Source organism: Hippoglossus hippoglossus, chromosome 9 (genome assembly GCF_009819705.1).
Source record: "Hippoglossus hippoglossus isolate fHipHip1 chromosome 9, fHipHip1.pri, whole genome shotgun sequence".
Taxonomy (NCBI): Eukaryota; Metazoa; Chordata; class Actinopteri; order Pleuronectiformes; family Pleuronectidae; genus Hippoglossus; species Hippoglossus hippoglossus.
In genome coordinates this window covers 25,736,079-25,808,167 of record NC_047159.1, presented here as the reverse complement: position 1 = coordinate 25,808,167, position 72,089 = coordinate 25,736,079, and the positions used below count along the sequence as shown (strand labels likewise).

The 72,089-nt window shown below is 41.1% G+C and overlaps 2 protein-coding genes across 4 annotated transcripts; both read left to right on the top strand.

Annotated features, from left to right (window-relative positions):
* Window positions 1-18,630: 18,630 nt before the first annotated feature.
* tnc (tenascin C) lies at window positions 18,631-67,597 on the top strand. 3 transcript variants are annotated; one of them, XM_034595724.1, is made up of 23 exons: window positions 18,631-19,006; window positions 30,363-30,939; window positions 32,372-33,592; window positions 35,284-35,547; window positions 35,637-35,752; window positions 36,255-36,408; window positions 41,231-41,500; window positions 41,674-41,859; window positions 45,614-45,703; window positions 47,494-47,757; window positions 52,074-52,349; window positions 55,788-56,060; window positions 57,284-57,406; window positions 58,280-58,423; window positions 58,925-59,044; window positions 59,376-59,519; window positions 60,257-60,387; window positions 60,472-60,604; window positions 60,906-61,057; window positions 62,013-62,109; window positions 63,344-63,505; window positions 64,027-64,190; window positions 66,054-67,597. In XM_034595724.1, the coding sequence occupies exons 2-23, from the start codon at window positions 30,456-30,458 to the stop codon at window positions 66,162-66,164; spliced, it is 5,079 nt and encodes a 1,692-aa protein (XP_034451615.1). In that variant the 5' UTR covers window positions 18,631-19,006; window positions 30,363-30,455; the 3' UTR covers window positions 66,165-67,597. The 3 variants fall into 3 exon arrangements, with proteins under 3 accessions (XP_034451615.1, XP_034451613.1, XP_034451614.1); XM_034595722.1 differs by lacking the exon at window positions 55,788-56,060 and having other exon boundaries at window positions 18,633-19,006; XM_034595723.1 differs by lacking the exons at window positions 52,074-52,349; window positions 55,788-56,060 and having other exon boundaries at window positions 18,634-19,006.
* A 718-nt stretch (window positions 67,598-68,315) lies between these two features.
* Window positions 68,316-71,153, top strand: LOC117767872 (beta-1,3-galactosyltransferase 2-like). Its single transcript, XM_034595838.1, has one exon. It carries the CDS (start codon window positions 68,415-68,417, stop codon window positions 69,369-69,371), a length of 957 nt encoding a protein of 318 aa, XP_034451729.1. The 5' UTR covers window positions 68,316-68,414; the 3' UTR covers window positions 69,372-71,153.
* Window positions 71,154-72,089: the final 936 nt, after the last annotated feature.

The window sequence follows — 72,089 nt, the reverse complement described above, 5'->3', positions numbered from 1 at the left end:
TTAAAAAGAAATGAAAAATATATATTAGGAAAAGATGTAACTGTAAGGTGGGATTTGTCTGTGGTGCAGACTTTAAATCACTGCAAGCCAGAACAATCAATCAGTGCTTTGTTTGAACTGATGTCCTGAGATAATGAGAGGGTTTACATGGTTAGGGACGGACTGAGAAACCACTGAGAGATTTATGGACAAGTCGATTAACAAATAAAAAATGTTGCCCATAGAGTTGAACCCACAATAAACCTTCGGGCGACCATTATCCACTGAGCTCAACGGAAGAAGTCAGAGGGACAATGTCTGCAAACATTGGACCACTGCTCGTCTCCCATGTCCTCCTACAAGTCAACATGGGTTTCTTTTAATCACAACCACGATCATTGTGTAACCATAACCACATGTTTGTTATTATTATAACCATGATTATCCAATGAAGTTGATTTTATGTTCAAACCTAAATAAACCACAAAGGACAGTTACAAACATCCTTTGTTGTTTAATTTAGAGGACTTGGACTATTTACCAGCTAAAGAGCAAGATATTTCCCTCAGGAGCTAGAGAATAAAACCGAGCTAGAAGAAGGTGATAATAGGACTTCTGTTTATCAGGACGACGCACTACTTCAAATGAATTATAATGTTGCTCCTTATTCACTGGATGTGTTGGTAGGCCCACTGCTTCCTATAATACATATTTTTTTTATAAATTAACAAATAAAACTGACATGCTTGTGTAAGTTGTTTTAACTCACCACACAGTCCAAAAGAAATTAAATTACATACAAATGTCAGCATTTATCAACTGTCTACCAGGTACGGCTTTAGAATCCTGCTCAGGAACACATTGTGACCATTAGGTTGCACAATTGTGTCTGCATTCAGTCTGTTGTCGCATATGTCACAGTATTTGCATGGAAATTATTCTGACACTGAGCCATGGAACAAATGCCGGTAGGCTGAGAAAACTAGTTTCCAAAGCACTTATCTCCCACAAACAAGTAGTACAGCAGCATCTTGAGCCAGAACAGAATGAAGATGCAAACATCAGTATCATAAACTCTGTCATTGAAACAAGTTTGAATGAATAAGTCTAGCATTGAGAGTGTGGCTGTGCTGTTTTGGAGCTTTACAGCTGGTGGAATTGCACATCTCTGAATTCCTATAAAACTCTCAGGTGAGGAGAGGGTGGCTGTGTTGGAGGACACGAGTACATTGGAACACTGGTAATCAAATAGCTAGCACAGCCTGTGCCAGGTGGCTGGGAGATAGACCTGAGGCAAGCAGCAGGAGAGGATGGAGGCTTGCAGGCCAGTGGCTGGCTGGCTTTGATACAGGTTGGATGCTAGTAGGCCTTGTGCCAGCTGCAGGCAGACTGGTGGCTAGCATGTCCGATTTGAGTTGACCTGGAAGCGGGTGTGTGGGAAGCATCCGTACAGGTGGAGGTGATAGGAAAAACGGGATATGGACAGAAAAAGCACATCCAGCTGTAGAAGGCTACCTCGAGGGTGAATTCAGAGTCCCTCCAGGGAGCCTGGCTCTTCATTAAGGAAAATGTCCCTATAGACACTTACAGTCCTCTCTTGTCTGCCGGGTCTGTTGTGGCCAGTTTGTACTGGAACCAAGTGCAGACACGCAAGCAGGCAGGTGTGATGAAGTGATTTTATAGGTGTCACTTATAGGTGAACCACAGTCTGGATCCGGACCCAGATGGTGTCCTATCCGGACCCATACTTAGAACCAATACATCGTTAGTAATTTTCTGATTTTGGCAAAGTGTTTCTGTTTTAACCATCAGCCTTTACAGCACTGGTTTAGCAGCCCAGGGAACTCACAGAACAGTTGCATGCAATGCAAATTATCTAAAGTAATGCCACTCAGTCAATCAATTTAAATCAAATCAAAAGTAACTTAACGTGGAATGTTCTATAAAGAGACGAGTAGAGAGCAGAAAAAGAGTTTTATTCAAGACTGGACAGAGTCCTACATTTTCACTTTTTTGACAGGCAGTTCAAAAACAGTATGTCTCACATGTTCAGAGACTGTTGATTGTTAAAAGCAGCATTGTGAAACAATACTACACCATTCCAGCCCGGATTAAAAATCCTGGCATGACATGTTAGAGCTCTATTCTCACACTGAACAATGAAAGAGGGTGTTGGATATAAGTGGAAAATAAGAAAAGCAGCTGTTCAGTTGTTAAGATGTGTTGAAATGTACAATCCTTTCCTAAGACTTAGCACTATTTAAAAAAGGAGAGAGGAGCATTTATTTTTGATTAGAGTAATTATTTCTTACCCCTCCAATTCAATGTGCAAGCTATTAGTGCAAGACAAGTAATATTGTTACAATGTCACATGTTGACCACACACAAATGTCAATACATCCAACATTTCAATATATATTGCTTTGTATCATAGATCTAGACCTCTGAATTTTAAATGAATACATCTGGACTAAAGATGAAGGGCAGGCAGGCAGACACAGACAACAGGTAGCAGACAGCATGAACAGCACAAATGGAAACACTTTGGGACGTGAGCAGATAGTGTGGAAACTGACAGGGTAAAGGAGCTGGAATAAATACAAAGGAGACAATGACAGAGGTACAGGTGTGTAGCAGGGTGAAGAGGTTGTAGTGATTGAGAATGGCAGCAGGGGAAACTGGGAGCAGGAGGAAAGTCGAAGGTCTGGTGGGCGAATGGAGCATGAGAGAAATCATGAAAGGTTATTTTACCATATGATTTGAATGACAACATGGAGTCAAAGAATAACTAGGACCAGCCAACAACTAACAACCTCAGATGGCTACCAGCCTGTGCAGCTAATTTGTAAACTTTTGGGGGTTTTCAATTTTGACCAAAATAGGACACAACATACTAAGGATATGGGCATACACTGATTTGCAAATACAAATTTTACTGTCACTTTGATTACAAAGACATTTTAAGTTTGAACATAGAAATATGCAAATCAGAGGCTAGTGTGTGGCTAATTACCACCTTTCATGAAGCATCAGTCTGGTGTTTTTCCTGGAAATCACAATGACAACACACAGAATAGAGTCCTAATGGCTGGTCCTTGAAGCTGATTGAGAAAATATAATGGATGTGGAGAGCAGAGCATTGCACGGACCTCTTCACAGCTGCTAAATGTGATTTGTCCAGAGCTGCCTCTTAGGGCCACACTCTCCACGCTGTCCAGTGGACCTTCTGCTCCGTGCTGACCCGCCTGCCCTCACCTCTCACCTCTGTCCGTCGCAGCTGCCGCAATGTTATGATGGACGGGCATTTTCCTCCAGAGTTAAAGGCTCCCTTCTGGTGCTCGTAGGTGATTTATTCGAGACAGATAGTAGCAAGTAACACAATGCTTTGTGAAATCTTTGTAGGTGTTCCTCGTGCTGTTTTTTTTCACAGCTTGACAGAAGCAAAAAGAAAAAAGATGGGTAAAGGGCGGTTATGTAAAGGTAGCGAATGAAAAGACGAGCCTTTCTCATACTGTGTCTGCCTCCAGCTTGACTGCTGGGTAATATAAACAGTGGAGATTAGCTATAAAAGTTAACATCCCCATGCCACAGTTTCCATTAAAAGACCTCTTTCATTGTATTTCTAACAGAAATGAGCTCATTAAAATTCATTGCACCACAGTTTCTCTCACAGACCTTGGACAGATTGTCAAAACATGGCATTTTTTAATGCTTTCACTGCTGTGGCAAATGAAGATATTGTGGAGGGATGTGGCATTGTGACATGACTGAAACAAAAACCTAATTTCATTCACACTCAGGGACCACCAACAGCCTATCAGAGCCCGGTCCCGAGGTAGGCATCAATCATGGGAGCACAGGCTGCGCTTGTCTTGTGTGCTAGCTCCTTCCAAAGCTAAAGAAAAGGCTTTGACAAGGGCCCATTATTCAGCAGCTCATCTCTTGTTGCTTACACATCACCTGTCAGCTCGTTGGTCAGCCACGTACTCAGAGGTTGCAGTTGGTCATCAGTTACAACTCCAATGTGACATCATTACAGACGGCCCTAGGCTGTGTGTTCCTCTGTTTAACAAGGTGCTATTTGTTGTCAGTCAGGAGTGCAGGGCAGTAAGGGAGTGTGGGAAAGGTTTAAGAACAGATATATTTTGAGATGAGTTTTTTCATGTCTAGAAAACTTGAACCTCCCTGTGATTAAACCACCCTATTCGTCAATGCTTTTGGGTTGGTTAGATGGGTTGAAAAACAGTAGTGGGTTGATTTTCACATCAAAATAAGTAGACGTTTATAGAGCAACTGAACAAAAGGCCACTGCTGTAGTTTTTCAAGTCAAGGCAATCTCAACACTAATCAAAATTCTACTACTACTCCTTCTAATTGGAATTATAATAACTGTTATTTAATCAAACCATATATATGCCCTTGATCCAATTATCAGCACAAGAAATATTTATTAAGGAAAATTAAAGTAAATATTTAAATGCAACAGATGTAACGTTTGTTAAATTAAACTACCTTTCTTAGTCAGGTCAAATTGATTATAATTGAATGAACATTAGTCAGATTGTTTATTTTAACAAAATTCAGCCTTGCTTTATGAACTACAGGTTTAATCTGTTTCACTAATGTCAGTGCAGGTAATTGAACTAATATGGTTTTAAAATCTTTACTGATTTTGGTGTCTTGTTTCAATTAATGCTGCTTTCATTACTTGTAGTAATAAATATTTGTTTCCCCTTGAATGACGAGTATGTCCATTAATGTGCATAATAAAGGGAAAAAAAACATTCAAAAACAATTTTACATCGTCTTTTCACATCTGGCATTAACCACAGACACCTGTGTGGAAGATACTGGACATGGTTTTCCATGCATGGAATGGACTCACAGGTACACCTGGCTGAAAGTGCATTATAATCCAATGGGCTGTAATGAAGTCCATGTTCAAGAAGGTTGTAAAGGTTTTGTTTTAAAAAGCGACTGATTCAAGTGTGCAAATATCTTTTTCCTCTATTACAGTACAAATTAAAATATATGAGGGTTGGCCAAAGGAAATTGTTAAATAATGTCCACAAAAATAAACATAATGTGCATCTACTGCTTTGCAGCCTAACTTATTAGTTTCTTAGCACAAGTTAAATTAGAATATTCCACCACCACCATGTTTCTCCTGCTCATTTCCTTTCATACTGTACACCGCTCTGTGACTGCCATAAATATCAAATTCGGATTCATCAGTAAATAGGACATTTTTTTCCGGTCACCTACTGTGAAATGGAGATATTGCTGAGCCCACCCCAAACGTTTGGCCTTGTTTCCCCTCCTGAGATGTGGTTTAGAAACTGTTACTCGTCCTCTGAAACCACGACAAGACAGCCTTCTTTTGACAGCCCACTTGCTGAGTGGAGTCTTGCGTTCTTTATTTAGCTAATTCTATATCTGTGATGAAGTTGCTTTTCCATCTCTCAGGGAACTAAGCTTGATGTGTTCCTCCTCTGATGGTTTGGTCACTTTTGGTTTGTCGGATCTGTCTGATCACGCCCAGTGAGTGACAGCTGTTGTTTTAGGGAGAACTAGCCTGCTGAGAAATGACCAAAAGGCATCTAATAATTTGTATTGATCTCTCATCCTATTGAACTCAACACATGTATTTAGATATTTATAGTATACATTTAAAATAACTTACCCATGACATAGAGGTTTACAAATATTTAACTGAAAAGTTCTATCCAGTAAATATAATTTAATGCACAGAAATGATTTGATTTAATGCTCATCTGTATTAGTCAAACCCAGGCCCTATTGAGTTTAATGAAATATATCCAAGTGTACTTATGTGCATCTGCTTCTGTTTAGGTTAACGGTTGCCAATAGAAAAGCCTATGCCATCAATTTAGCATTAGATATGTCATCAATCAGACCTTGACATCCATCATATCAGAAATTGAACACATTGACTTGCCAATGTCTGACGTTCATACAGGGAGTGATAAAATGCATTTGAAAACAACACTGGATGTGCAAAATATAAAATAGGTGCTTCATATCGTAAAATAGTACATTTCTCCTTGTTCTAATATAAAAGCCCAAATTCTGCTCATATAGGTCTGCTGTAACCTAGCTCGCTGTGTCGCTGCAGGATTAGTGATAAAGGCGAAGGGTTTATAAGCAGGTAGCAGCGGTCAAGGAAAACCACAAGGGAGATGGGGGTGTGTGTGTGTGTGTAACAACTAAAAAATGAAAGTGTATAGCAGCAAAGGTGGGGGAAGGGCAGGATTCAAATGGCATTTGTGATAAGGTGACATTTAGAGAAATCTCATATCAATCTCCTTTGAACGAAAAGGTTCGATCCCTGAAAAAAAAAGGTCGGGCTGTTGCTCACAAGTTGCAGTAGCAAAGGATCACACCATACTACACACCTCATTTTTTAATTTGTAGCATTTGACTGAGCGAAACATCTGATTGTAACTTATTTAGGTCATGATAAAGGATTAAGCACCTACTGCTTGAATAACATTTTTTACTACTGTGATGTTGACTAAAGAATTTAATAAAATTAAAGTAGAAAATAAGTTTTGACTTTGTTGTGATCATCACAAGCCAGTGGTCATAGTTCACCCTCCTCATTAGGGCAACAGCACTGATCAGAGTTAACAGTTGTCATGGAGAAACATGCAATCAGCTGGTGTTTCTCTCCCTTTCACCACGCGTACCCTCCCCTCACTCCCTTCCTCCGCCTGTAGACAGTACAGGCCCTGTTGTTGTCAGATAGTGATGGAGCATGTGCAGTGTGGGAAGGAGGATCTCAGCTGTTCGTCCTGGAGAACTCATCTCCCCTCCCATTCCGGTCCTAGGTGAGCTTCAATACTTCCCCCAGACCTCCCTTTCCTTTTGGCTGCCCTTACCCAAACTAAGCTCATTTGTCCCCCCCAAGAGAACCATGATCTGCCTTTTGTTCGGGCCCCAACCTCCCATTCATGTCCCCCAGGAGAGCAGACAAAAGAGGAAGAGACACTGAACCCAGGCCTGAACCCTTTGCCCAGACAGACTGCGTAAAGCGACCATAAAGAGATGCATGGCTTGAATGGAGCTTTGCTGTGATGGGGAGCCCTTTAGCTTTAACTACATAGCCTCTGTGTCTGGGGTGTTCTCAATTATTTTGTGTATCTTTACATTTCTATGACTCACAGCGTAAAACATGGTGGTTCTGAAAGCTCAATTCACTGCAACTAAAGAAAACACCAAAACAACCAAATGTGATACAAATACATGTCACACAAACAAACATCTGCAGCTTTATCTTATCAGTACATTTATAGTATAACGAAATATAGAAATAGAAAACAAATAGAAATGCCAAAGCAAGGAATCACAAGCAAATACAGCGACAATAAAAATATAGTTGACACAACCAAATAAAGCAAACACATACCCGTAAAAACAAAAAATAATGAAATGTTCTGAAAGTTCAAACAATAAAACAGGAACCCTGCATGTTGAACTAAGTTATGTAAAATGTTCGCAGGTATGATCAATACTGCTGAACACCAAGCCACCATCATCAGCACTGCTCTGTGAAGTGATTCTTGTAAAATGGCCACAAATAGTTATGTTAGTGACCCCAAAAATTGCTTTCACACCCACAATCACAGGAAGAGGAGTGATGTAAAGTGGCAAATAGGATTTTCTGACCTTCACATTTATTTGTAAATGTATTACAACATAGAACTCACACACTTTATTTGAACTAATAATACACATATCTTTGTGTTGTTCTTTACCTTATTAAAACATTGTTCAAACAATTACAGTGTGAATTGGAATAAGGTGTTTCAACCCCTGAGCTAATGACATCAACTAAAGCTAACTGGATCAGGATTTAGTAAACCTGAAACCCAACTGGAGTTGTGTGTCAGAGCTATTTTGACTTATTGTTCACAAGAAGCATGTGCTGATGTGAACCAGGCCTCACAAGTTATTTCTGTTGCTCCTCTCACTTGAAGTAGGCGTCCAGCTAAGAAGACTCCAAAGACAAAGCAGAATAATCAGTGAGGTAAAAAAAGAAGCCCACTGGTTTCTTTTTTAGTGAAAGGCTTCATGCCTCTATCTGGTCTGCAGAGCGGTCTAGGAATTGCGAGCAGGTTAACATCTCTGTTCGTGAGTCACCAATACAAATATCATGGTGCATGGTGTATATGGTTTGTCCATAGCATCACACCAGGAAAGAAGTAGCTGCTCTCCACAAAAACATCACCGTCTGCCTGAAGTTTTCCAAAGAGTGGCACTCCACAGTGCTGCTGAGAAAACGTTTTGTGCACTGTTGACATAAAGGTTGTTGGGGAAAAGTAAACAGCATATCAAAATAAAAACGTTATCTCAGTGTTGAAGTACAGATAAGAAAGCATCATGATTTGGGACAGTTTATCAGAGTATCTCAGGGCTGATGCACATAGATAATAATAATAATCAAGGATAATCAGACCGATTTTTGACCCAATATGCTCCTTCCAACAATTGTGGGGGCAAACCCGAATAGACGCCAGTTGGAGCGGATATTCTGCCCAATAGTTTACAAAATAACCTTAATGCTACCAATTGAGTACTACAGAATGACAAAGAAAATCCACCTGTTGAAATCAGAGCTCAGATCTAAACCCAACAGAGAGAGACATTCACACCAGAACATGTCTGAGCTGAAGCAGCTCTGTAGGAACAATGGTCAGATCACATATTATGACAAACTGAAAATGCAGACGTTTGTCAGTCAGACATTTGAAAGACTTTAGGTGTATTGTAAATATGTGCAATAATATCTGAATTATAAAATCTAAATATTAAAACAGATATTTGTGTTTCCTTGTGTTTCTATATCTGGTTGTGTTGGTTTCTTTTTACTACCGCTGTCAAACATCAAAATGAACATGTGTCTGTCTTTTTTCAAAATCCTTCATTGTCAAACTGATGAAGCGGTTTTTCCATCTACATGTGTTATATCTATTTGCATGTGTTTTCTTAGGCTGCAGCGCGTTCAGCTCCCAGGTTCACCACAGGAAACAGTGATGAGTGTGCGAGCTCTGTGTTAGTATGCTGAGGAAGCAAGATACAGGAATTTAAATTCTTTTTGCAGCGATGCAACTTGCTCCTGATAGTAAAATATCAACTCTGGATCCTTGTTGTCAGGTTGAATCCTGCAGCTTACGCTTCTGTCATGCTTTGCGGCACAAATCACATCAAATTTAAACCGTAAGCTATATTACCGTAGGCTTTACAGCCTTGTAGGAATACTATGAACCCCCCGACATGTTAATCTACAAGGCAATACAGTCTGACATATACAGAGGCTGCTTATCTGTCTCCACCTGTTTGATGTTAAATATGAGCTTGGGTTCAGTTAGGAGGCAACGGGTGGGATCTGCCATACCGTTCTATAGGGGCTCCCTTGCACGGCTTAAAATATAAGCGATAAGGACCAAATATCAGCATATATCCGTGCTGTTACATATTATTACAAAAACCTGGTGTGGGCTGATATGTGTTCTGTGCAGTAATGGAGCATGCACGATCATAGGCAGGAAATGTAAGATGTTAAAATGAGATTACCATTAACCATTATTTCCTAAAGGTAGAGAATGCTCAAAATGGTGTTGGCATCAAAGTGTCCACCACCAACAACAAATAAATAATACCTCAGTGTGGCCTGTTCATGATACACACTGCCCTATTTTATATCACAGCAATGTAAGAGGAGACTCACCAGTTTGTACTGTATGATATTAATTCCCAGTGTAGTCAAACATATCACTGTCCGCCCGCAGGAAATTACAAACTCGATAAAAGGGAAATAATCAAAAACTGGTGAAGTAAACTCTCCTACCACACAAGCAATGGCTCATCCCACTCATCACTTAGACATTTCTTAATTAAACATTTTTAACTGGTCGCACTGATGGAAGCCTGCAGCTCTCTACTTGTGCTGATGTTCAACTTTGATGATGTCAAGTAAGAAATATGGAGCCAAAATAAATATATTTCAAATCCTCACGCCAGTCTCACAAATGCCAGTTAGAGATGGAGATTTTCCCCCTGAGTTGACAGCTTTTACAGTAAATATGACATGAAATGAAAATGGTATACAACGAATACAAGTCGTTTCTAACATTTGTGGACATTTCCATCTACTCAGTCAAGTGATTAAATCTGATACCAAGATTTAAACATGTATAGTTGTGAGAGCATAATTTCCACTGAGGTCCAAGTCAAGTCAAATCTATTTATATAACATCAAATCACAAATTCACCCAGATATAAAACCATCTATCCTTATTCACCTTGGACACAGGGTCAAAAAGATTTTGATCTTGTACATTGATATTAACAAATAGTCCAGAAGTTTCTAGTTGTAAATCATCCTTTTTAAACATGTGAAATGAATATGCATGAGGAATTCATGTGGACATTTTTGTGGGCATTACTTTACAATCATTGGGCCATTGGCAATGACTTGAGAACCTTATTTGCTTTTTGTTGAAATAGTAAATATTTTTTTATTGCTAGTGATGTATTAGTTTCAAGTGTCACAGTTTTTCTCTTGGTTAGTTAAATGTGCTTTGACTTACATGCTCCACTCACTGAGGTTAAGTAGTTGTGTCAGTATATTGCTTTAGTTAGTCTCTTAAATTTATAGTTAAAATGTAATAAAATAAATTGCATCTTTCAGTGAGCTTTTGGTTTTTGTTTCATTGTAACACCAGCAAAGCAGATGCATGAGATAAGATATCTAACTTGACTAGAAGTGAATTTATGCACCATCTGTAAAATAGACATTTTTTGTTAGTGTGACACTGTCTGGTGCAGTACACTTTACCATCTTCCACACTTTCCACCTTCATTTCAGATTTCTCCTGGCTTGCCCTTGTGTAACCCTGCAAGAGGACAGAGGAGTTGAAAGATGAGATTCGTGTTCCCTGGGCTCACTTGGGTGTCCCAGTGGGTTTGTGTGCCATTGCTTCTCCCTGCCGCTCCTCTGTGAGGTCAGATCAAGAGGTCAACTCACCCAGGGGGGTCCCCAGTTCCTGCTAGACACATTCCTCTGTTTGCTTTCTGAATTCAAGATGGACAGGATAACTACTTTACCTTGGTTTTGCTAACTGTCAATTCCACTTTCCAAACAGAACAAATATTTGTCAAATCAAGTCCATGGAGTGGTTTGGATCTGATTACTTTTGTTTTATTTAAAGTCTGGTTTTGCTGTCACCAGTAGAAGATTAGTTAAGTGGTTAGGTATAATTCTTAATCGACCTCAAACATCGAGTTTTCTGTGGACGAAATTGTTTAACATGTTTATTTATAGAAGGTTGGTGCTGTTCAGTGGTTAAAATGGGCCACGTATATACCAGTGTTGAATAATTGTGGGGTTTGTTTATATTGCAACGGTCTTGCAGATTACAGACAGTAAGTATGTGCACTGTCATCTTTGATGGCCGAAGCAGTTGTCGAATGTAGGTGGCAGTCAGTAACAGGGTGCCAACTGTAGCAACACAAAAGGTGGGACTGAGAATGGCTATAGGGTCAGAGGTCAGGGACCAAAGCACAGATACGAGCTCGTGACACTTTGTTGAGCACATTTACTGGCCATTTATACAGATGGGTGCAGCAGTTGTGACTGTGTGTGGTCTGTAACAGCAGCTCCTCTGCCCGAGCATTGCAGTGTGCTCTTCATCTAAATAACACATAAAGGATGACTAATGCTTCTCATGCACAAAAGTTGTCCCACCTCTTCTGTTGTTAACACCTAAAACTTGATTTTGTGATTTTGTGCATCATGTATCCTACATACTGGAGTTAGTACATAATTGACATACTGTCACCCAATGGAAATATTAGACCTAGCTCAGCTTAGTTAAACCAACTCCTGAGGGAGATATCTGTTCCCGCTAACTAGTCGCTAGCATTTTCTGCTGCTGGGCAGGTAGTGTTCTGTGGGTTCATCAAAGCTATACTGAAGACAGATGTTTTATGTCACTCATCTCACTCTTAGAAGGAAAGCAAATACTTGCATTTCACAAAATGTTGAACTATTTCTTTAAATCCAGGTCACTTGCAAGTTGCCTGATTCTCCAGTTTCTACCAGGCGATCTGATGTCTAGACTACAATCCCTCATGTATTAGAGATTTTTCTTTTTACAAATTTGATGCAAATAATAACAGTATAATCAGTGGAAGCATAACCACTTGGTCTCTCTTTGTCTCCATATCTCATGAAAGCTGTCTTGGGGCCCATCTATTCCCTGAGTTATGAATTATGAATCGCTGCTAATAGGCTGCTTCTCCCTTGTTTAACTTAGTGTGGCTCCAGGCTTATCGCTGATGGCTGCTTCTTCTTGGACTGCCTACCTCAGTGCTCATCACTGTATTATTCCTCCCTTCACTGTGTTATTGTCTCATTATTGCATTACTGAGGCAGGGGCTTCAAAAGCTCCGGGAGGACAAGGTAGACTGGGTCTCTGTCCAAGTGACCTTCCCTGAGGACTTAACCCACACCGTCCCACCTTGGTGCTGCATAATGGATGAAGGACAGACATTGGGTGGGAGGGGAGGAATGGGAGCGATGGGCCCTTATTACCTTGTGATTAATTTTTAATGAGGTAAACAGGTCTTTCCAGGTCACCTGCAACCTCACACACCCATGGCAGGTGGTGTGTCTTCTCCATCGGCTGCCTTATTGCTGCCCTCTTTGACATCTTCCATGGCTGCAGGGGCTCCATAGTATAATTAGGTCTCACTGTCATTGACAGAACGTGTGTCATTTCCCACAGAGTCCCTTCTCTTTCCTTCAAGTTAGATGCCATCAATTATACAGTGGCCAGAAGACCCTATTAGCTTCGAGCAACCTTTGCCTCACTCTTCCTCTTGCTCTTGCTGCCTAAGTTTTCCAGCAGTGGGTCACTACACAATCAAGTTAACGTGTATTGTTTCATAATTAATTACGTTGCACGTAACAGCTCATAAATTTGAGTTTAAAAAGGTTGTGTGGTGGAAACCTGTTTTTGAAAACATCCTGTCCTCTTGCAGCCTGTGATTCTCTTCAACATTGTGGCTGTAAAATTCAGTGCTGGTGTTCTCTCTTGTATGTTATAGTAGAATTTTTTTCATCCCAGTATATGTTAAATGACAGCAAATAAAACTGAACATTGTTATGCTCTAATGGAAATAAAAGAGACTCCTTCAAGCAGACGTCTGGTTCCAGAGCGGCAGAAATTGGATGACAGGCGAGGATGCACATACGGGGTGTCATCTGGGAAATCAAGCCCGCTCAGTTCACTTGCTCTGAAAGTCAGTGAACAGGTACGCCTTCGCATACGAGAAGGTGGAGAGCTCCCACAGCAATTCTCTGCAAAGCCTGGGGAGGCTGTGAAGGAAGGAGAGAGAAAGAGAGAGAGTGTGACAGGAAGGTGAGAAAAGGAACAGATGGAGAGATGCGGGGAATCTACATTTACAGTCATTTAAAACAGGTGCTATACATAGTACAGCTTTCAACCCATCATCTCATCTAAATGATATCATTACAGCCAGAAGTCATTAAAAAAAGATCGTTTCCCCTGGACTGTATAGATTCCCTCCCTCTCCCCAGGGAGCGGGGATGAAAATGAATTTAGGGCCCCTCAAGTCATTGAATTTGCTTTTTATCACCCAATAGCCGTGCTACATATGTGCCATTGTGCTGTATATAGGATTAGAGAGGATCTTTTCTGCCTGACTGGCTACCAGCTCTCAGCAACAAGATGAGGATCATTTCCCCTGCTGAGAAAAGCTCCACTCAGCCTAGACGAAACACTCAGCACACACACCCCACTGGTGTTCGGTATGGATATTCGCTCACATAACACCAATCTTTATCAACATGTGGGGGATTTGAGACTGGATGTATGTCCCTGAATGCTGTTTTATATTCCTATGGCATTAAAATGACTCGCTTTGCATCATTATTTCAAAGTTTGCTCAACAAATTCCAGGTTTGCTGAGAAGCTTGTTTATGATTCATTAAGCAAAGGAGAAAACCTTCACATTTTTCAAGACCTTTATTGTTCTCCAGCACCATCACTACCTGCAAAGCCCTGTTTGATCAGTCGAAGGGGTCATATTCTGAATTAATAAGTGTCACGCCATCCTCCACACAGGCTCTCATGGTGGATCTTTTGATGCACATTTCTCTGCCCTTTGAAGCTTGTGTTTTTTTCCTCAGACTGAAGGCTGGATGGGTGCTGTGTGGAGCAGATCCTCCTGTGCTCTTTGTTCCTGTGTTTATTTGAGGAGGTTCTGTCTGTTTACATCAAATTCTTGATGTAAACAGAACGGCTGGTAATTGCAACCAGTGTACATTTGGTACCCCGAGCAAACTGTAATCTAGAGATGGTTCCCTGACACAACTGTTTGATATAGTATGTCAGGTTTCCACTTGATGGTCCCCTTCTGAGCAGTTCAATGGTTGATTAAATGACGAAGAATTCAGTCAGTACATTGACATACATACAGTCCTGCTCACCATTATTGGCACCCAAGAAGTTTAAGTACATAATGTGGAATATCTCCTGAAAAAAACGAATCAAGTGAAACAACTTTTTTCTATATAGAATTCGTGTTTGATACAAAAGAGCAAATGATAAACAACAATTTAAAACAATAAACAATGGGGGGGGGGGGAAATAGAAAAACTTAAAGCTTGCTGTGTCACTGATACTGGCACCCTTTGCTGTAAATCAGTATGGAAACACATTATGACTCACCTGTGGTAAATCACAAATGAGAATCACCTGTGATAAATTGTCTGTGCCCATGTGACATTAATTAGCCAATGAATGATGACTTCCGTGTTTTAAAAATCCACCTGTTATTCCCTGTTCCTTTGTCACAATGGTGAAGACAAAGGAGCTGTCTGAGGACATCAGAAGGGCTATTATTAGCATACACAAGACCTCCAAAGGGTATAAGGCCATCTCCAAAGACCTTGGTATCCCTGTTTCAACAGTGCGTAATGTTATTAAGAAGTTTGCCAAGCATGGAACTGTCAAGAACCTCCCTGGACGTGGGGGGAAGAGAAAAATTGATGAGAGAAGTCTTCAAAGGTTGGTGCGAATGGTGGAAAAAACACCACGTCAAACATCCAAAGACCTGAAGGCCAACCTGGAACAGTCTGGGGTCATGGTTTCAACAAGTACCATACGCCGCACACTAAACCAAACAGGGCTTTATGGGCGAAGGCCAAGGAAGACACCATTGCTGAGGAAAAGACATAAAAAGGAACGACTGATCTTTGCCTGGACAAACCGCAGTCCTTCTGGGAAAATGTTCTGTGGACAGATGAAACAAAAATAGAGCTTTTTGGCAATGCACACCAACAGTTTGTTTACAGACGGCGCAATGAAGCCTACAAGGAAAAGAACACCCTACCAACAGTTAAGCATGGTGGAGGATCCATAATGCTGTGGGGCTGCTTTGCTGCATCTGGTACTGGAGGCCTTGACCGTATCACAGGAATCATGAAATCAGAGAATTATCAAGAGATTTTAGAGCGAAATGTCCAACCCAGTGTAAGAAAACTTGGTTTGAGTCAAAGATCATGGGTCCTCCAGCAAGACAAAGACCCAAAGCACACATCCAAAAGCACGTAGGAATGGTTGAAAAGGAAAAAATGGACTGTTTTAAAATGGCCAGCAATGAGTCCTGATCTCAATCCGATTGAAAATCTTTGGGGTGAGCTGAAATCTGCTTTTGGGGAAAAGAACCCTGCAAACGTTCAAGAGCTTGAACAAATTGCAAAGGAAGAGTGAGAGAAAATACCAGCTGAGAAGTGCAAGAAGCTTATAGATGGCTACAAGAAACGTTTGGAGGCTGTCACTGCCAAAGGGTGTGCAACCAAATATTAAAGAGGGGTGCCGTTATTGCTGCACATGATGTTTTTTCTGTTTCTTCTTTGAAATTACAATATGCAAGTTGAAAAAACAATTTTCTTTGTTAAATTACTTTGGACCTCCAATTAAAAGATCCTGATGATATAAATTTGGTACATTTCCATTTATTTCTGAAGATATTGTACAGGTTATGCAAAAAATGAAGGGGTGCCAATAATGGTGAGCAGGACTGTATCATCTCAGTCACATCTAATTTTATGACAGCAAGAAAAACTCAAAGATACTAATCTCCTAATTCTTAAGATTTTCCATATTTGACAGCATTGGTACAGATATTTTGTCAGCTGTCACCATTCTATGCTCTCGCATTCAGTAACTGCTTTTCTATAGAATAGTTTTCACTTTGACTAAATCCAGAATTCCCAGTTCCATATCCACACACAAACAATTCACTGCATGTATTCAATGTTCTGCAGTTCACAACAGCTAATTCTGGAATAGTTGTTGTTGTCCATTTTCTTTATGTTGGCATCCAATAATTGAAACGATTGTGGCACGACTAGCGGAGATGGGCATCAGGGATGACAGTGTTGGACGACAGTGTTGGGTCATATCTCTTGAAAACAACATCTTTTTTCGCTTTCTCTGAACAAGCAACTTCTGTGACAGTTCTGTGACATGGCGTCTTTTTGGCAACAATTGTAAACATGGTGACGCTAAAGAGGAATGATGTCTCTTGGCACCACGTTCCCAATCACCTACAGAATTGCGTAAGTCAAGGCAACAATTTTTGTTTGTATCAATCTAAATCTTCAGCCATTAGGAATAGACATTAAAAGAACAAGACCTGATGTATCCTATTAAGCTGGGCAGACACTGTGAAAATTTAGAATTATAATTGTTGAATTCCAGATGACACAATGAGAAAATCATCTGTGGGGAAACGTTAATGGTCACAATATACGTACTCACACTGTATGGTCTGATCATCATGTTGCGACATGAGTGCTCACACTGTACATATCTGTCGGCCCCTCTGTATTGTCATTGCAGATGTCAAAGTTTGTTTACTTTTACAATGCTAACAAGGGAGAAATTAGTGACCATATGTGCCATTCTGTATTCCTCTCTGGTATGTTGGTCATGTTAGGATACAAGCCTGGCCTCTATGTGTTGTGTCACCATATCCTGGTTTCACTTTTGCCATTTTGCGGATTGAGAAAAAAAGATGCTGAGTTTGGGGAATCTACTTGTGACGATATTTCAACTGTGCCAGGGCTTGAAGATGACCAACAGTCAAGGTCACATGACCGCTTTGGAGCATCTGATCACTCCATGATACCCCCCATTCACTGCATGAAAAAAACTCAAATATGAATCATGTGTCTCAGAAATCGGGTCAAATCAGGCACAAATCCAACAGTGTATGTCCAGCTTTAGGCTGTGGTGAGTCTACCTGCTGTGAACAGTGTGAATGACCCTTTGCTGCTCCAAGTTGTACAAAATTGTATAAAATTTGATTGATTGAGGTCAACTCAGATACTATTGACCAATACATAATCCATTTCTCATGTTGGGATTGCAAAGTATGTTTATTGCTATGAAATCAGGGTATATTCCAATTCTATGGCCAAGATCCAAGAAAACTTTAAACAGTAAAAGTTCAAAATCAACTTGTTTCAGTGGAACGATACAGTTACTGGATTTACACAGGCAGAGGGTGCAAAAATATTTATCGTCAAGTTCACAAAAGCCTGCAAAATCACACCAGTAATTGCAAAAAAAAGTAAAGTCTCTATCGTCACCTGGTGGCTGGCTGCCTTTTAGGTCATAAATACAACCTCCTCCATATTAATGGATTGGACATTGGCCAAACTAAAATAGGAAAGTAAACATCCCATACATTTTTCTCAAAGATGTTTTCTGTTTAGATTTAGGTAGTTCTTATCATCCTGATATTTGTGCTCAGTTGTCCGGTATGTTTGGTTTTAATTTTGCTATAAAATTGGGTTCCAATGTCATGATTGACTGCTGAGACCAACTCGTGATAGGTCAAACACAGACATCGACAGGACCTTAATTTATCGGCTCCTTCCCCAGACTTTGGCGAGTGATGCTCCAGATGGCAGCGCTCTTATCAAGTATATTTCATCCTCATTTCTCAATAGTGGGAGGAAGTGCAGATGTGTCATCCATCTTAATATACAGTCTATGGTTTGAATAAACTGTGACCTTACTATTCAGTTCGCACTCAAGCTAACTAGCATGTTTATTGACAGCTATGACTGAGTAGAGCGAGAATGTTACTGTTAGTTGGAGTAATTCAACTAGCTCCACTGTAGCCACTATGTTAACAAACGCTAAGAATGACAGAATTTGTTCGGATGAAGTAATTACACTGATTTCGCTGCGACACATGTGACTTTTTCTAAAAACCCTAACCACAATAGAATAAACGGCCAAGTCAACATTTTTAAAACTTTATTTTTGACGTCAGTTTATATTCACTTTTTGGGATCTCACTCCCGGATTTCAATTTGTTCGTACGATATGTTAATGTTGGCCTTGGTCATATCTTGGTCACTAACTACTATCTATCCATCTTGCTTTCCATTGGCTTGGCTACTGCAATTTGCAGCAAATGGTCCAACCCCAACCCCCCACCCCATGTCTTTCTCTCAGTCACTCTCCCTCGTTTCAGCCTTGAGGCGTCCTGTTTCTTCAGCTCCTTCGCTTTCAGTCACAATGCTGTGGAGAGGGTGAATGGGTGGGGGGCATTTAAGAGAGCAGTAGGTGGGAGTGGAGTCTGACCGCATAGGGTCTACTGTTTAAGAGAAAGGGAGTTCTCTCTTTCACTCCCTCTCTCTCTCTCCCTGTCGCTCTGCGTCTCTTTATCTTTCTCTCTCACCCTCACCCTCTTTCTCTCTCCTCACTGGCTGCACATCAGCCGGCTCTCTAGGTAGACTCGAGTAAACACTCTACGAGAACAGAGAGAAGAGGGAAGATGACAGAGCTGTCAGCACTCTGAGAGATACAGACTGGTGAGAACATTTGCCAGGGCTGCCTGATAAGACTCTGCTACTGCTTCGATTTTGCAATCAGAGGAGAGCATTGTGTGTGAGGTAAGTCACCTTCTTTACCTGCATGGAATGAATGTGTTTGAATGGTGAGCAGGGGGAAATGGCTGAGTGCCTTACCTAATTAAGAGGAATGAGAAAACTGAATTGCAGAGCTTGACAAATGTTTAACTTCAACCACATTCTCTTAGCTTTTTTTCTCACTTTTATATAAGTTAATGTTAAAACTTTCAGATTTAATTTTTTTTAGTAGTTTTTATGAAATGTGATGTAGGGATGCAATTAATGATTATTTCCATTATCAATGTGTCTTTTGTAGATCAACTGTTTAAGGGTAATATCTTTCAAATGTATCATTTTTTAACAATATAAATATCTGAATATAACCCCAATCAAAATGTGACAATTTTGCTTGATAATTAACACATTATTAATTAGTGAACTGTCAATTAATTGACTGTATTGATTGTGACCGTAGATGCTATATTCCCACTCCAGTGAAGAGTATGGGGTGCTTAGCAAATAAAAGCAGCTTCTGTAATTCATCCTCATGTTTTACAAGAGAGGACTTCAGAGACTGGCTTAATTTTGGTCTTTACTGCATGCACCTGGGTACCAATTATGTTTTACTGTCAAAGTTTTTCCTCTTGCCGGCTATTTTCCATTTATTACCAGGGCAGTTAAAAAAAGACTAATGTCTTCAGAGATGGAAGTCTGTGATGATCTACTGAATTATTCTGCTTGCATTAGGGCTGATGCTGAGCTGATGGGTTTGCAGTGGAGAGTTAGTGTGTTAATGTGTGTGTGTGTGTGTGTGTGTGTGTGTGTGTGTGTGTGCGGGCTGCTTGTCTGTATAGGTCCAGCTGTACACTTTATGGTTGCCAGCAGACAGACAGTAGGCTTGTGTAACCCAGGAGACAGACAGCTGCTCGGTATTAGATGCCGCTGGTTGGTTCGTCTCCCAGATCTCCAGCATATATGTTGCTGTAAACCAGCAGCCTCACCGGCATATGTGTTACGTGCGCGCACACCCACACCCACACACACACAGACACGCGCTCACCATGTGCTTCCGAGTCTCTTATCTCCAGGTCAGCTTCATTTATTTGTCAGCTGTGTCTCATGGGGAGACGGACAGATAAACTGAAAGATAATCAGACAATTTGACAGAGATGATGTTTGATGGATTAGTAAATAAAGTGAATTCACTGACACAGGGTTTTGACAGCCTATTCTTGATTGCTGCCAATCAATTTTTTCAGATTTTAGCTTGAAATTATTTTAAGTATTAAAGAAAACCTGAGTAAACAGTGGCCTCTGTGGTCACAAGCATCAATGACATGATACGTGTCACATATGGTGTAACAGTAACACAAGTAGTGAGGACTCATAACTGACATGACTGAGTTAGTCAACTAATTAGTTATATCACATACATATGAATATATTTATCAAACATAAGCAGACTTCGAACCACATTGAGCTAAAGGTCATACCGGAGCAGACAAGGCTGAAGCATGAATTGTTGGTATTTATGTTGTTGTCACTGCTCATTTCAACTTTAAGAGAAAAAGTTTGCTATTTCTGCTTTCAAAATGTGTCTTGCTTTGAAGATTTATGCCTCCTAACCTACTCTCAGGGTGAACAGAACTGCATTTAGATTTGGAGTCCCAAAATCTCAGCTGGAAGCTAATAAAATTCTTAAATGTGGGTCAGCAGAGCTTAAAGACTGGGTTAATCAGAATTTATGGCAAGTGTCATGGATTTACACTGTATCGCCCTGAAAGTGATTGATGAAACTTGTGTCCTTGTGTACATCGCAGCGTGAGAAGGTTTGGACGGAGGTAGAGAGGAGAGGGAGAGGTGGGTGTGTATGGAGACGTGAGGTGGGCTGTGACAGAGGAGACCCGCAGGATACCAGGGCATCCTGTGCTGGGTGGTATTCGTGTATGTTGAGGAGATGCAGACACAATGGAGTAGTCTGGCTGGAGCTTCACATGCACTGCAGGCATCTGAAATATCTTTTGTTTTATTATTTTTAAATTTTTCACAGCTTCGTGTTTTGCACATATGTCAAGCATGGGTTTGTGCTCACAGGACTGCCTCCTCATGAGCGCGCTACCTGACCCTAGGCAGCAGTGCAGGCTTGGTGCATTAACGTTTCATGATGCTTTGGCTGCGCATATGACTAGCCACTGATAGTGACACTCGGCATAACGATGAGTGGGAAACGTGCCTTTGTTTGGACAGCTGTTAGCTCCCAAGGCTCTGTGCCCTACAAAGCTCGCTGAGAGGGTGACTGTCTTTAACCCCACTTAGCTCCTCCACTGGTGACTGAAAGCAAACAATAATTGTGCGTATTCATGATGACCCACGCTGGGCAAGACTCAGGGGAGATGCAGAGATGTATTGGTTAAACTAAACTAATGTCAACTTTAATTCAGGCTGATCCAAACACCCATCCCTCTTCTTCCTTTTGTCCTTCTTCTTCAGCATTGGCACTGGTTTTTTGGTGACATGTCATATTGGCTCTAGATGATGTAGTGTTCACTGAAATTGTTGACATAATGTATGGGTACAGCTTTCAGAAAATTTCAACTGGACTGTGTTTTTCGAAAGACGTGACCACCTGTGGTCCAGATGGTTCTCAGTATGTGAATGTAGTAAAGCCAATGGCACATACAGCACAGGGAAACTGAAGATCTATTGTTCAGGGAGGACTGTGGCACTTGTAGTTTTAGTATATTTTTACACTAAATATTTTTATACAGATATTAATGACTCTCAGAGGATGACATTCCCATCGACCTCAGCAGTAGGTTTTCTTTGTGCTCATTCTCAACATTTTAACACTCTTAACATATTAATCACTCTATGTACAAGTGATGTATTGAGAAATAGTCCAGCCTCACCGATGTGTGAGAATATCTGCAACCCTTTCCAGAAGGGATTTTACCATATTTGGAACATGGCTCATTTTACAAGAGAAGGTTTAGACTTTTTTCCAGGATGTAGCCTATAAATTCACAACATCCAATTATGGAAGACTAATCCTGTTGTGTCTAATTCCAAGATTCTTGACTGAACTTGACGGTTGGCATCACAGAGCAGTATGCTTTCATTTATCCACTAATTTAGAGTTTAAATAAATGATTAAATGACTCATACTTTACAAGTGAGCGTATTTTCCCCACAAAAGTCACCACAGTCTTTCCTGTGTCTCAGTCTGCCCCAGTCAGATTAGCCATCGCCACAGAACAAAGACCTCCCTCAAACAAATCCAGTCTTTTAAGCATCCCAGATGGTTTTTAATGCTCCTCCGATGCTAATGTGTGACGGGAAACGAGTGGATGTCTTGGAGCTGTGGGATCCGGGATGCCTTTGTATTGCCCTGCCCTCCATTGGGGCAGCCAATAGATGAACACATGTGGTAGGTACTTCATTTGAATACTTTACCTCCACCAGTAACTTTGCACATTGGAATGCATGAGCTATAATGTTCTTGGACCATGATGGGGGGCCCTTTTTGAGAGGGGCAGACAATTTAAATTGGGAAAAATGGTAAAAACTGGGGGAAGCCAATGAAGAGACGACCCTGGGGATTCGGGTCATTAGGCTCATACAAGTGTCTGAATGGAAGGCACTCCCAATTTGGACACGGAACACGCTTCAGGCTTTCATCACAGACAAGGGCAAACAGATGTCTGGGTATCACAGCCAACATGCATGCTTCCATTTCTAGTAGAGAGAAAAAAATCCTTTCCATCCTGTTTGAATGGAAATAACCAATAAAGCTCAAGTGCAAAGTGCGTAAATATGCAGCATTTGAAAGGCCTTGAAAACTCCTGAACATATTTACTCAGCATTCTCCCTTCAATGTCTTAATTTACTTTTCTAGTCCTTCAACAACTCAAACATGCCACATAGAAAGGTTGGATTTACTATCCTCTAGTTAAAAAAATATCCTACCTGGTACATAAATATAAGAATCCAGGCAACCCAGGGTCACTAAATATGTTTCTTAGTGGTGTCTTTCAGTCTGTGAACTGACTCATTCGGTCTGATAAATTTGCTCACTCCTCTATGTTAAGTGTGCTGTTGGTGAGGTTCAGGTTCAAAAGCTCAATAGAGGTGACAATCATGCAAAATAAGCCAGCAAACACTCTGTTGGGATTGTGAGGAGACTGTGCTCTCACCTTGCAGCTCATTACCTGAGCGGGAAGGTGTTAGTTACATGGTAAGTTAAGACAAGTCCCAGAAGCCGACATCAATACCTCCGTGTAGTGTAACGACACAGGCAGTGCCCAGGGCCAATCAGATTTTTATAGTTATTGCAGTGCAGTGTAAATGCATAGGAGAGGAAGTAGGCAGAACAGAGGCCTATGAACTCACAACTGTCTGGAAAAATCAGCAGGTGGATGCGTAGTAAAGGCTGCCAAGCCTCTACACCACACAGGGGTTAGGCTAATAAACAGTAGGCCACCGGTACCCAGCATGTTAAAAACCTCATGAACAATGACTAGCATCTAACCCCTCCATCTGGACCCAGTGAGAACAGCAACGAAGGAGGGAGGCACCGCAGGGGGAGCGCCATAAAGATAATTGATGGGCCTTGCGTCGAGGAATGAGACAGGTCACAAAAAACTGAATTGAGATTTGACTGTCTGCTGTGTAACTGACCCAATGAGCACTGTCGTTCGCTCAACATTCATCTCCTCCATATCTGAGTGTCAAAGTCGGAAATTGGTTTTGGTTGAAGAAACCGAGTTCTTTGGTGCAGTATCAGTCAGACATGTCAACGCTGGCTCCAAATCTCTCTGGCGGTTCTGTGAGCGTGATAGGACTCAGCCTTGGCAGAGCACTCTCTCTGAGTACCCAGATAAAGTGTTTCTACCAGTATCTCAGATCCAGCCTCCCCGTCCGCCTTATCAGCCATGAACACACTTACCCCCACCACTCCCCCGTAATCTGTGTCATCGGATCCAGTGGGGTCACAGCTGAGAGCCAATGTGTGTAGCTCCGGTTTGATGAAACCAGTCTTCTTTTCTACCCTCAAAACCAGTGTATTCCCTATTTAATTTCTTTAACCATATGGGAAATAATGATAATACAGGAGTTGCAGTAAAAATATTGATGTGCTTTATTGATTTCACGTTATTGCCTTTTATCAGATTTGTCGAGTGTGAGTCGGGATAGAGAGCTTGTAATTGTCAGGGCAATGGAATTGAGAGCAACCTTTAGCAAAGGTATAATAACTGTACATTTATCTCATTTTGTGTTATTACCTACTTGAAACTAATCAGCCTGCCTATCTCAAATTGTCATCAGGACATCAGCAAAAATAATCCCAAATCTATTAAGAATTTCTAAGTAGTTCCATTTTGAGTAAAATATGAAAAGGCATTGTAAAACTCGTCACTGCAGACTCTACTTCCCAAGTCATTTTCTTGAAATAGGTGAAAAGAATCTGCTGATGTATTAACAAGGATTTAAAAATATTTCTGATTTCAGAAGTAATTAATTAATAAAATAAGTCCGATAATAGATTTTGGCCACTGGGGAGCTGTAGAACAATTTGTTCACACAACAATGACATATTTTTACCTCTGAAAGGGGTTGGGGGTGATGTGTGGTTATGATTTTCACTAGTGATTAATGTGTTGATTACTTTCTTGATATTTGAATAAAGTTGGTGTGTAACATAGCAGAAAATAAGCTTAAGATGGTTAGATTCACATTTACATATTTTTTGTATGAACAACTGCTGCAGATTCATTTTTTAATATGATCTATGAATCAACTCACTGACTAATGAGTTTAGCTTTTAAGCAAACTATTTGCAAATAGGTGCCTATTTACACAAGCAACAGACAGAAGAAAGCTGCCTGCTGCTGCTGCTGGAAGTGATGCCATGACAACAGTGCGAATGAACTGAAACAGCAAAGTTATAGGAAACAACCAAAGACAAAAAAATGTGATGAGATGGAGATTTTCAACAATGAATCTCTGCCACCATTTTATACTTAAAGTATATTTGTCATTATTAACATGAGAAGTTGGTTCCATTACCGAAAATGACAGAAATGACAAATTTCTGAGCTCAGATCGTTTTTTGTTTTGGCCATTCATGTCGGTGTGCGCTGACCTGCTGAACCCTAACCTGCCTGTGAAATATGCATCAGTCAAACATGGCACAACTGTAAAGACTTTCCGGAGGAGGAGGCCAAGAGGAGGCCTTTCTTCAAATTAGCCGTGTCCTAATACCATGGCGTCACCACATTTCTGCCATGCTGTAATTGAACCACATCTTGAACTCAGCCTTGTCCTCCCTGCTCACCCCTGCTCCCTAATGAAATGAGTCGCAACTAATGGCTATTCACTCTAGATTTCAAACACTGCAACTCTTCAGCCACCAAAGCGAGCAGTTTGCTTCTTTATGCTACCGACTCTGTTTTGTGTACTTCAGCTCAACAGCGACGGCCACATTGGTCATAAAAGGCAGAAAGAGAAAAATGGCGTGTGTCTTCAGCAGAATGAGGTGATAAAAATTGAAAATCCTTTTCTCAGAAGCGGCAACAACTGCACCATTGATCATGCATCGAGCAGTAAACTCAAGCTGTGCCTTTTCCCGGGAAATTCATTCCTGTGTTTGATGATTATAACTCACAGCCATAGTGCTGTCCTCAGCAACTCGCTATCTCTCTGACCTTGGTGGAAATACACAATCCAAATCAATATTCACCTGCTCTAGCTCAGGACACACTGTATGTGTGAGGTTTCTTTCACCTTGCAGGCAAGTCGATTATAATATAAAACTTTATCAACAGATTGCAGTACCAGTGGATTTGTGGCTCTCTAAATTATGAGATTAAAGGTGCAAGTAGAAAAATTGATGTGGAAGTGAGTGTCCGTGACTAAGGCCCATTTCCTGGTCATTTCCCCCCGTTACAATGTGACAGTATCTCAAGGTGAAAAGAGCCTCAGACAATAACCCTCCATTCAGTCCTTATAGCAGCGACCCAGATTTAGATTCTGTACCAAAGAAGGCAAGCTGAGTTTTTGTCATGGGCGACCTACAAAACTAGGGAAGCTTGATAAATTCTTCAGAATTGAAAAGGGAGACTGAGAATCCCATCAGACCTGTTTAACATACAGTCCTGGGACTTGAGTTGTAGTTGTGGTCATTGAATATTTACAGCTTTTACACACCAAGTGGGGCACACTGCTTCATTATTCAGTTTGTTTGTTTTCAGAAGGATGCTGCGGTGTCTGTTCACACTGCTGATTGTTCGCAAATCTTTTTTTCCATTTCAGAAGACGCCCTGACTGCATCTCCATGTTGGTCTACTTTTAAATGAACACTTTGCTGGAGCACACAGTGATGACACTTAATGGTCTTTTGTGCCTACACAAATGACATCTTCATTTTATAACATCTGTACAAATATATGCTGCTGAACTCTTGCTGAGTGATGGGTTTCTGTTGTTTGACCTGCCACATGCTAGCGTCTCTGCATTTAGCTGAACTACAGTGATGGCTCAGTTTGCCGGCATTGGGGTCCTGGCGGAATTTGAAAGAGATTCTGACTCCTGCATAAGATATATGCAATTCTCGCCAATCAGAAAGGCGGCTCATCAATCTCCCACTGAATTGAAAATAAAACTGTCCAAAAATATGGGAGACAGTAGGAGGAAAAGATAACACTGGAGAAGTAATCATCCATCCAGGTTTTATTTATTTCAATTTAACACAGACTGTCCAAGGGGAAACAAGATCAATGCTAAGTGATAGACCACTATAATGAGACAGAGCCTTCTAGCCATGTTGGACTGGAGGTATCCAGTAGCTTATGGGGATTTGTCCTGACTGGACTGTCCTGGTTTCACTCTTATCTTGATCCTCTTGGTCCTCCTTTGTGTGAAATAAATACATTCTCTTGATTTACTCAAGGATTATGGTTTTAGACTTACACAACATGGCAGGGAAACAATAAGCACAACATCTAGGGACATGTTGGAAAGCACTTGACATTCTTGCTAGGACGGTGGGAGTTATTGCGACTTGAACTGGTCAAAAGAGGCAATGTTTTTTACATTACACTAATGGGAATATCAGGGACGTATGAAAGCCAAGACTTATATAAAGACTCTCAGGATGTCACTGTTTCTTTTGGACTTTGTACATGAAGGAGTATCACCTTTTGTTAAGGTTTGTGCATACCACTGACACACATTCATAGCTGTATGTTACACACATAATTTGCATTACTATTGATGTTGAATACTAGTTAATGAGACTTTCATCACTAGAGAAAATATAGCATTACACATTTAAAACACCCCATCTTAACGTGTTCGTTTGTTAATGACCAGTGGCCTGACTGGAACATGCCTCTGCAGCCTCCACTCAAACAAACATGTTGGGGGTCTTTTTGTTACATTCAAGTGTTTTGGGTTTTTTTTGGTGCAATTTATGCCTACAATAAGATTCAAACCATTTGCTTTGTTTGATGCTCAGTTACACAAGTTGAGTTGTAGAAATTTGGGAGGTGAGGGGGATTGGGATACTGGAGACTGGAGATTGCTGTTGTAATCCTGTATCCTAACGACAACATTTGAGATTCTTTTTTCCATGACTTAGGTCTTTACTATAACCCAGTAGTTTTAGTAAAGGCTAAACTTAACCAAATCCCTAAGCATGGATGTAGCAGATCAGAAAGCAATTATTTACACCATTTAGCTAAATTTTGAATGAAAAAAAAAAACTTGTTAATGTGTCGAATGTTAAGCCTGATTAATGATCTTGTGAATATAAAGTCAGTAGTGCATTGTATTTTATGGGTTTGGTAGGGTTGGGGTCAAGGGTTCAAGGTCAGGGGAAGGGTCAAAGTTACTAGGGTCGGCTGTCTGATTTGTTACCCCTTCCCCCACTTAAATCTCAAAGCAATAAAACGGTAGAATGATCTGAACCTTTCTGACAGGGAGAGGCCTAATCACTTTTAAAATGGACCCCAAATGGGTCTTTGAAGAATTTACAGCTCTCACTGTGTGAGGTATAAAACTTTAAGTGTCTCACTTGTATGTCTTGAGAACAAGCTAATGTGGATCAGTTGCACCAGCAGCTTTCCCCTGGTAAAATTCTGCTCACATTTGACCACAAGACAGGCAACAAGCTTTGTTGCTGTTTGAGAAGCTAACTATAGAGCAAAACCAAGTGAGGGAATTACAAAGAAGCAGCAGTCAGACTGTATCAAGCCCATGTCTGTGTTGCCAACAACCAGTCGCATTAGCATAATGCCAGGGCCACAGGGTGGGCACGAAGGAAGTCCAAACAGAGGGATCAGCTCTGTGTTTCTCAGGGTCACACTCAGTTTCTCTTATTGTGATTGTTGTACTTCACATTAAAGATTAGTAGATGGCAGCTCAGGGGTGAAAAGGCCAAATCAAATTATTTCTCAGACTTTGTGGAAGTTTCTTTTCTTAGTTTATCTCTGAGTGAAGCAGAGTTTTGCCAGCGCCACAGATTCTCAGACAAAGCCTGCTTTGGTCTCTCGGGGTTGCCTCGCTCAGAGGTCCATGTGGAGAGCAGCCACCCTTCAAAGTGGGAAAGCCAACCATTCGCCCAAAACTAAAACCTTAACAGCAACTCAAAGCAATTTTCTGCCTATTTTGTGTTTTAATCCCTGGTTTGTGATGCTTGGTCACAGTGGTGTGACTGTGTTTGTGTGTGTGTGTGTGTGTATGTGTGTGCGTGCTTGTGGCTGTGTCAGTGTGACATAGAGTGTTAGCAGCTGAGTGTGGGGGGGTGGGGTCTCTTTCAGATCCCTGAGGGCCCAGATCCTCAGCTCTCCCATTAGCACTTTTACAGTCTAGCCATCATGGAGGCGCTCATCCCTTCCTGTCAAATCAGGGGGGCTGATGGTGATGGTGGTGGGGGGGTGGGGGGCTTGAAACCATGCGATCCCTCAAAGCTGAGCTCTTGTCTGCCTGCCTAATCACACATCAGGTTGGGATGAGGCGACCAAGCATCTCTTCCTGGAATATTACCTGCTGACTGACAGACCTCCTCCCTGTTCCTGTACACGTGAACATTCCCAGCCAAGAGGGCCCTGTGTTTTCACTCATCACTGTGACTAGGTCAGGTGTGGCGACGGAAATTAAACCCCTTCATACATATTCCACCACCGGTTTGGAATATGCTATGTATGCCTGCCTGCAGTCATACATTTTCATATCTGCTTATCCAGACATTTTCATGTGGGCTGCTAAGAGCTGCTATTAACCTTTAGAGCTGCCAAGCTACACACTGGTTTTATGAGAGGTAGGAAATGATCGTTGTCAGCATCTCTGACAAGGAGGGGTAAAAGGTGCAATTATATAAACTCAGCCTGAGACAGACACTTAAAAAAACAGGCATGGACTATATGTTCTTAATCTCTCTTTTGGTTCCAGTAGTGACGTTTAATTCATGCCTTTCACCACCTTTCTGCATTTAAATAAATGGAAATCTGATTATTATAGGAACAACAAGCTTGAAGAATCAGTCCTCTCTTTCATAAATACACCTAATGTTAGATGGAACAGTCTCAGACTTTATACCGTCAACCAGTCTGTATATTTAATTCAAGACTAAGATCAAACAGCAAGGTAAAACATCTGGTTTGAAGGTTTGCTTCTATTCCACAACCTCAGCACATTTTTTTCCACCAGACCTTTTAAAAGAATCATGTCTCAGAAGGTGAGCGCAATAAGAATCATGTTACAGTACTAAAAGAAAACCCATTGGCTTATGGGAAAGCAGTGCTGACCTGCCAGTTTGCAGGTTGCAGGAAACTTTGTGCATCACACAGGTCTGTACAAACACAGATGGTGTCCGCTGGCATTAGTCTGTCAGCTACATCTGTGGTCTGGACTGTGGAGTACAGAGGAAGTTCTCCACCATACAGGTGTTGTTGGTGCCAGCCTGTCTCAACATGATTCGAAAAAGGAGGCTCCAAGGTCACATGCCGTCCTGGCAGAAATTGCTGCTCTAGGTACTCAGAGGAATTGTGAGAAGAATGCCCCCATGTCATCCACTACCCTGCTCCACTGGGAGCAGATGGGCTAAAATGGGTCCAAGACAGCAACAGGATTGGAAGTGGTCTTTTGTTAGGGGCAACAGATAAAGGTTAATTGCTTTCTAGTGGGATACTGTAATATTTCAATCCAGCTATGATCCCCTGGTGTGGATGTGTGTGTGCGTGTGGTGGAATATGTTGTTTTATCTCTACCAAATCACAAGGGCAAACTAGACAAATTAATATCCAACAGGATTCTTTGTGAATTCCTGGTAAAACTATGTGACAGTGAAATGTTCCTACAAAGTAAACAAAAAGTAAAAAATGAATCTTCCTTATTGTAGGACTCAAGACCAGGAAACCCATTTGATACCTGAAAAGACTATTCTCCCCTCCAGCTGCTTCTTTACCAGAAGACACGGAGCCAGGGTGTCATCATGTGGATGAAAGGCTTCGCTTTAGGCTGCATGACTGTGGCACTGCTGATTCAGCTTTCCACGGCCGGCCTGGTGAAGGTCATCCGCCACCGCAGAGAGACTCTGATGCCCAAGAAAACGCAGGAGAACCTCACTCTGCCCCACCCTGACCAGCCCGTAGTGTTCAACCACGTCTACAACATCAACGTCCCCACCACGTCCCTCTGCTCTGTGGATCTTGACTCGCCCGTAGGCACAGAGCTCAAACAAAAGCCAAACCCAATGGACATGCAGAACACCGAGCACATGGAGCATACTGTGGATGGCGACAATCAGATTGTTTTCACCCACCGCATTAATATCCCCAAGCAGGCATGCGGTTGCAACAACCAGCTGCCAGACATCAAGGATATCCTGAACAGGCTGGAGATGCTTGAGTCAGAGCTGTCTAGTCTGAGGGAGCAGTGCAACAGCGGGACAGGATGCTGTGGAGCTCAAGTTGCAGGTATAACTTTTACTGTATGCACTGTTGTACTGTACTTTACTAACACCAGTACTGTTCACTTTACGTGCAGTCAACTAAAGTGAAATGTATTTCTAAAGTGCTTCCAGTGAATAATGTTTGAGCATAGAAAGGTCATGAATACAAATTTCTAAAAAAGGTACAGATGCAGTACAATTTTAAAATGTTTGTATGTGACCATAGCAATGGATTTGGATCTTTTAAAGGTTCAGTGTGTAAGATTTAGGTGAAAAGGATCTATTGGTAGAAATTGAATATAATATAATCCTAGTGACGTTTTTTCACTAGTGTGTTTGATCTAAATTTTACAAATTGTTATTTTCTTTATCCTAGAATGGGCCCTTAATATATAAATACTTTATTATCATATTGGGAGCGGGTTCTCTCTGCAGAGGCAGCCATGTTTTTTTACAGCAGTCCAAACTGTTCAAACTAAACACCTTGTGAGTTTTTAGGAGAACTGAAGGCTACTACAGGTTCTCTTTCATGTTTGGAAGGGAAGGGTGAGGTGAGGGGTCTTCAGCTGAGACATGGAACTTCACCACAAGATGTCACTAACTTCTACACACTGAACCTTTAACTCATTAACCACAAATTGGCTGTATTGTATACCACTGCCATCCCTTTTTCTATGCATACATAAGTTAATAGATTTTACTACAAACCGGTAATGCAGCTATTGGCTTTCATTCATTTAATTATATAGTATGCAAATAACATGGTAAATTCCTTGAGATAATTGATCCATTACAGTACATTTTAAGTCATTGAGTGTTTATTGACAGTGGAATTATTGTCAAATTTTTATGGTATCCTGAAACGATGACACTGACTTTTTGTGAAAATGTCCTGTAATATACAACTCTGAGCTTTATTGCAAACCATGGCAAAATTCTAATTCTAATTTCACGGTGTCTAAGTTCCCTTTAGACTTGACTTGCACTGTATATAATACTCCTCTCCACATTTTCTGTCTGTCCTCATTATGGGCGGGGAATCTTTTTTCCCTATCAAGGGTCTTTATAGAACTGCGTCTCTTCAGTGACCTCTTGAAATTGTAGAACTAAGTCAGAAACTTATTTCATACATACGAAAATGCTATGACAATAAAAGTTAAAACATGCCAAAAAACTGATCTGGTCCTGTAAGTAAAACTAGACATATCAGTTACTGACCTAACTCACAAAGTGCAGCCGGAGTAGACCAAGAAGTTCCACATCTCCACTAAATTATGAATTCACCCAGTTTGAATGGCCAGTTTCTCATTCAGATCTAATTCTCATGTTTGATTGAAAAGACTGCTCCTGGTATTTTGTGATATTGCTGAGGCCAGAGCTTGTGTGATACTAGTTTGATTTTTTTTCATCACATTACAATACTTTGTAATCACTTGCCTCTTTTTACCTCCCTCAAGGTGAAGTATCCACAAAGCCCTACTGTAATGGCCGTGGGAACTGGAGCACTGACACTTGCAGTTGCACATGTGAGCCAGGATGGAAGGGTCACAACTGCACCGAACCTGAGTGCCCCAACGACTGCCAGGACCAGGGCCGCTGTGTGGACGGCAAATGTGAATGCTTTGAGGGCTTTGGTGGGGATGACTGTGTTATTGAGCTCTGCCTACTGGACTGTGGTGACTACGGCCACTGTATGGACGGCTCCTGCCTATGTGAGGAGGGCTTCCTTGGTGTGGACTGCTCCCAGACCAACTGCCTTAACAACTGTCTGGGCCGTGGGCGCTGCGTAGAGGATGAGTGTGTTTGCGATGAGCCATGGACGGGCTTCGACTGCTCCGAACTCATCTGTCCAAATGACTGCTATGACCGCGGACGCTGCATTAACGGCACCTGCTACTGTGACCAGGGCTACACTGGGGAAGACTGCGGCAATCTCACCTGTCCTGGCAACTGTAACAATCGTGGCGCATGTGTGAATGGCGAGTGTGTGTGCCAGACTGGCTACAGTGGAGAAGACTGCTCAAAGCTTACTTGTCCCGCAAATTGCAACGAGAGAGGCCATTGCTTCAATGGGAAATGCATCTGTGATCCAGGATTTGAGAGTGAAGATTGCTCCATTCTTTCATGCCCTGACAACTGTAGCAACAGGGGAAAGTGCATTAATGGAGAATGTGCATGTGACTTGGGATACCAAGGTGAGGACTGTAGCGAGCTGTCCTGCCCCAACAATTGCCAAGACCGGGGTCGTTGCATTGATGGACAGTGCATATGCAACAAGGGATACTCTGGGGAGGACTGCAGTATCAAGACCTGTCCAAAAGACTGCATGGGACGTGGAGAATGCATTGACGGCAAGTGTCAATGCTTTGCTGGCTTCACAGGTAAAGACTGCGGTGAGCTGACCTGCCCGAATGACTGCCTGGACCATGGTCGCTGCGTGAACGGACAATGCGTTTGTCATAAAGGTTTCGCTGGTGAGGACTGCAGTGAGAAGACGTGTCCCAAGAACTGTCTTGAAAGAGGTTACTGTGTGGATGGCAACTGTGTGTGTTACGAGGGTTTCGCTGGACTGGACTGCTCCACACTGACCTGTACCGGAGACTGTCAGAACCAGGGACGCTGTGAGAACGGAGTCTGTGTCTGTGACGAGGGCTTCATTGGAGAGGACTGCTCTGAGGGTAAGACAGACCATTAATACTTACTGAACTTTTTTCAACAGGTACATAGAAGTGTTTTAATGGCATTCATATAATCTATTACTCATGGGTATAGGTGTCACAAAAGTCAGATTTACCAAGTCAATACATGCTTCAATCTGTAGCAATCATTCTGAGCCAAAGATGTACATCAAGCTAATAATTACATGTTCAACATTTAATTATCCTGCAAAGTGTAATAGTAATTAATTTATTCATACTAAGAATCAAAATTCAATATTCACTCTCCTTTTAGGTTGGTTTTGGTCTCCACCACAGTGGCTCTAACTGCTATTTGCTCCACTATGTTCATGAACTAGTTGCTAACATTCATCTGTCTGCCATCTAGTACAGACAAGTAGTGTACAGTAGGTTTAGCTGAAAACAGTTACCTGCTGCTGACAGTGAACCAAACAGTCAGTCAGTGAAATCGTTGAATCACCCTTTTCACAATACACAGTATTTCACCCAATGTTTACATAGAAATACCCATAATTGAAGCTTTTAAGTAAAACAACATAGACACCATAGACACAGCTATAAACACATGCCAGGTTACACCCATACAAGCAATGTGTCCACACAGGAGGTGTAGCATGAGCAGCACATTAGCAGGGCAGCAGCAGCTTCACTACTCTGTGGCTGAGCCCCCTTGTGCACTTGCTAAATGGTGAGTCTTTGTGGGTACGGTCTGTAAGTGCTGTGAGACCAGGACAGGCTGTTTGTGTCTTAGGATGCGTTGAGGCACAGTATTGAATCCACTGAAAAAAGTACCCGAAATGCCTCCTGTGTAGACATGAGAAGTGATATGACATTCAGATACATTTTTCAGAGTTCCTCTAGAAAGTTGCATATTTAGGAATTCCTATAGTGAGGTTTTTTAACATCGAAGGCAATCAAATTGACTCCATGTAACATAATATAAAATGTTATACTTTTTTGGGAAAACTCAATTTGATAGGAATCTAATAATGTGCATTGGGTTTCATATCTTATTTTTCTTCTGCCAGAAAAAACAACCATTAAACTAAGATGGCCTTGTCAGATGCCCAAATCTGACAAGGCCATCTTAGTTTAATTCATGTATAATTGTTTTCCCATTGGAAAATATATAGTAAGAACATTTTTACTTGACAGTACACATAATATCACTATTTCTCTATATGATTGGAAAATGTTTGAATTTAATGTGAATGTCAAATATTGACCGACGACTTTTGATCTCTCATTACAACTTAATATGCAGTGAAGCGGCTTGGTTTCGATTGCTCAGCTACTTTCTGCCAAATCATATGGGAAATACTGGAAAACTGCCCTTGTTCAGGGATGAGGGGAAAATCTACCCCAAGAACAGTCATAAATGTTCAAATATTTCAGACGGTGCTACAGCTCGTAGATCAAGCAATGCATGGAAATGTCTGTGAAAACACATTATTCATGTGTTCAGTATGATATCTGTTGTATGTCATTCAACTTTGTATCTGTGAACATGGTTCAAGAGTTTATGTTAAATTTATGTACGAATCCCCAGCTTGAATTACCGAAAGTTGAGTTGAGTTGGGCTCATCTTCCTATTTTGAGATTTCTGACAATGCAGTACTTCGAAAAAACTTAATTACTGACATTTTTAGATGTTCAATACACATAACTTACTTTACGGTGTTTCCCCACAGTCTCACCACCCAAGGACCTAAAAGTGATAGAGGTCACCCCTGAGACAGTGGACCTGTCCTGGGAAAATGAGATGCGTGTTACCGAGTACCTGATCACCTACGCGCCCACAGCACCAGGAGGCCTGGAGCTAGACATGCGTGTGCCTGGGGATCAGAAGTTGGCCACCATTCGGGAGCTCGAACCTGGCATTGAGTACCTGATCAGTGTCTTTGCTGTTCTTAGCAACAAGAGGAGTGTTCCTGTCAGTGCAAGGGTGGCCACACGTATGTGATTCCCCTCTGTGGCGATTTATAAAATTCAATGTATTAATATAGATGAATTGTGGATAATCGTTTTGCCTTATTCCTCTCAGATCTGCCTGAGCCTGAAGGACTCAAGTTCAAGTCAGTTCGGGAGTCGTCAGTGGAGGTACAGTGGGACCCACTGGACATTCCCTTTGACGGATGGAACATCATCTTCAGGAACACAGTGAGTCCCGCCATTCATCATGTTAATGGAGCTTCTGTATTCCTGGAGGTGGCTGAACTCTAGAGCCTACCACATACTCTGTCATTATCCACATTTTCCGATGGTAAAAACCATATATGGACCACTGCTGACTTGCCTCTTCAGATTCAGTTTTTCCCTAATGTGCGTACATGAGGATCAGGGTGATTATCCTGTGGAAAATGGTTTAACCGTGTTAGCATGTTCTGACAGCTCCAGTGACCCCATGCAACACATAGAAAATGTTACTTTGTTTAATGCTTTAGTTTCCTTTTTGAGTGCTCATAGAAACCTCTTCAAACAGTGCTACTGGAATCTGCTCAAAGCCACGCTCTGTTAAAGTGAATACCCTGTCAACTCTTAAGTCCAAACGCCACCCAGAGCGCCATTATGTATTATTTGGATGTCCACCCCCCTATTCCTCACATTATGCCAGGACTAGTCTTTGAAGTGGTTGATGACTGGTGTGTTTTGGTGCTGGCAGAAAGAGGAGGATGGTGAGATTCTTAACTCCCTTGGCCGTCCAGAGACCACCTTTGAGCAGTCGGGCCTGGGCCCTGGCCAGGAGTACGAGGTCAAACTGGAGGTGGTGAAGAACAACAAGCGTGGACCGCCTGCCTCCAAGAACGTCGTCACAAGTAAGTGTACACATTCACGCTGCTAACTGGCTTATCAATCTATTGTTTCAGACTTACTGGGATGGTTTTATTCCAGAAGGGTGAACATTTACTTAGTTTGGAGAGGGTTCTCTGACTTAACCCTTTGAAGCATTTCCTTTTTTTGAAATTCTGTGAGGAACCTGAAACAGAGACGGAAAATCCACATATATGGGGGAAGTATTTCTTACTTCCCCAAAATAAGTGGATTTTCATCCACCTGTTTTGATGTATATTGGGGTCCAAATGTCTAAGAACATTACCTCATTCACTTCAATGCCCACTGTATATGTTCAATTTACTAAACAAATAAAATATAACAAAAAGGTTTTACACTTACAGAGTTAGAAAATGGGATGTATTGATATAACAAAGTACATAATGAAGTAGAATAAAACTAAGTAGAGTACATATCTCCACCCTAGGCCCAACAGTGCCCATACAAAACCACATATAATTATCAGTCCTCTAAATATACCTGTTTTTTTTTAACAATATCCATTAACTTTTCTCTGGGAAATTGGTAAAAATGTCAAAAAACACACATCTCACAATTTTGAAGAGAGTAATACAAAATTATTGGATCCACCCCTTTGTCCTGATCCACGCCAACATTGAATGGGTTGAATAACCACCAAACCAACAAGCAAACCAACAGGAGTGAAAACATATCCATAGGTAATAATGACATACAGCACATGAAGCTTTTCAAGTTTCTACTGTACGGATGAAACTCTTCTTCAGACTAATACAGGTGGACAATTTTGTTTTTTGGCATCTTGGTCAGAGCTCATATCCATGACTTCTGGTCCATCACATTCTGGATAAATTATTTGCTCTTTATAACAGACACAATGGTCCCTGTGTACACAGACATAATGTAGAGATAAATCCCTCTAAATCTATCACTTGGGGATTCTAGAACAGCTAAATTTCATTTGATATTTTATATCAGGAAAATTTGACCTTGATTTTGTATAAAAAGCAGGTTTGCAGGATAATAAACCTAAACTTTCAGACACCCAGAGCTGCAGATTGAGAATGGATTTACCAGAAATAGAGGTTATTGTGTAATAAAGTGTCACTTGCAGCTGTCAACCACAAATGCAAAAACAGGTTGTCACCTTCATACCTTGTGCAGGTTCATTGAATTCTCCATCTGGCCTATCTGTCTTGCAGCTCCCAGCAGAGTACTGTAAACAGCCTGACATGTCAAACCTGAGAGATTAGCTCATTAGATTTCACTGCATTGTTGTGATTTAGTCGGGGTAGTGAAAAGAGATATAGATTTTAAGCCCAATTGGCAAGTTATGAGATATCTCCACAGCTCTATCAGGCAATAAAGCCCAATGGATTGTAACAGTCCGAGAAACTTGGGGCTTGGGATCGATATGAAAAAGAGAAAATGGGGTTGAGTACGTGAGTTCACCTGCCACATCAACCACCAAGCAATTCTTCTGTCTCTTGACTGGGGGGGGGGGGGGGGGGATGGAGTTAGAGCACAGCTCTGCTGAAGCTGTTAAATGTGTATTTTCTTTAAAAGGGCTCTGTGGCTGGCTGAAACTTAAACCTTTACTCTAACTGTGCTGGCTGTTACCCCTGGGACTCTTCTGTTTCCACAAAGCACATCCAACAAGCGCAGCTATGTTCACCATATATTCAACACTACATTTAATAAATGGCAGCTCTTTCCAGCAGTGGGTCAGGCCACTTCTTTGCTTATTTATAGTATGAGAATGGTCTGCACTGTGCCAGAATAAACAGAGGGATGTGTGGAAATAAGCACGAGAGGCCTGTCATATCACCATTTTTCTTATAAACTCATAACTAAGTGTTGGACACATTATGGTGGTGTTATTTTTCATTTTCCTTTGTGACTTCTGGAGTTTAGGACCACATTTAATGTATGTTCTGTAGTTATAATGTGTGGTGGTTGAATCTTACTCTTATGAGTAGCACTTACTGTTCAGCATTCTAAGGAAAATGGCCCATACACTTTAAATATTTTATGTTACCCCTTATATTGGTTAAATAATGTAGATGATGACTTTTCTGTAAGAAAAGTACATTTAAATGTATTTTTGAAGAGGTAAAACTCTCATTTGATCAAAATCCAGTCAGAGAATAACTAGTAAAAATTTATGTTGATACATAATAAGTAACGTTAGATCACCATATTTCATTGGATTTTAGGATGTTTTACGGTAAATCATAGATAATACTCTTTTTTTTATATAAAAACACATAATTTGAGTACTGATTTAGTAGTGGTCAATTAATTCGATAAACAGAAATACATAGCTAACACTGCACTGAATGGCCCCTATCTAAGAACCAATTGCATCAAAGGTCAGTGCCCTCTTCATTTGTAAAATTTTATGTAAATAACATTTTATTGGAGTGAAAGACTAGTTTCGTCACGTAATCATTTCACCAAGTCAGAGGCTTTTCTTTTTTTTAATTTTTTTTTTAAAGATGGTGTGAATACTAATTTGTTTGTGGTTTCATTTTGAGGACTTAGTTACAGTGTGGCACTTCTTAACCAGTGATGCCTGTGATGCCACTGTGTTTTAGTTTATGTTCAGCAGCCTCCTTATGCTCCTGTGCCCTCTCCCATCTTTATAGAGTCTCAAAGCCTATTTTCTGACTTGTTCAGGCAGCTCCTCACAGGCAGCTCCTCACAGGCAGCTCCTCACAGGTCATAACTGAGGAAGCTGTGACGTTCACATGTTCTTTAATAGCCTTGTTAATGCTGTTAGCCTTTCATTGAAGTCAAAGGGTGTGATCACTTCTGTTGAGGTACTGAGGTTAGAATACTGCAATACAACAAATGTAACAGTTTGTTTTTAATCATAGATGAGGTCAAATACCCGACACTTATACAAGATAATGAGATAATACAATCACTGTACATGCATGGAATGCACAAGTATGTGGAGGAGCAAGGAAATTATGTTCAATGAATAATGTGTAATGAGTAATTGATTATAGTATAATTGGGTACTAATGGAGAGCACGGGAGTAACAATAGTGGCTCAAGAACATTATGGATTATAATTACCTTGTTGCCTTTTGAAGATTAAAAATTGAAAGAGTACCAGGAAAGACACATTACAGTCTTACCTTATTTTTCATAATGTCATTATAATAATTCAAATAATGCTGTTTTAAAAGCCTTTCATATTAGTGCACTTGAGAGAGGCACGTTTGTTTTCTTCAGTGTACCTGAGCTCCCTTACTACTACATGAACAAATTTCTTGACTTGAGGACATGACAATACACTCTACATGTGTGTATTGTATCGGCTCCGACACATACAAATTATGTTTGTGTATGAGGGAAACTGCAACATTACACAATACGAATAATGTATGTGGGTTATTTAGTGTGTGACGGTACTACATGTTTTACTCTTTAATTATACAGTAAGAATGAAGTATGCATCCTGCAATATAAGGTATCGACTGTTCTTTGTATTTGACTTTCATTATACAGAATGAACAAGGTTTTTCTAATAGGAAACCATTTTCTTATGTACTTGTAAAACAAGAAACGTCAAACCGGAGGAATATTTTTTATGCCTGCAATAAACGCATGTATTCACTCATACATACGAATATGTATGTGCACGTGTCAGGTGGGTTATGAGGTTCAGAGTTGTCTCTCTTATTGTCCCCCATTACACCAGCCTGCGGCGTGTACTGTGGGATTTGCATGCTGAGGGGCTAATTGTGTGAAGCGGGTCCCTCCGCTCCGCTCCCCCTCACTCCTCCCCCCTCCAGCCCAACCCACAATGTGTGGGAGGCACCAGTCAAGCAGTGGGGCTCATGAGGGCCACCGGCCTCCCAGGAGAATGGTATTGTGACATCTCCTCGGAAGACAAATCTGCGTTAAGCTCAAACATAGATTCCTCATTTTATCAGCCCTGCACAGAGGCTTGACTTTCCTGAAGTTGCTTGTGTGTGACAAATCAATTTCAGTGTCGGTGAAAAGGCGCCCTTCATGGGCACAGGGATTTGATCTATAAATAGTTTGAATAACCTCATAAATGTAAAAGCCCTGTCACATTTTTTAGTACCTGCATTATTGAAATGGTTACATTCACCCATCCATATAACACACTGGTGTTTGCCTCCACACCATACGAACCGTACTCCCTCCACTTGTGCTTCCCACCTTCATGAAATATGATCAGAATTCATTTCCATCAATTAGTAGAACAAAGGAAGACCAGATGATAAGTAAACAAAAAAACTAAAATACAAACTGAGACAAAGTTTGTTTCTGACAAATCTAATCAGCTTTCATTTTCACACCATGAGCACAAACAAGATCACAATTAGGAATTGCATTAACAGATAAATATTGTCTGCCTGCACAAGAAAGAAAGAAAACAATCTGATTGATAATTCTATTTCAAAATATGTACAGAAAGGTTTCATCGTGAAAAGATGACCCTCTTTTCACGATGAAACTTTAGGGAAACTTTCTAATTTTCAAAATTCTACAAAACAATTTTCCTTGACAAGGCTCATGACTGTATGAACTGTTACATATTCATGACATATAATTTGTGATTGTTTAATAAATCATTATGTTTTCCACTGAGTTCTGCAAATATATGAATCTTCTTTAAGAGTTGATCAACTTCAAAGACTAACGCACAGGCTACCAAATGAGAATAACTTCAACAGACTTGACGGCCAAAAAAGATCAACTTTACAACGTTCATCAAATACCTTTGAGGACACCTATACGCAAATAGAACGGCTTTAAATTGACTGTAATTTTTTGCCCTTTTAGGGATTGATGCCCCCAGTCAGGTGGACGTACGTGATGTGACAGACACCACAGCGCTGGTGACCTGGTTCCAGCCTGTAGCCCATGTTGATGGCATCAGCATCTCCTACGGGCCCAGTTCTAACCCTGCTGACCGCAGCATAGTAGAACTGTCCTCCACTGACACACAGTACCACCTGGGTGGCCTCATCCCCGACACCCAGTACGAGGTGTCTCTGACAGCTCGGATGGGAGAAAGGACCAGTATTCCTGTTTATGAAACTTTGCTCACAGGTAAGAATACCATGTGTTTGCTTTATTTTGTTTTCAAGAAAGAAGAATAACGGATGATGATGTCCTCAAAAGCCTAGATAACTCACCCAACTGTAAATCTTGGCTTCTAAAAGGAAGTACTTAGGGTTCAGACCTAGATGAAAAATACAATTAAAGTCCATTTATGTGTGTAGACCTGGACGCTCCCAGAGACCTGCAGATGGTGGAGCTGACAGACGAAAGTATTACCCTTGAGTGGAAGAACAGTCAAGCTCAGGTGGAGAACTATCGCATCAAGTACGGACCTCTGTCTGGAGGCGATCACGGAGAGATGCTCTTTCCTCCAGGACCCAAAGAAACCACCCAGGCCAAGATCACAGGTAGTGATACACAAACACACGCACAACACATACAGTACAAAATGCAAAACTCCATCCAGGTTGGCATGCTCGCTAGCTGAGTGCACAGCAAAGACATAACATCCGTCCACAGGTACAATAACCTTGAATCAGCGTTGACTTACTAGGTTTTCAAGAGCTGTCAACTACTTCTCAGGTTCATTATCAGCGGATGTTTGCTCATTTGTCATGGATATCCGTACATATATATATATATATACACATAATGTAATTATCTTTATAGATACTCTGTTCAAAATATGAACATCTTTTATTCATACTATTTTTCCTTCCTTAGTAAGAGTTTATAAGTTGTAGACAATACTAAATAATTTACTGATAGATAATCAACAAGTTTGATCCTCTTCCAGATAAAAGTCTGTTTGGCAGGTGGTTATGATCGTCTCTTTAGCCAGATTCTCACTGTCTTGTATCTGACCTCCCAATCTATCCAGATGTTGATGAATGGATTTCAGTCCAGATGTTCTTCCAAAAAGTACATGGTCTTAAAGTCAGTTTTTCTGGGAGTCATCCTGGAAATGTGTAAACAGCAGCCAAAGGAAGTTCTCACAATCTGGCTGCCAAAAATATGAAATTGTTATTATCTTGCAATAATAATGACAACAACATCTGCAATTATTATAAATGATTTAGTAAGTGTTAATAAACTACAAATCTTAAATCAAGGATGCTAATTAGAAAGTGGTATCAAGGATTTTTTACAAGCTGGGAATCCAGAAGAAGTGTGACGACCATTAGACCATTAGAAGACTTAAACCATGCAAGAGGAATAATGTGGAATCCCAGTGATACCAACAAGTCACAGCATATCTGCCACTCACTCACTGAGACTGATCATTACTTCTAACAGTTTCTGTATTTCTCTAATTAATTATGGCTCCACCTTTACATAGATTATAGGTCATATATGCTACAAAATACTCTACGAAGTCAAATGGTCCATTCGTACCTCATCATTACTGCTGCATACCCTGTCAGTTGAAAGATTTGCATCGTGTCTAACCCAATAATCACTTTACTGTGATTCACCGGCTCATAACTGTCACATAAATAAAAGAACACCTCCTCTCCCATTAGGAAAAACAATCAGGCCAACTTTCCTTAAGGTTCCCTCACCAAGAATATCCTTCTTTGTGATGCATTTTCACAAAAGTCATTAAAAGTGAGATGTTAACATGGACAACTTGAGCCCTGGTCTGTTTCATTCATCAAAGTATGAGATTTATTTTTACGAGCACTTGGAGGTCTGTGTCTCTGAGACTGATGTAGTTATAGGAAGAAGATGACAGCAAAGTCAAAGAGAACATTCCAGAGTTTAAAGTTCCTCCCACGACCATTAGTAAAGGCATTTATGACTGCGTATTAGAGCCGTTGTAGGTTAAAAATAAAAAAGACTACGGAGCCGGAGAAGGAGAGGTAATGTTCCGAGTAAAAGACATAGTCATAAATTTATGAAAACAAAACCTCCTAACCTCAAATTCTCTGAGATTAAAGTCTCAGATTTATGACTTTGTGCATCAGGAAGTACAACGTACTGACAGATTCGAGGGTATCAGTGGAAACATCTACACACAATTCAAATGGGATTTATAGTTTTCTCTGAGTAACCTCTAATTTCAGGATCCCTTTATGTTTGCCTGTTGGTCTGCTTGACTCTCTTGTCCACCACACAACACACCTCTCCATAACCAGCTTCACTCAGCCTCCTGCCTCGTCAGTTTGCCAGCTCTGTCTCCACTGACCCGTCCTCCAGCCCGGCGCACAGCTCAGCCTTGTTTGGCGCCGACCTGCAAACCACCATTCCCTCTTCTCCCTCAGCCTTCGCCTGCCTGAACCATCATCATCTCCCCAATAAATCTTCACTTTATCACTTGTAACTGTGTCCTGCATTCACGTTCACCCGTTCAAACAAATATAGCAAAGCATTTACTTAGGTCTATCACAGCTGATGTTTACATGACAAAAATAATTGTTTGCTGCCAAATAATAATCTTTACTATCATGGCGTGTTGTGGCCATATTGAAGAAAAAAGTTCTAAGGATAAAAAAGTAAAGTTATAATATTAATATTGTATATTGAGAAGAATATCGTAATATTATGAGAATAAAGAGGTGAGGTAAAGGTAATCTTCTGATATTACTCCTCAAAAATGACAGACCCTAAAATTATGACTTTATTCGGAAAATCTCCGATTTTTTCCTGAAGTGGCCCAAATATTTTTTTGTACGTATATATATATAATTTATTAAATTTTTTGCTTATGAGGGACCTAATATAGCATGACAGCCATTAGTAATACTCTTTTATCGCATGCTACCAAGATATGTTATTATTTATCGAGGCATTTCACTAGGAGCAACATTATTCTGGTGTTTTTCCAATTTCAAAGAATCAAGGACTTTCCGGTTAACAGGGGGCCTAATTAATTTATGGCCCTGCGCTCACTCACTCACTTATTTACTCTCCATGTGACCATGCAATTAGGCCGTGGCCGGTATTGATCGCTGCTTTAGTACAAAACAAATATGTCCTGCTCAGCAAAACCAATGGACTGTTTGACCGTGTACTGTACAAACTCAGAGGTTTTATTCCTTTTGTCTGCTTTGAGTCCACAATTAGCTCCTTACCACTTTGTGTCCAAATGACACGTCTGAAAAGCTCCAGAGGAAATAAAAAAAGAAACAGTGTGAGGTGTTTATTCATCTAATGCTTTGGGCTTGTGTTTGAGTTGCTCCGTGTTAAAGGGTCACTGTTTTATTCAGCCTGCTCATCTCCAGAGTGGCTCGTCTTTGTTTGGTGTTGTGAAATGTTTGCCCGTCTACAAAGCTGCCACTTTATTAGAAAACTACCCAGGGGGTGGGGGGAGTGGTGGCATTCAGGTTACCAATGGAATAACACTGTGGATTGTTTCACTGAGAGATCCTGCTCAACCAGAACAAGTGGACGCCTTTTCATCTGTCTGCACCCAAGACATTATGAACCAATGCTGTGAGGCGGATGTGTTTGTTTCTGCACCGTGCGCTGCTGCATGGCAGGATTAGACGCCATGAGAAACAACAAAAAACGCTTCCAAAAACAGGCTAACAGTGTCTTTGTTCGACCCAATTCTTTGTCCTTGGGAGGCCCGTCTCATGGAAATAAAGCACTGTGTCCATTCAGCCGATGTCCCCCTCCACTCCACACACACACCTCAGCACTTCTTTCATGCAGTTATTATCTGTAATTGCCTTCACGCTCATGATTTTATTGATAATGAGTTTCCTGGGCATTAGGTGTAATTTCATGCTGTAAGACTCTGTGTGATGACCTCTGTGGGAGTTAATAAAGGAATTAAAGGCGATCAGGCCGATAGAGGGCTTAATTGTGGAGACCAAAGGGCCACCACAGTCTGGTGTATCATAGCAAGTGGTGTTTCTGCTCTGCGACAAGGGCCCTATAGATCCATCAATGCAAATACAGCGCTGATGTTCCCCGGCGAGCACAGGCTCACCATGAAATGTAATTAGGCTGCGATCTATTATACAATCAAGCCGCATGAGAGTCTTTTTGTGATTTGCCACAGGCACCGGAGCCATTAGATGAAACAGCTGGCCACTTGACTACAGAGCCTCCCCATCGTTCATTTAGTGACACCTCAGTGGACTTGAACAAACCAAACATGATGCTGCTTTTTATTTCCGTGTCACAGTGTTTTTATTTTGTGCCATTATGCAGGCCTGAGACCTGGCACGGAGTACGGGATGGGTGTCACAGCGGTGAAGGATGAGCGGGAGAGTCTACCCACGACCACCAACGCAGTGACTGGTGAGATGCTTTCACATACTCAGTACTCATATGTGTGTGCATGTATATATACACTCTAGCTACATACATGCATGTGTATACACTTACACATGCATGTAAATATCTGTCTAATGAGAATTTAGACTGGTAATATCGCATTCTGTTGCACAATTGTAGCATAGTTTTCCTCACATTTAACAAGCTGCATCCAAACTGTGCAACTCAGCATGACAGTGAGTGTATTATCCTGGCAGCACTGACAGCTACAGTCAACTGAGCCCAGATTAATTTTCACAATTTAGTTAGACTTTTCTTTATTACATCCAAAGGTGCACAGAAATGGCTTCAGGTTTTATTGTAGAACTGCTCTGGCATCCTCTGCAAACTTGTCAGGGAAATGCTTATTGTTTAGTCATAGTTAAATGACAATGCAGATTGACAGTGGTGGAGGTGGATTTGTATTTGACTGTTCAGAAAGGCAGCCACACATTTGAAATAAATTAGTTTGTATGGAGCTCACTGGAATTTTTCAGGTAGACACACTTTGACATATTAGGTGTTGACGCCGTCACATTTTAAGCAGGACATCATGAGTGATGGAGGCTCAGGAGGTAGAACAGGTCTTCCACGTACCAGAAGGTCGGTGGTTTGATCCCTGGTTCCTTCAGTCTGCATGCCAAAGTGCCCTTGGGCAAAACACTGAATACTTTTTGGATTCGGACAGCTGTTCCGTCAGAAGTCAAAATTACAGCATGTAGGGGTGTTGTATGAATGTGTGTATGAATGGGTAAATGTGACTGGGACCATAAAGCACTCTGTGGTCGTTAACACTACACAAACCTTATATAAATGCAATCTATTCTCCATATTTCATAATGATGTGACAAAGTAATACGTTCCATTGGGTGTGTGAAATGTGAGAATTCCTTACACATCTGGTCCAAGCACCCATACTGTTAAATGCATGAAGTCCAGACACAGAGACAGCTAGCTTGTACCTGGTGCAGCAAGAATGTTCAACTTTGACCGAGCAGATGAGAAAGTTCACAAACATTGATGCACAGTGTTTGGATACGGAGAAGTTCTAGGATGTTTTTACATTGTTTCTATTCAATTATCACACATCAGGCTACAAACAGTAACATCACTACTACGTATGTATTTATAACTCACATCAGAAAAGTGATTTCACATCCTTTTGCAAGTTTCTTTACAGAAACGTAAAGTGACCTGTACCCATATGCATGTCTTTAACATTGTGCTTTGATGCATGACCTCCCAGAGAAGCTCATCAATCTGAGTAAGAGTTTTCAAAAGCAGCAGCTATGTCGAAATGAATGATCTATTAATGGAAAGTTGGCTGTAGAGTCCTCTTGCATTCTTCACGCTATTCTAGTCTGGAGTAAATGTAAAACTCTTCAGCACACAGTCTTTTATGTCTTATATTTTCATTAATGAAACATTGAGTTTTTGTATATTCTTTGAATCAAAGTCTTTTTCCAGTTACTTTATGTTTAGCTATTAGTATGAAACATATTTACTTGCTTTCCATGAATGTGCAGCCTCTGTCTTTTGCTGCCCCGACCAACTAACCAGTAGTTCATCTTTTTTTAAATAAAGGTGAACATTATGCAAATAGTTGCAGGAGAAGAAAACAGCTTCATAACTATGATTATTTGTTGGATTGATATTGTGCTATTGAAACGACGATGAAAGAGGAATTCATGTACAAATGTCCAGCGGCTTTAAGAAGGTTTGTCTTGGAGATGTTTCTGTGTCGTAAACAAACTCTCTTCTCCCCCTCTCCTCAGCCCTGGATGCTCCCAAGGACCTGACTGTGACGGAGGTGACAGAGACCACTATTATGCTGGAGTGGAAGCGCCCGCTGGCCAAACTCGACTCCTACAGACTAGTCCATGTCTCCGCTGACGGCCACAGGGCTGAGGAGGTGGTCCCAGGCAGCTCTGAGTCTCACACCCTGAGGGGCCTGACACCTGGCATGCTCTACACCATCAGTATCATTGCTGAGCGCGGCCGCAGGACCAGTGCTCCGGCAACCATCTCTGCGCCCACAGGTCAGCACTGAAAACACCCACACACCTTCCATTGTTAAAAGCAATTTGACTGATTTAGCGCTATTGCCTTGCTTGACATTTATAGAGTGAGAAAACATACATATACAGTCAAACTGACATTTCAAATACCTTGCTCTGTATTACCCAGATAAGATTTATATTAGAAGCTATTTTGCAGGATCTCAACACCTCCCTCGTTTTAGGAGTATTGAGTCATCGAAACTACAAAACCTTGTATTTTCGCACTTACCTGAAGTGGTAGTCATAGCGATAGTTTAAACCATGGAAACTGTCCTGGTTACTTTAACTCAAAGCCATGATCCTTATGAGAACTGAAAGTTTATTTATCCAGAGCGCTTTGTAGAAAGAGAGGCTGCAGTTTATATATTTTAAAGCTGCACCAATATCTTTACATGAGTCAGATTACTACACACAACCAGAGCTGGTAAAACTTTGCCTTTGACTGTATTAGGAGCTAAGCTGAGAGTTGGCATGTGGGATATTCAGTATCTGTGAAATGTGTCAGAGGTGGAGGCTCCCTGAATGCAGCTCACTGTTTCCATGAGCCATGAGAATAAGAGAAGTCCTCAATAACCACAGGTTGGTTTTTTTTATCCTTCAGTGCCGCAGCCAAACTAAAGCAATGAATTGGAGTCATTGTTAGCTGCTGAATGTTGGTCACTCTGTCTCTACCTAACACCCCCTCCCCACCCCACCACCCTTCAAGGCTCATTTATAGCATGTGGGATTTTTTTTTTTTTCTAAAACCTAAAACAAGAAGAAACAAATAAGGTGATTGTGGCATATTTTCTTTGCTGCGGTCGGTGAGCCTCCAAGCCAACAATTTCACGAGTAAATCTTTCGGTTATGTAACGAGTGACCATTAAACGCACAGCTCCAGGCAAGAATCAATACGGCGCGAGGAAAAAGTTGGTGAGCTTGGGAATAACTGTCTTTTGTTGCATTTTTGTGGATCTGCCAAGAAGAATACAGACTTCTTCCGTGTATGAGTGAGTGTGTGTGTGTGTGTGTGTGTGTGTGTGTGTGTGTGTGTGTGTGTGTGTGGGGGGGGGGGGGGGGGGGGGGGGGTGAGTGCGTGCGTGCGTGCATGCACGTGCCTATTCTTTATGTCCACTTGTCGGTGCACTCATGTGTGGCACGTATGATTGAGAGACTGATAGATATTGAGTGAATCTTTGGGTGTGAGTGAGTGTGTGTGTGTGTGTGTGTGTGTGTAGGGTGTGTGTGTGTGTGTAGGGGGTGGTGCAGTTGGAGGCTGGGGGTTTTTATGGACATGTGTGCGCCCTCCAAAATGTTCATTCATGTGATAATTGTTGGCGTAAGCCCTGCTCCCCTCTGGTTTTGTGCGATTTGACCACGATGAACTGTGGGTCTGTCAGATAAAAGGCCACATGCTGGGACTCCTGTTAAAACAATGTCTCGGAAAATCAGCAGCCCTCTAATCCACAGCCTGGCCGATCTGCAGCCGTTATCATCTCCAGACATGAAGCACAAACACAGCTCACACTCGTTTTTACAGGAGGGATTGAAGGAAAGAGGAGGGGCGGACGAGGTGAGGTTTGGAGCGGAGGCTGGGGGTTCTTCTTGTGCCTGAAAATCGCTGAAGCGATTATGAGAATTGAGCTAAAATGTGACCTGCACCAAACACCCCTGAGGTCTTAAAATGTGATGATCACAGGAGACACAAAGATCATCTCACGACATATGATGAGAGTGCATGTGCAAAGAAAAACAATGAACAGAAAGCATGAACGAAGTAAGATCACTGTCCTGCATGCACTGACGTGATCTGTGCTGCACATGTGTCTATCAAATGGCAGATATCACCATGACAAAGTGATATGAGATCATTTGATTGAGTCATGAACACACATCTTCAGCTGCATGTGACAACATCAACTGAAGCCGAGCTTAAAGAGCTGGTTTCATTGAGTGGTATCTCGCCATGTGGACAGGTTTAGAGAGCTCTGCGTCTGAGATCTCTGTGTTTGCATCAATGCAATGAAGATGAATCCTGTTTGTGTTGAGGTGCTCACAATGTTGAAAAAAGACACTTAGAAAATTGAAATGCAGAATATCTTTCCAGAAACATTGACCCTCTAAAACGTTGTCCCTGTGAAAATGTTTGTGCAAAGTGAGGTCCTCTTTTTTTTTTATTGTTGTAAGCACCACACATGAAATATCATTACATCCATTACAGGTGAACATCTTTCAAGCTCGTCCACTAAAACCAAAATAACATGGCTAGATACCACTGGGTAAGGGACAAAGATGCTTTTTTGGGGTCATTTGTCAATTTACAGATTCAGTATGTAGGATTTAGTAACATCCAGCGATGATGTTGAGGATTGCAACCAACTGAATCCCCCTCCCCTTCCAACCATGTAGCAGAACCTATGTCTGCCTTTGAGTAATATAAAACGTGAAAGCCCTCTCTAGAAGCATTATGTGGTCTGTCCGTTCTGAGCTACTGTAGAAACATGGCTCTGCAACATGGCAGACTCCAGGAGGCAGAGCAGCCACTCACATTGTAGATATAAAGGGCTTATTCTAAAACACAATTATTCTCAGTTTCAGGTGATTATGCACCATGAATATTATATTCCATTTCTGCCTTAATCCTTCACACTGGCCCTATTACTGACTCTTAAAAGTTGGGAAATGGGAGTTAAAAGCAACTGTTTAACATTAAGTCAGAACGTATTTTCTCACTTGAGCTAACATTAATCTCTTTTTTAGCTATGTTTTATAAAGATACCGAAACAAGAATAGCTATCCTTTCCCTCAATTTCCTATAGCCTGGAACAAGGCTACATAAAAATGTTCTTATTCCAAATAACATTTCCATCTCAAGTTTTATTCGGCTTAAAATCCAATTATGTAGCATTTAGAAGCAGTGTCGAAACATTTAATAAAAGGTTTATAATGCACTATACAGTAATATAGAAGTACACAGCTTATGTTTATTAATGCACAGTATTTATGAATAATTCTATATATATACAGTATATATATATATATATATATCATCATTAATTAATCGTTATCATTATGTTAGTAGAGCAGCCTCCACTTATGGGTGCTCACAAGATTAGTCATTGACAAATACATTACTAAAAACGTATCTGCATACAACTAAATAAGTGTTATAAAATATTAATTAAATCTTTAAAAATGTCTTGAAAATGCTCATTCGAAGGTATTGACCAGTTTATATATATACATTAAAAAAAGGTCAGACTTTATTGCAACTTCAGTGAAGAAGTTTGCAGCTATAATCAAAGAGCTGACTCCAATGCTGCCAACACTTAAGGTTCTAGAAACTCATCAGACACATGCTGCAGTAAATCCATCGTCCTTGTCCATGTGAGCTCTCAATGATCAGCTGATTCTAGCAAACCCACCCCCGGCCCTCCGACACACCCACACCCCAACCCATCACATTCGTATTGTCTACATCCATTTGCTCTCCACTCTTCCACACGGCGAAAAGAGGATAATGGGAGCCTTGATGTTTACCTGGGCCATCTATCTCTGTCTCTTTCTAATCTACCCTGTCAATGCTCGCACACACAATGGACTCCAATTATAGGCAGCTGCACGTGGCCCTGCATGGCCTTCCCATGGGTTTGAAGTGGACGGCGTACTTCTGCCATACTGGCCGGGCTATGCTGCACCTTCAAACATTAATGGCTAATACACAGCCATTAATGCGCACAAACTGCATCAGCATGTCTGCCTGCCGCTCTCTATCTTTAAGTCTTTCCACTCAAATGGTAATTTAGAGGAGATGGCCATAGGCAGGCACTGAAAATGATGATTGTTCCTGCTGACCTTTTGTAGTGTAAATAAAGCAATATTTCCACTCAGTACTAAGTATAGGTCTTTTTTCTTTTTTACCTCTGGACAGCAACCTTTAATGATTGAAATACAAATGAGAGATAATTTGTTTTGCTGTTATATTCTCACGCAGGATTCATCCACTGTTGAGCAGACGCTCAAGTCTCTTTTGTTTCATATGTTTCACAATTGCTATCAACAAGAAATGGTCCAATACACCAGAGGAATTCCATCAATCTGTGTATGTTTGTGTGTTGTAAGGTAAGACCAATATGCAAAACCAATTCGGGATTTTTATTTTCAAAATTGAAATCTACAGTCTTCTGTCCAGTTCCTGTCCAAAATGTCCAGTATCATCTTTTTAACCTGTATTGGTCTTGCCTTTTTTGTCCATTCTGTCTGTGTGTCCTGTCCCAGTCCTGTAACTTCATGTTGATGTGTTTGTCACCACCCAGAGGAGGAGAAGCCTGTGGTGACCAATGTCACTGTCAGCGATGTGTCATGGGAAAGCTTCCTCCTGTCCTGGTCTGCTGAGGATGGGAAGTTTGAGGCCTTTCTGATCGAGGTTACTGATGCAGAAACGGGTGCTGAGTGGAAAAACCACACAGTGCCTGCTGATGCTCGCATCCTCACCATCTCTGGCCTCTCCCCTGCCACCTGGTACAGGGCCAATCTGTACGGGGTGTACAGGGGGACCCTCTTAGATCCTGTTTTTGCAGACACCATCACAGGTATCAACGCCGTCATCGCTGGGGTCTCCCTCTTTCCTTTGCTTCCTTCTTCTTCTGCTCAGGCAATAACTTAACCAGTGTTCTTTTTTCCATGTGGACTTTATTCTCTTGCTACTTGCAGTTGCAAAATGGTGTTGGTCTTCTCATAGAGCCCTGGTGTGGCAGTTCATTGCTAATTGGTGTTATAGAGTCAGTGGTTCATATTTGCTTTCACACCATCAGATGCTAATTAGCACTGTTGACTTCCACTTGCAGCTTGAAAGAATAACAGTGTTAAGGAGTCGTTTGGAAAATACATTTTATTTTAAGAATACTGTTGAAGTGAAAGTGAAATAACTGCAGGTGAAGTACTTAATCAGAAAAGCCATAATATGATGAATCTGTGAATTTACCTGTGGGGATGGAGGCTTGATTTTGTTTGTCCCTGTGGACATACACTGATTAACCAAAACATTAAAACCGGTAACTGGTTTTATTGTATTTTTGTCTTAGACGAGCTATAAAGCCATGGAAAATGAATGAAACTATAAAATAAGCTTTAAATCACATCACTGATGCATTGAATATACTGTATATATATATATATATATATTCAAAACAGGCCAAAAATACATTCAGTATGTTTTAAAGCAGCCCCCATTCTCCCAGCACAAACTGTTTACTCTCCGCGTTGGGAGCACCTTTCAAAATCGTCTATATAAGCGTTGCCACTACAGTCGAAGTTAATCTTCACAGAGTAAACAAAATATCCTTGCCATTCAGACAGTGTGCACAATCCAAATCCCCAAACAAAACCCCCTCATCAGCCATCCATCATGCATGTATCCCTTTGGGAAATAGGCTAATACTCCGAAGCAGCACGCACACAAAACGCAGTCTATGTGAGCCCTGCCACAAATCTGAGTCTGATCCACCTTTAAGCTGTCAGTCTGCCTCTTCAGTCCGGTCTGACACCAGCAGCACCTGGTCTGTTATGGGAGGAGGCAAAAAGACATAAAAAAGGTCAGTGTGCTGTTTAACTGGGGCACAACAGGTGCTCTTGTTTACCTGCGTACTACACAAATCATAGTCATTATCAGTGATTAACATGCTGTGAATTACAATGTGCCTAATAACAGGGCTGTGAGCAGCAAAACCGAAATCTGATAACGATGCCTTGTACTTGCCTCTAAGCACCTTCACAAACATAACCACAACAAAATACCTTCTGAGGTCCCTAATAAAACCTTTTTACCCAAACTAAAAGGTCAAAAATATCCAGTTTCATGGTGGTTGACAATATTTTTTATGTCAGCATCTATGCAGACATTATCATTCAGCATTTCATTGATGAGGATCAGTCAAGTGGAAGCAAGATGGGAGGACTGACAGAAGAGAAAAAAAACCCTTAGGCGCTTTTGTCGCTTTGTGTGAGGGCTCTCTTCTGTATGCATGCCCAGTTCCCCCAAGCCTGGACCGCTCTTCATTCTCATGCTGCCATTGCCCCTGGGCTCTGGAGCTGGGGTGCCAGGGGCTTCTGGGGCCACGCAGAATATGGCATGCACTCAACATGGCCCATTGTCTGCATGCTAATGGATATGACGCAGCTTAACAATTTTCATTAGCATCACTTAATCCATAAACATTCCAACTTGTGAATACAAGTGTTGACTAATTTGATTATGTTATGCATGGTAGTCATCCCCGTTCTGCTTGAGGACGACGTTGCAGGGAAAATAAAGTTCTCGGGTAAAAACAGGTTCATTTGAGAGTGGAGGGATATGGGAAGAAGAAGGGAAGAAGTGGTGGTGGTGGGAGGGTGAAATCAGAAGCAAATGAGCACATGTTAGCTGATGGATGTGGCCCTCCCTCTCTTCCACTGACCAGCTAAAGCTGCCCGGCGGCTAATGAAGAGTGACAGCTCCCTGGGATTTGTCTGCTCTGCTTCTCATTTCCACTGCTTCTTCTCACATCAAATGCCTCATGCATTTCCCCTCACAATGAAAAAAGGGGTTTCAGGCTAGTTCAAGGACCCCTGAGACCCTCACATTTGGTGTAGCGTTTTAATGAGCAGTGACGCCGGGCTTTATTGAGGCTTTCCTGAGCCCCCTTATATCTACTTCTATCGAGGCTGCTATAAAGGCTCTGTCCGATCCATGCATCCATCTGTGCCGCTACCGGAAGTTTCTCCGAGTAATTAGCAGCAACAGACTCATCCTCTGGAGAAACAGAGCTTTTTTCTGCAGTGGCTATAGGCTCCTGCTGTCTCTCAGCCTCTATTCCTATCACTGCCATTATTAGCTGTGTCTAATGACTGCTTAATACTAGCTTTTACAGCACCACATTCACACGCTGCCATCCGTATGCACATAGATGTCTGTACTGAAATGATGTTGACTAGTACTCGGGAGCAGGTGTTGTTTGACAAAACCTCTTCACAAAATTGCTCAAGAATGTGATCAGACCAGGGCTGTTTTCTAAGAATTTCAAGCTGTCCCCTCAAATATTTAGCAGTAGTTACTGGTGCTAACATCTGTTTCTAAACTGTCCTGATAGCTCTAGGCTGACTACATAAGCAGTTTAGACAGCTGCATTTCCTGACTAAAATGACGTCAATAATACCTTTATCAACCCTGCTAGAAAAAAAAAGATAGACCAGCATAATGGATTGGCTCAGACAGCTATTGTGATTGAGTTGTGCCACCTGACGTACTTGAGTGACGATAATGAAGACACGTCAAGCAGCTTCAGACTTTTTTTAAAGTCTGAGGCCATTTAGGTTTGAAAACCCTGGGGTTGTGTTTTAGTCTGAACGGGACGATATTTTTAGAACTGATGATGCAGAGTGCGGCTCGGGCCACAATTTTCTGTCCGGGCCCATCCAAGCCAAAGACAAAGTTAATCAAGCTTGAGCCAAAGCTGAAGGGCATTATATTTTGTATCCAAATATATATATATATATATATTTTTTCAGTCTAAAAATGAAAACATATATGTTTGGACGCAACCTTAACTCTTAACTCTCTGGTGTTCCAAAATCCAGAGTTTTAAAAGAAAATGTGGCAGCTCTCATCAGAATAGTTTTTTTCATTCAATTTCCTGAAAATATTTTGTGATCACATTCATGATCTTGATTAAATCAGTTGTCCATCTATTTAATCCTTTATTAACATTACTAACCATGGTGGCTTTATAGTCCATTTCACTAGGTCTGAAATAGGAGCAGTTGGAGACTCTTGTTTGGCTCACAACTTACCCTCTGTTGCCTCAAGTTCATTTCTTCCTTCTGTGTTTTCCACAAAGTCAGGTTGTTTATTTGTTGACTGATGATGAACCACATAACCAATGCTGGTATTTGCACATAGACTGCTATTCTCTCTTTGACTGCCATGTTCCTCAAATGTCAAAGCATTCTTAAGTTCCACAGAGGAGGAAAACTGACTTTCCCCTGTCACTCAGAGGACGAACCGGAGGTGCAGGCTCTCCTAGTGTCTGACGTCGCCCTCGACAGCTTTAAGCTGGCCTGGATAGCTGAAGAGGATGCCTTTGACACCTTTGTCATAATGGTCAGCCAGGCTGAGGGCTCGGACCAACCGAGAGAACTGGTGTTGGGCGGTGAAGAGCGAAGCGCTGCAATGACTGAGCTCACTGAGGACACAGAGTACAAAATTGAAATCTTTGGGCTTGTTCTGGGAAGACGCTCCAAGTCTGTATTCGAGGGGGTGAGAACAGGTATACAGTGAAAGAGTGGACCCGAGAAATCAGAGCTGTGAACTGAAATCTGGACTGGTCTTGTCGGCATAACCAGTGGTGTCAGTGGTGTCTTTTATGGTAACAGCATGAAAAGTTATCGTGTCTCAACATTTGTCTAGTGTTTTCTCTGCGTCTACTAACCTGGTGTCATAGTGTGAGGCTCAGATAAAAAAAAACGGAAAAAGGTTTTGTGTCAATTTCAACACAGACTTTTTGATGACGATCAGAGCTGGAAACGTTGTGTGTCTTGTGTCAACAGCTACATGTCTCAATCTGTCTGTCAGTGCTCCTGAGTGGTCCTCAGCAACAGGACAGTTTATGAACTGCTGGATCAAAATCTGAATTCTTGTAGTTTTATCTGCTTTTGATGCAACCTATTACTAACTACTACCCCAGGGTGGTCTAAATCCTGCTAACAAACATGTATACATCCTGTAATGAATATCTTTGAATTGAATTTGAAAAATAGCAGCTTCAAAAATAAAAAGCCCAAAGAAAATTTGTAGCAGTCGACCCCCACTCAGGACATTTACTCAGCTCTTTACTCTGCTCCTTTGGTTGTGTTGTCTTCGTTCAGTTGTTCTCCCAGATGTCATTGACTGCCTGGTCCCATGTGTCAGTGTCTCTCCTTTGTGAAGGAGGTGGGGGGGCAGTTGTCTATGTCACATAGGACGGGTGTCGCTGGCTGTGTCCCCTGTCCTCCCTGGGGGTAAGGCTTTACTCTTGGGTAGCACAGCGCATGTTTCACTTTTGTGTTTCCATGAAATGGGGGCAAGTTAATCCCCTCAGGTCTGTCACGCAAGATACTGTGGTTTGCTGTTAGCTGGAAAGGGTTTCTCCATGAGACCAGGCCTCCCCAGGCCCCCTTTGTCTGTCTACCTCACTCTCTTTTACACACTCGCTCTTTTGCTCTGTCCTAAAACGAGTGCCTTTCAGTGGTGGATCTGCCCTGGCTACAATAACAGAATACGTGTGTGTGTCTGTGTCTATGTCTTTTCTTGTCTCCTGCTTAATTCCCATGCAGATATGATATTATAATATATACATATATGCTGCGCATTCATTTAGATTAGTGCCACATATACTGTATGTTCTATTTTCCTCTCCTCACCATGCTAAGAGGGTTATACACACATTGACTAAACCATCTGTTTTTGGTCTGTTTTTGCCCCCACCTGCTGTGTCTGTCTTGCTTGTGCCAGATCTGGGCTCACCCAAGGGCATCCGCTTCTCTGATGTCACCGACACATCCGCCACCGTTCACTGGGCAGTTCCAAGAGCTCGGGTGGACAGCTACAGGGTCACATATGTGCCTGCTCACGGAGGTCAGTGTCCTCATGTGTGGACAACAGTCAACTGACTAACATTGGAGATCTGCCTTGTTACCCAATTAAAAAATCCAGCAAAGCTTTAAAATAAAACCTACGTCAAACATAAAAGTATCAATAACATGAGATTTGGCTCAAACCTAGAGCTCCAGAGGGTTTACCTTCAACTATATCTTTGCTTATATACATATACAACTTTCTATCATTGCTGTTCCATCAATTTAATCGTCCACGATCTGTAGGGCAACTCTTCTCTCTAATGACAGACTGATTCTGCCCCCTAGTGACTCATTATGGCTATGGCTAATGTATGAGGAACAGGTCCAGAGAAAATGAAAAACAATCATCAAAAAACCATGTGACGATTATGATGATGATGATTATTAGTATTACTAGTATTAATCATCATCATTACAATCATTAACTTTTCCCAATTTCATCAAAGTTATTTTGAGTATGTGATGCCGTTGATGGATAACTCCAAGGATTGTAATTTCCTCCTTTCAGACTCAGCGTCCATTCTAATGAAAATGCAGTGCAAGATTTTAAGTTTAGCTCAGTAACTTACTAGTGGGCAGAGTTTCCTCCATAGTTTTCCTTTATAATTAGTATGGTTTGACACTTAAATATGAATCTATAGCCATGCAGATGACACTTCTTTAAGCACTTTGAATACGCTGAAGTCATCAGAACAACAGATAATGTGATATAAAAAGGAGGCTACTCACACCAAAGTCCATGATATTGTCTCATATTGTTTTTGTCCATTGTGATGGGCTTGCAAGGAAATAAAGGGAAGATACTACTTTGCACAATAATTTAGCCTCCACTCTACATTCACTTTGTTGTGTGTGTTGTTTTGACTCCCAGGTAATGCTAAGACACTTACAGTGGATAACTCCGAGTCTCACACCGTGCTGCCCAACCTGACACCCGGGGTCACCTATGAGGTCACTGTTGTCGCTGTCAAGGGTCAGAGGGAGAGTGAGCCTGGGTCAGACAGTGTCACCACAGGTACAGTAACGCTCATGGAAAACCTGCACTATAACACACACACACTATTGTACTTCTATTTTAGGGATGACACTCATTGGCATAATGGATTCCCTAGCCCCTCATCCTAACCTTAACCATCAAAACTAAAATCCTCACCGTGATCCACACCCTAACCCAACAACAACCCTCAAACATGCCCATTAAAAGTGGGTCAGAAAGTGAGGTCGAGCCCTAATGTCTTCACTTTTACAAAATGTCCTCACATCTATATGTACAAGTACACACACACACACACACACACATTATAGATGCAACATTTTATATTTTCAGCTTGAAACCAGTTCGCTAATATTAATCAGTAAAGTGTTTTCTTCAAACAAATGTGTCGTAATTTATGTTCAAAGAGCAGCAGGACCAAAGGTGCAGAGGTTAACTTCTTTCCACACATATGTCCAATGGGACAGACATTTAAGTTTGTTCAACTGCCAACTGCCAACTGTGTGTGTGTGTGTGTTGCAGCTCTGGACAAGCCCCGTGGTCTGACTGCCATCAATATCACAGACACTGAAGCTCTGCTGCTCTGGCAGCCCGCCATCGCCACCGTAGACGGATATGTCATCACCTACAGTGCAGACTCAGGTATGTAGCATCGAAACAGGTAGATAAACATGTACCTATAAACTAATATATCAAAGGTTTATATCCTACTTCAATACAGGCATTTTGATCAAAAACAGGTTTTGACAGCAGTGGGTTCCGTCGTTTGATTGGTGCCCTGTTGTCACTGCAGTCAGATTCTGCTCACATTTAAATGATCGTTACTACATTTAAATGAAGAGCTAATGTAGATTGATTTTTAAAGCAAATAATGCAAAGAAAAATCTAATTATTCAGAAGCTACATTCATACATTCTTCTCATACAACTCAACCACCCTCTTATCCTGTCTGTGTGTGTGTGTGTCGTTCCAGTGGCTCCAGTGATGGAGCGTGTGTCAGGAAACGTGGTGGAGTTTGAGATGAGTTCTCTGACACCAGCGACGCACTACACTGTGAAGGTGTATGCGGTGAGGGACTTGTCCAAGAGCGCAGCCACTACGACTGAGTTTACCACCGGTGAGTGGTCCAATCTAAAACTTTTGTGTCTTTCTCAGACTTGATTGTTTTAGTTTCAAGGTTCAGCTAAATTTCAACATTGTCAGATTCTGAGACAAACAGGAGGAAGAAATAATTCATAAAAGATTCCTAAACTGTAGATAAACAGTGGTTTTTTCTGATGTTGAGCATCAGCTTTTTCCTCCATGGGGTCCACGCAAATTATAAAAGACATGACATCAGTAAAGACAAACAACTACAGTATTAAAATCAAAAAAATATTTTGAACACTATTATTTCTAGAAACATATTAGCTACACATTACAAATCAATACAGACAGAGAAAATGTATTCACATATGATAACATATTATTATATTTTTATTCAAACACACTATACTCACATGTAGAAAATGAAGGCATGGATAAGAACTGTCCAATATATCACTATATCATATATTTCTGTACTCAATATATATTCTATTCAAATATAGAAACATATCAAGGCATTTCCAACATATTAACTATTCTATACTTATCCTTTACATAATACATATGTCTATACATAGTGATAATTCATATACTTGTGTTTGCCATATGTAGAGGTAATGTACTCTATTGCTTTGCTCTTAGTTATCAACACTTCCATAGGTCGAACTATCAAGGCATCTTCTGACATTTACCATATATCCATCAATGTATGACATGACATTTAACTTATAGAGTATGAGATTCTCTAAGAGGTTGTTTTGTGTGTAGATGTGGATGCTCCTCAGGATCTGGCCGCCAGTAACATCCAGACAGAGAACTGCATGCTGACCTGGAAGCCACCCCGCGCTGACATCACCGGATACATCCTCAGCTACGAGTCCACAGACGGCACCATCCGGGTGAGTGGAAACCAGGACTCCACTGATTCTGGTCCTAACTGGTCATGTCGGAAATGAAATGTTTGAACATATTTCTTCCATCAGGAGGTGGTCCTGAGTCCCACTGCTGTATCATACAACATGGCTCAGCTCAGCGCCTCCACAGAGTATTCAATCAGGCTGCAGGCCATCGCTGGTCCCAAGAGGAGCAGAGTCATCTCCTCTGTCTTCACCACCAGTGAGTAGATTCATGAACAGGTTTCATCCCTTGTCGTGTCAACACATCAAACGTATATCTCCCATTGTCAGTAATAAGTGTGTGTATGTGTGTGACTGTACTAACAGTAACCTATACTAACAGTAATGTAGCGTGAGGACAAATACACCGATTTTATTTTTCATAAATACTGTATTATTTAATAATCCACAAAAGAAGATTAGCAAAATTCACAGTGATAGTATCTATGAGAACGTCTGTCGGGTCCACATTATCATTATATTGTGTGTGTGTGTGTGTGTGTGTGTGTGTGTGTGTGTAGCTGGTGTGCTGTACAGATACCCCAGGGACTGCTCCCAGGCTCTGCTGAACGGTGACACCTCATCCGGCCTGTACACCATCTATCTGGTGGGAGATGAGAGCCAGCCCATCCAGGTCTACTGTGACATGAGCACCGATGGAGGCGGATGGATTGTAAGTCCAATACATCGTTTCAGTTGGTAGTGGCCACACAACAATTTGGAGGATCACAGACCTCTGCACGCTCTGTTGACCAAATCCACATCACTCTGACATTATTGTGGACAGGGATTTATATGCTCAATATGAGCATGGTATTTGTATCACAGTTTCTGACTGTGTCACTCAGAGTGACAAACCTTCAGAGAGTTATCACCATGTGGCTGTGGTTCAGGAGGTAGAGCGGGTTGTCCAGTATTTAGAGAACGGGGGGTTTGCTCAACCCCAAACCTCCCTCATATGTTTTCATGAAGGGGTGAATGGGTGAATGTGACCCGTACTGTAAAACACTGTGAAAGGTCAAAGAGACTAGAAAAGTTCTAAATGTAAATGCAGAACATTTACCATTCAAAGTTTATTTTAGGGTCAGTGACTTACATTTGCTACATGTGTATTATGGAAGCCCTGAGAGGGAAGCATTGTGGCAGGACCATTGATTTATTGATTGATTGATTTTGTTTCATCTCTTTGAGAAATATTGTATCAGGATATTTTCATGTCTAGTAGGACTAAAGCATTTACCTTTTCTTCCAGGTGATATTTTCGGCCTGTGATCTAAACATAAGATACATTACGTACTCTATTGTGTGTGTATTTTAATCAGTGAAGGTTTGCTGCCAGTAAAGCAGAGGCGGCATAAAGAGCCACAGTCCCCATGTTGAGCAGGGTTTGAATCCTGTTTTTTTGTTTTTCTGGTTAGTTAAAAGCTATTTTCAGTTTTTATTTAGTTTTTGTTTTAGAACATTTTTTAGCTTTTGCCAGATATAAATTAAATAACAGTTTCACTTACCTCTCAGGGCCTCCGTATTGTCTGCTGGGTGTGTTAAACAAGAATCGTAAATACATCAGCTGATTGTATAAAACACAGTCTGACAATATTCATCAGTTATTATTGTTGTTTCCTTTGCAGATTTTCCTCAGACGTCAGAGCGGGAAACTGGAGTTTTTCCGTAACTGGAAGAATTACACTGCCGGCTTCGGTGACATGAACGATGAATTCTGGCTGGGTAATTTCTATCAAACATCAGATCACTACACACAGTTCCACAATACATAAGGAACTGGTGATATAACAGTATGTTCAGCTTGTAACAGAGGTGATGTATACACAATGACAGCACTAATGCTGACATATGTATTTTTTGTGCTTATAAATTCATTGAAAAATGTACGAACACAGATCTGTGGACTGACTCATTGTACAAAAGTTCTACATTGATTCTAATATTTATGTGATTGCTGCAAGTTCTCTTTATTTTCCCATTTTCCTCTAATAATGCTCTGCTGGTCCGACATGCTCTCAGCTAGAAACATAGTTCTAAAGCTAAAATGCTGCTCAGATTTAAGGGACACGTTCTAGGACTCTAGGTGCTGATCTCTGTAAGTCATATCTGTCAGTTGATTTCATATGATTTATTAATAGTTTTTTTGTTGGTTCTTTACAAGGAATGAGCAAAACATGATGAAACAACTAAAGACATATCTCAAACAACTATAACAGATCTCATGTATCATCTTTCCATCATTAGCAAACAAGCTTTTGTCAGTGTGGTCAGATAATTACAAACTACTATAACTCTGCTTCATTCAGTTGCAACCAAATGTGGGTAAAGTGTTCAGATAGAGACCAGTCTGAGTCTCATGTAGATTTACCAAGTGGATGATAGTCCCACAGAGTGATGGCTTGAAAGATGATTCCACTTTTAAAATTAATAGCATGACTAGGCTACATAAGCCCTTAAACAGCTCGTTGAAATCTCCCTTAATTAATGAATAATTTTGCATAAAACTCAAAAACTGTAGGAGGACAGAAATTAAATTTGGCAGACAGCACACTACTGGTTAAAAGCTTCACTCAGTCAGAAACTGATGTGGCAGTGCCACCATGTGGCCAATTACAAAACTACTTTTCTTTTGTAGCTATAAATAAGTTTGCTTCAAAAGTGGCTGAGTGAAATGATAAGACTGAAATATGAGGCAACTGCAACAGGTGCAGGAGTCAATGCAGATGTTGTAGTTATAATAATTTGAATTATGAAATTCTTTTGATTGGATTCACATGAAATACTTATAACATATAAACTTCATTCCAGCTAATTATCAGTTATCAAATATGATTGAGCTATATTAATACCATATTAATAATACTATATATTTTGTTATCTGAAGATAAAATCTTGTGATATATTATACATCAAAATCTATATTTATATCATATATGTCATCTCCTCCTTCCCTCAGGTCTGGCCAACCTACATAAGATCACAGCTGGAGGTCAGTACGAGCTGCGGGTGGACCTGAGAGACAAGGGTGAAGCAGCCTACGCTCAGTACGACAAGTTCTCTGTGTCTGAACCTCGAACCCGCTACAAAGTCCATGTAGGGGGATACAGTGGAACAGCAGGTAAAGCTGACTCCTGCAGCCGTGTACACAATGCTTTAGTTCAAGTCCACTTAGGCCTCTTAGGCCATGAGTTGTTTTTTTTCATTCAAAATTTCTAAAATAGGAAATAAGTAATTTTGTTGGACAAATGAATACATTGTCAATAATCCTGTGTGTATTCATGCAAATGAAGGAACTTTTTTTAATGTTATGTGTATTAAATTTATTTTCTATATTTTTTTCTTATTTATGCTATGAATTCTTGGGAAGACTTGGTATCCTTTCAGGATCTTTTCAGGGCATTTCATTTTTTTTTATAAAGCTAACATATAGAAATTTGCATCTATTTGCCCTTAAAAATGAATTCGACAAGAAGAAAATATGAATCAGAATATGTTGAAACAGAACAATGTGTGTGTGTTGCACATATAGTGGCCAGGTAGTGAAAAGGTTTCTTGTAAATGCTATGTTTTTGTTACAGTGTTCATCCTCTACCACTGTTCATTTCATCGATGCGCTCTCTCTCTCTCTCGTGTTTGTAGGCGACTCCATGACCTACCACCACGGCCGTCCGTTCTCCACCTACGACCATGACAATGACATTGCTGTCACCAACTGTGCCCTGTCCTATAAGGGAGCCTTCTGGTATAAAAACTGTCACCGTGTCAACCTCATGGGACGATATGGAGATAACAGTCACAGCAAGGTACAGTTCACTGCTGCTGCATCACAACTTCAAAAACAGAGAGTCACTGAGGATCCTCCATTACTTTAACAGATGAGGGTAGAACAGGATGCCTGAAGAGGGCTCAGTTGTGTTTCCCAACAAAACAAATCTTACAGAAAGGGTTTCTTTGGTCAGCTCAGTATCTGTAGGACTTCTGTCTAATGCCAAATGTTCATTACAGTGCAGGAGGCTGTTTGCCCCTGATGTTTTAAATGACACTGTCTTCCTAACCCAAACCACATAGGTTCTCTGACCTTGTGCTTTGTGACGTTGACTCAGCTGGTGTTGAGCTGATGTCTCCTCAGAAACTGTAAAGACGCACCAGGGTTAAAGGTGTGTCCTCATGAAATCTCTGTTAAAACTGTTCAGGGTGACAAGAGTTCATTTTAGTTCAGATGTAGGGTGGACACAATTAAGTAAAAATCCAATATATATTTATAATTATTATGTTTTTAGTGGCAAATCAATGGAAACTAATAATCACTGTGTTTTCATTAGCTTAGAATGAGCCCTTATATATTGCACATGTATGTAGATAGAGTCAAATTGGCTCTGGAAAGAAACTGTCACATTTCTGTCACCTGAAGGCCACTGGAGGTTCAGCTTCACAGTGTGAGATGAGTATTTTAGTTGGTTGCAATATGCAACTTCAACACTAGATGCCACTAAATCATATACACTGACATGTAAAGAAAACAGCCTATAGTAGAGAGAAGGACACATCTCCCCCATCCTTTGTAGAAATGATACCCTTGTATAGTGAAGAGAAGAAGCAAGTGTAAGGAAGGGTCAGTTATCTTCTTTTTCTCACAAACACACATTTAACAAAGGGAGCGCCTCATGCTTCCTGCGCAGCACATTTATCACTCGCTATCACATTGAATGAAAGAACGTAACCATGGCGACTGCATCACAGTAGTCGCCGGTTCATTAATGAAACAAAGTGACAACGTTACCAGGATGTAATTCTGCAACTCTGAGCAGTGTTGAGATGTAACAAAGTACATTTACTTTAGTTACTGTATTCAAGAATATTGTTCATGTATTTGTAAGTTACTTAAGCACATTTATTTGCAGGTACTTTTCACTTTTACTCTAATGCATATATCAACAAATATCTGTACTTTCTACTTCACTTCATTTTTACAATGCATAGTGTTACAATTTCAGATTGTTTTATAAATGTTTAATAGTAATCAATAACAAGAGGGGAATCGGTCACTCACTGGTGAAGAAATGGATTTGGACAGCATTCTTTATTAATATGGCAGTCTGCATTTTTCTTGTGTTCTGTAAATATACAGTTAATTATATATTTGTATGTTAGATTAGGGAATAGGCTACACTGAGCAAGTATTATCACTTTAAAACATTACAGTACAGTAAACAGTATATTTAAAAACACTGTTACACAAGTAGAAAAGTTAATATGGTACTTTTACTTTTTCTTGAGTTACTTTTTGTCTATTTATTTGTATTTTACTTAAGTCAAATATTTGAGTACTTCCTTCACCCTTGATTATTGCAAAGCCCATGGTTGTTCTACCAAAAGGAGAAGTATTAGTCAAAACCTAAGCTGAAGGTATCTATGCTGGACCCTTGTGTCAAGTATAAATTCAGTTTATTGACACTTTTTTATTTGCCATAACCTTAACCACACCATATGTATCACATGCACTGGACAAAGCCTGGGGCTTTCAAGATTGTCCAATATAAATGTGTTTGTCTGTCGATGAAGCTGCTTTTGCTATAATAGCAATGTGTGATAAGAAAACAACCTCCCAATGACCTGTCCTTCTCTCCATATAATTAATGTAAGATGATTTGTCTCGCCTTCCACAGGGTGTGAACTGGTTCCACTGGAAAGGCCACGAGCACTCGATCGAGTTTGCGGATATGAAGATCAGGCCCTCCAACTTCAGGAACCTGGAGGGGAGGAGGAAACGATCATAAATGACCAACCACTAACAACAACATCGCTACTTCTCTGTCTGGACTCCCCCCCCCCCAAAAAACCCCATCTTGAATACACACATGCACCCATCCATCCACCCAGCAGCAACCAAAGCCACTGCCAAGAGCCCTGCTGCCTCCTCACGAAACCATATTTCCTCCCATTTGCTCAGAGATCAGCCGTGACTCCATGACACCTGCGGTTGTGGAAATTGTGCCGGTACTGAAATCAACGTGCATGTTACAAACTGGAATTCAATTCAAGCCCACGCAGATTCAACTCACGCACCAAAGAGAGCAGAAACAACTCCACCTCACCTGATTCGGGTCCTCTCTCTCATGTTGCAGCATTTGTGGGCAGGCGTGAGTGCAGCTCGGGTATTTTTTTCTATACAGTTCACCATGTCACATCCAAGCCACGTTTGGGGTATTTCAGAGAGGCTGTTTATGGTACAATGTGGTCTTGTTTAGGTTCAGGGTGTCTTTGCTAAAACTGATAACACAGTGATAATTCAGAAGGATTATCATTCTGTTCCTTGTACAGTCCTGTACATGTATGCATCTGATTTAAACATTCGAAAAAGGGATATTCCTCAGATGGCAGTATTCAGATGTCAGATATCTCCATCTAACTTGCCATTTGTTTGTCTTTGTGCGACTTCACTTGTGTCAGTGTCACTTTATCCTCCCCTGGTTCCTTCATCTCCCTCAACACAAGCCAACATCTGAAGTGATAAGAGATGCAAGTGTAAAGAGGAAAAAAAAATCTATATCAAAGTATTTTACTGGCCACATCCCATGTCCACCTGGACGGCAATGTATCCATTCATCCTGTGAGCCCCTGAAGGCATCATGCTACAGCCACAGTGTTGTGTTTTAAAAACGAAAGAACGGAGAAAAAGAAAAGCAGACGTGTTTTCAATTTGTTTCGTTTCTCTCATGAATCCGAAGGCAGGACCTATTATTGAGTATGTAATGAAACGCGGTGATTACGTTGTTCTTTCTTTTGTTTTTGCAAAATGTGAATACAGTACTTACTGTATATGTGCAACAAGAGAATGTTATGTGTTGTTCACACAAAATATGTTGATGCTCAAAACATGAAAAAAGGCCAACTCTGATTGAATTCCAGTTGATATGGTAAAATCTCTATGCTAATGTTGATATAAATAGTGTTTGAACAGGCCCAAACTAGAGAACTAGTTACTGTTTCTACCCCCTCCCCCCCCCCCCAAGCACCCACCTGCCCCCTGCCCCCTGCCCCCCGCCCCCTGCCCCCTGCCCCCATCCCCTGCTATGGCAGGATACTAAACCACTGACCTTCTAAAGAATGCCTGTGTAAATTAAGTCTGTTTTTATTGTTTTGTTTGTTTATAACTGGGTGAACAAGTGTTTCTCTGTAAGCTGTATTACAATAAACAGTTTGTTTAAAAGGAAGATGTGAAGGAGCTTTATTTATTTCATGTCCATGATGAAGATAAAGAAAAACAAAGAACATCCCAACTCAGGGTCCACGGGCCTTTTAACCACACCACATGGTTTTAGATAGTTTGCTTATTTGCCATTGAGATTCTGTGAGTTGCAATCAAATGTTAAGGTGCTGAATATGAATACTGTGTACTTCTAAAACTAGTTATACTACTACTACGACCACCAATAATATTAATCCTACTGGATCATAGTGAGTTGATAATGAATCCCTCATTACTTCATGGTTGTCTCACAGTTACTTGTTGTTATTTTTTGTGCCATCTTCAATTTAAGAGATACTTCATCATCCAAAACTAACACGTAGCTTCTGTTTCAAGCCAAATTCACAATAATAATAATAATAATAACAATAAAACTAATAACTATACTAACAATAACAATAATAATAATAACAATAATAATAATAACATCATTGACATCCCTCTGTTTCAGACTTAATCAAAAAAATGTATACACTAAGCTTTATTGGCATGACATTATGTTGCTAAAGCACAAATATCAAATGTTAATGTCAAATCAAAGACATGAATGTATAAAGAGAGAAAACAACAACCACAGCAGTTGTTATTAACAACATTTGAAGTAAGCTCTCTCTCTGTCTGATTTCCGGGTCCACGCCCTCCTGTCGGGAGTGGCCGCCCCCCCACTGCAGCGGTACTTCCTGGATTGCCTCCTGTGTTGTTTTCTCGTGTCGAGTCCATAGACTGTAAGTCGAGTCGCTCCACCGGGACGGGAGCAGATTCGTTTCCCGTGGAGGCAATGAGGAAATGTCAGTCGTGGAGGTTAGTGAAGTTACTCACCTTGTCAGCTGTGCTCGTCCTGTCGGCTCAGATCTTAGTTGGTGTCCTGAGTAAAGAGCAGGTAAAGACAAGCCCCCTGTCAGAGCAGGAGCACAGGCTCCTGTCCCCCCACTCATACCAGTACATACTCAACCAGCCACTGTGCAGGGACACCAGCCCCTTCCTGCTCTTCCTGGTCCCAGTTGCTCCACAGGACGCTGCAGCGAGGGAGGCCATCAGGAAAACATGGGGAGCTCCAGGTCAGGACACCCTCACTGTCTTCTACATGGGGGTCCCCGAGGGGGGGCAGGGGTCCAGCCTCCAGGACAAGCTGGAGGAGGAGAGCAGGGAACATGCAGACATCATCCAGATGAACTTCCTGGACAGCTACCAGAACCTGACAATCAAGACTGTGATGATGATGAACTGGGCTGCGACCCACTGCCCCAGAGCCTCCTACGTCATGAAGGTGGACTCTGACATCTTTGTGAACGTGTTCCACCTCCTGCGGTGGCTGAGGAGCTGCCCACGTCAGGCCTTCATCACAGGGTCAGTGATAAGCGATGGCAGGCCGAGGAGGGACAGTTACAGTAAGTGGCATTTGTCAGAGGAGCAGTACCCTGAAGACAGCTTCCCCCCGTATGTATCTGGAGCTGGGTATGTCCTCTCTGCAGACCTGGCCGCCAGGATCTCCTGGGCCTCCAGGTTCGTCCGCATGATCTCCATGGAGGACGTGTACATGGGGTTGTGTCTGCGTGTGCTGGGGGTCCGGCCTGTGTATGCCCTCAGCCTGCCCACCCTCAGGAACCTCTTTGAAATCAGAGACTTGGAGTATGACAGGTGCACCTTCGCCAAACTCATCATTGTGAACGGGTTCAAGGCGTCAAAGCTGCTGCAGGTCTGGCAGGATTTCTCCAAAGGACACAGCAGCTGCTGAGGGTCAACTTTACCAAGTGCTTCACTGTTCAGACACATGAGAACTTCAACAAAGTTAAATGTAATGAAAACAGCGTCCTGCTCTTAAGGAAAGAAGCCATTACACACACAGGCAGCAGTGTGGATGTTCATGTTCATGGGCGACAGGGTCGTGGGTAAAGCTGTATTATTATATTATGCAAACATTATTCAAATATTCAAATGAAACTATCAGAGAATATATCTTCACTCCAGAGTTAAACCTCAACTCGTTCATTTACAATCACAGACGTGTGACCTCAGGCTAAAAGAAAACCTCTCATGTTGATCTGCTGCTTGTCTCTTTAACTATAATATTGTCAATTCAGTATCTTTGTATTTGGACTGCTGGTTGGACAGAACAGGCAATTTGGATACATTCCTTTGGAAACAGTGGTGGACATTTTCAAATTATGTCTGATTTTCTTATACTAACCACTACATTTGACCTAATAATGGATAATGCAAACTAGAGCAGCTGGATATTATATAGAGATAGAATGTGCCTTAATCGATTTGAGATAAATTTCCATCCCAAAAGCTATACAAATATTCAGTTAACTGTCCCATAAGGGAAGCAGCAGAAGCTGCAACTGAGAAGCAGGAACCAAAGATTTCGGGCATTAAGTGATCAAAACAAAATAGTTGCAAATAATCAACACATCAACAGTTTTCTGTATAATTTATCATTTTTTGTTAACAAGTAAATGAAATGTAATAAGCTTGAACACTAATTTCTGAATAATGCACTCATATCCCTGATGTTATATTTGTGTGCACTTGTGAAGCGCCTTACGATCCTGGTTTTAAAAGTTGCTGTGGGAAAAAACTTTATTCAAACAATGTCGCAAATTATCTGCACTGAGAAGCTGGAACCTCGTTTTTCACGATTGTAGCTTTACTGACCGAGGCCAAATAAAACAAGACAAAATAGCTGCAGATGTTTTTTCATCCGCAATGTCAGTTCCAACTTCTTCATTCAAAGTCATATTTTATAGGTATTGTGCCGTAGTTAGGTCATAGTAGAGGTGTAAATAGGACATAATGTATCCTCTGAATTTATAATATACCAAAGTTGACCCCGTTTTACTGGCCTTGTACTTAATCTTCAGTTTGTGCCTGATGGGTTTGGGTTCCACGTGGACAGTAATTTACACCGGGCCACATTACCCAGCAAAACATTTATCTCTCAATCTGTCTATCTGTCTGTCTGTCTGTCTGTCTGTCTGTCTGTCTGTCTATATCCGTCCATCTGGGCGTAAAATAACCCACAGCATATTTGTTGTGTTACTGTGCCTATTTATTTACACTGTGTCTTGTGACGGAGTGGCTATTTATATATATGCGTTGTACTTACAAAGGAGAACCAGCTGGTGGCAGTATGTGTCAACTGCTGAGGTGTACTTAGTACACATTTTAAATACAGTTACTCTCTGACTTTTTCACAGGGATCGTTATAAGTGCAAGTAAGAAAAGATGAGTCCTCAGAAAAGCCTATAAGAGAAGTTTTTTATTTTCATCTTTCACATAACAGCAGAACAGCTGATCCTGCTCACTGTGGTTTACTATGCACCGAGCGCCTCATAGATTTTTACCTTAGATTTTTTGCTGCATATGAATGAGAAAATACACAGCATCTGACTATATGAATGTTTGATTATTATATATTTCTTGCTGCTATTGTTTTTGCTATTGTCCACATGCCAGAATATATGCTGTTTCCATCCAGAATAAATTAAATACTTGGACAAATGCTGAAAACCTTTTTCATGAGATTTATTCAACATGAATTTACATTTATATTTGTATTTTCACAACACACAATACAACACGTTACAGTGTGCATTCAAATGGTTAGTAACTTCAAAGTTGTAGGCTTATGATAAAACTAAGCACATTCAGTACTTAATGTTGACAAATTTTCAAATTTATTTGAAATGATGAAACCTGATTTTTTTTTTATATTAATAACTCAGTAAGATGGCTGCAGGGAAATTAAATTGTAAGGCAGGTAACCTCATTAATATAGCACATGCTTAGAAAAGTTAATATGGTACTTTTACTTTTTCTTGAGTTACTTTTTGTCTATTTGTTTGTATTTTACTAAAGTCACATATTTGAGTACTTCCTTCACCCTTGATTATTGCAAAGCCCATGGTTGTTCTACCAAAAGGAGAAGTATTAGTCAAAACCTAAGCTGAAGGTATCTATGCTGGACCCTTGTGTCAAGTATAAACTCAGCTCGGGTATTTTTTTCTATACAGTTCACCATGTCACATCCAAGCCACGTTTGGGGTATTTCAGAGAGGCTGTTTATGGTACAATGTGGTCTTGTTTAGGTTCAGGTGGCAATTTAGACCCCTGTGTGATGTCATCAGGATTAGAAGGGGGTGGAGCAGAGCGTTGAACAGGAATACCCCCCGGGGTCTAGACACTGGTGGTGGTTCATCAGTCAATCGATTGTTTGGATGGCCCATATTCATGAGCATTGTCCTATTGGACTTTGCTAAGTGTGACATCCTCTGCCCTTAACCCTCAACAAGAGTAAGGAAAAACTACTAAAACTTTTTGACAGGGAAAAACGTAGAAACCTCAGGAAGAGCCGCATGAGAGGGATCCCTCTTCCAGGACGGACAGAAGTGCAATGGATGCCACGAGTAATAGGTATATTGTCAGGCAGTCTTGTAGATTTTTTAGTCCG

What these genes read in the sequence shown, in the direction of transcription:
- tnc (XM_034595724.1), top strand. Translation starts at nt 30,456, where the DNA reads ATGTGGATGAAAGGCTTCGCTTTAGGCTGCATGACTGTGGCACTGCTG. An exon ending in CAGTGCAAGGGTGGCCACAC is followed by an intron (nt 35,548 to 35,636) that starts GTATGTGATTCC and finishes TATTCCTCTCAG; the next exon opens with ATCTGCCTGAGCCTGAAGGA. An exon ending in CCGATGGAGGCGGATGGATT is followed by an intron (nt 61,058 to 62,012) that starts GTAAGTCCAATA and finishes TTTCCTTTGCAG; the next exon opens with ATTTTCCTCAGACGTCAGAG.
- LOC117767872 (XM_034595838.1), top strand. Translation starts at nt 68,415, where the DNA reads ATGAGGAAATGTCAGTCGTGGAGGTTAGTGAAGTTACTCACCTTGTCA.